Source organism: Canis lupus, chromosome 18, assembly GCF_003254725.2.
Source record: "Canis lupus dingo isolate Sandy chromosome 18, ASM325472v2, whole genome shotgun sequence".
Classification (NCBI taxonomy): domain Eukaryota; kingdom Metazoa; phylum Chordata; class Mammalia; order Carnivora; family Canidae; genus Canis; species Canis lupus.
This window is the reverse complement of record NC_064260.1, coordinates 45,894,868-45,963,868: the sequence shown is the minus strand read 5'-3', so window position 1 is coordinate 45,963,868 and position 69,001 is coordinate 45,894,868. Positions and strand designations below refer to the sequence as shown.

General features: G+C 56.4%; 3 protein-coding genes and 1 long non-coding RNA gene across 4 annotated transcripts; 2 read left to right on the top strand and 2 right to left on the bottom strand.

The window, feature by feature from the left end:
* Positions 1–10,041: 10,041 nt before the first annotated feature.
* On the bottom strand, positions 10,042–26,929 carry LOC112663235 (uncharacterized). Its single transcript, XM_049096302.1, has 4 exons — positions 26,275–26,929; positions 16,223–16,419; positions 12,339–12,393; positions 10,042–10,637 (listed from the first exon to the last, which is right to left on the bottom strand). Exons 1-4 carry the CDS (start codon positions 26,927–26,929, stop codon positions 10,480–10,482), a joined length of 1,065 nt encoding a protein of 354 aa, XP_048952259.1. The 3' UTR covers positions 10,042–10,479.
* Positions 26,863–36,496, top strand: CTSD (cathepsin D). Its single transcript, XM_025421690.3, has 9 exons — positions 26,863–27,053; positions 28,991–29,150; positions 31,053–31,176; positions 31,590–31,708; positions 32,895–33,121; positions 34,621–34,743; positions 35,141–35,285; positions 35,371–35,469; positions 35,544–36,496. Exons 1-9 carry the CDS (start codon positions 26,986–26,988, stop codon positions 35,709–35,711), a joined length of 1,233 nt encoding a protein of 410 aa, XP_025277475.1. The 5' UTR covers positions 26,863–26,985; the 3' UTR covers positions 35,712–36,496.
* Positions 36,497–39,189: 2,693 nt separating this feature from the next.
* Positions 39,190–47,706, top strand: IFITM10 (interferon induced transmembrane protein 10). Its single transcript, XM_049096301.1, has 4 exons — positions 39,190–39,197; positions 39,689–40,151; positions 41,007–41,459; positions 47,058–47,706. The coding sequence occupies exons 1-4, from the start codon at positions 39,190–39,192 to the stop codon at positions 47,205–47,207; spliced, it is 1,074 nt and encodes a 357-aa protein (XP_048952258.1). The 3' UTR covers positions 47,208–47,706.
* Positions 47,707–61,676: 13,970 nt separating this feature from the next.
* Positions 61,677–64,658, bottom strand: LOC112663237 (uncharacterized). Its single transcript, XR_003139089.3, has 3 exons — positions 63,141–64,658; positions 62,891–63,057; positions 61,677–62,158 (listed from the first exon to the last, which is right to left on the bottom strand). It is a non-coding gene; the product is annotated as an uncharacterized LOC112663237 (long non-coding RNA).
* Positions 64,659–69,001: the final 4,343 nt, after the last annotated feature.

The window sequence follows — 69,001 nt, the reverse complement described above, 5'->3', positions numbered from 1 at the left end:
TTTATGGTCAACTAATATTCGACAAAGGAGGAAAGACTATCCACTGGAAAAAAAAGACAGTCTCTTCAATAAATGGTGCTGGGGAAATTGGACATCCACATGCAGAAGAATGAAACTAGACCACTCTCTTGCACCATACACAAAGATAAACTCAAAATGGATGAAAGACCTAATTGTGAGACAAGATTCCATCAAAATCCTAGAGGAGAACACAGGCAACACCCTTTTTGAACTCGGCCACAGTAATTTTTGCAAGATTCATCCATGAAGGCAAGAGAAATAAAAGCAAAAATGAACTATTGGGACTTCATCAAGATAAGAAGCTTTTGCACTGCAAAAGGGACAGTCAACAAAACTCAAAGACAACCTACAGAATGGGAGAAGATATTTGCAAATGATGTATCAGATAAAGGGCTAGTTTCCAAGATCTATAAAGAAGTTATTAAACTCAACAGCAAAGAAACAAACAATCCAGTCATGAAATGGGCAAAAGACATGAACAGAAATCTCACAGGGGAAGACATAGACATGGCCAACATGCACATGAGGAACATGAGGAAATGCTCCACATCACTTGTCATCAGGGAAATACAAATCAAAACCACAATGAGATCCCACTTCACACCAGTGAGAATGGGGAAAATTAACAAGGCAGGAAACCACAAATGTTGGAGAGGATGCGGAGAAAGGGGAACCCTCCTGCACTGTTGGTGGGAATGTGAACTGGTGCAGCCACTCTGGAAAACTGTGTGGAGGTTCCTCAAAGAGTTAAAAATAGACCTGCCCTACGACCCAGCAATTGCACTGCTGGGCATTTACCCCAAAGATACAGATGCAGTGAAATGCCAGGACACCTGCACCCCAATGTTTATAGCAGCAATGTCCCCAGTAGCCAAACTGTGGAAAGAGCCTCGGTGCCATCGAAAGATGAATGGATGAAGAAGCTGTGGTCTATGTATACGATGGGACATTGCTCAGCCATTAGAAACGACAAATACCCACCATTTGCTTCGACGTGGATGGAACTGGAGGGTATTATGCTGAGTGAAGTAAGTCAGTCGGAGAAGGACAAACATTATATGTTCTCATTCATTTGGGGAATATAAATAATAGGGAAAGGGAATATAAGGGAAGGGAGAATAAACGTGTGGGAAATATCAGAAAGGGAGACAGAACATGAGAGACTCCTAACTCTGGGAAACGAACTAGGGGTAGTGGAAGGGGAGGAGGGCGGGGGGATGGGGTGACTGGGTGACGGGCACTGAGGTGGGCACTTGACAGGATGAGCACTGGGTGTTATGCTATATGTTGGCAAATTGAACACCAATAAAAAATAAATTTATAAAAATTTTTAAAAAGACAAAAAAACAAAAAAGGGGATTCAGAATGATGCCTGATGTCTCGTTTGGGGGGGGTAGGAGTCTGCTCGCCGAGCTGTCAGAGGGACCGGGTTTCGGCAGTGAGCTTCCATTCCTGGGAGAAAGACAACACAAAGCAAACCAGCAGATGGGGATACCTGCCCTGAATACAAGTACAACACCCCTACGCTGTCACACAGCGTCCACCTCTGCCAGGGGCCCTGGCTCTTAGCAGCTACTGGTTCAGAGCAACACCTGCTATGGGGGGTTGGGGGTTGGGCAAGGTCTGTTTTCTCTGTCTCTACGTGCCTCTCTCTCTCTCTCTCTCTCTCTCTCCAGTTACAAATACAAGGTAATTCCTGACAACACTGCTCTTTCATACACATTTTAGGACCAGCTTGTCTGGTCTCGTAGGAAACTCTTAAAATTGAGCAGAATTAGGCAGGTTGCAGATGAGTCTGCAGACAGTTAACCCCTCCTAGTGCGAAGTCTTCATCATTGGGAATGTGGGTTCCGTCCCTCTGCTAATTAATTTCCTTTCAATCTCCTGACACGTTGTTTATAATCATCTCCACAAATGCCATAAACATGCCCATTAGGTACCCTTTTTGTTACTATTGTAAATGATGTATGTAATTTTTAAGTGTATTTTCAGATGCCCTTAGGTGGTAGAAAGGCATTTCATTTTTGTGGTTGTTGTATATTGGTCTTTTATCTAGGAACCTTGCTAAATTCTCTCATTTTGTTTTTTTCCCCCTGTACATTCTCTGGGTGTCAGTAGTAATATCCTCTGAAAATGCTAACAAATTTCTTCTATCCTTTCACATCCTAATCCTTTTTCTCCCTTCCTTATTGATCTGGTTCGTCTGTAGACTGGCAAGGCTTTCTGCCAATGCTGAGGAACAGACGGTGACAGTAGGTATTCTTGTTATATCCTTATTTTGAAAGGGATATTTTTAATATTTGTCATATAGTATTTGCCATAGATTTCTGGTGACTGTTACCAAGTTAAAGAAATTCCTCTTGGTATCTTTTTTTTTTAAGATTTTATTTGTTTATTCATGAGAGACACAGAGAGAGAGGCAGAGACACAGGCAGAGGGAGAAGCAGGCTCCCTGCGGGGAGCCCGATGTAGGACTCGATCCCAGGACCCTAGGATCACAACCTAAGCCAAAGGCAGACACTAATCACTGAGCCACCCGGGTGCCCCAATTCCCTTCAGTTCCTGATTGGTTATGATATTCATTAAAAAAAAATAATGATTAGATGTTGAATTTTATAAGGAAAATTTCCACAGCCTGTAAGATGATTATACAGTTTTCCTTCTTTTTCTGTTAATGGATTTTCTTGAAACACGTTTAGAATTCAATGTATTGCTTTTGACTAAGTAATATGTTCACATGACTCTAAACTTAAAGGAGTATACGGTCAAAACTCCCAATGGCCCGTTTTCCCTGGCCACCTCCGCATACCCCCTTCCTCCTAGAAGACTCCTATGTCCCCAAGTTCATTTGTGTCCAACCTGAGAAACTCTGTACAGTAAAGGAACATTTTAAAAACATTATTCAGATTCCTCTTTTCTATGCATACTGTACTAATTATTCTGTGCCATATTTTTTGGTTTTGCTTAACAAGTGTCTCAGAGATCATTGCCCAGAGTATATATAGGGATGCTTATTCTTATTTCTAGTGTAGCCACATGGTGCTCCAATGCACAGGTGGTCCATACATACCTAACCAGCCCTTCAGGGATGGACGTCCAGGCCTGGTGGACCCCCACTAGGGTGCGTGGTGTGCACTGATGCCTCTGTACATGCTCTGTCTGCATGTGTGCAAGGACATCTGTGTGACAAACCCTGGATGAGAACTGCTGTGTAAAGGTTATGTATGTCTGAAATTCACCACATTTTATCAAATTCTCTTCGCAGAGGTTGTTTTGATTTATATTCCCTCCAGCCAAGCACCTTGGACCTCTTACCCCATTCTCTTGTTGAACAAACCTGTGTGCATGTTAAAGGCTTTGTTTTGTTCTCATCTGATAAGAGATTGATGGTATCTCTGTGTTCTCATCCACATTTCTTTTTTTGTCTTTATACATTTCAGCCAACTATATTTCCTTTCCTCTGAATTTATGCTTATCTTGGTTATCAATGTTTCCATTGGAATCTTTTTAAGAAAATTATTTATAGGAGCTCCTCATACATTAGGGAAATGAAACTTTTGTGATCGTAACTCATTCTGGGTTTGTCAGTGCCCTTTTGACTTTGCCTATTTAGGGTTTTACCTACTGAAACACTTAACAATTCTTTAACTTAATCAGACATAAAAGAAAAAAATGTAGGGAGCCAAGTTCATGAGTCTTTCAGGGTTTTGGCTTCTGGGTTTAGTGTCACCCTTGGAAAGCCTGTCCCCACTCTGAGATGCTAAAGTGACAAACATAAAAAATAATAATGAGGACGATGATGGCTAACTCACATCTAGTGACTCATCTGGGCCAGACCATTTATTCCGGGAGGTAATTCTGCCATTATTCATCGAGCAGATGAGGAATGGGAGGCACCGAGTCGTGACTTTCACAGGCTCACAGAGGTCATGCCTGGCCCAGCCAGGGTTGGGACCCGGACCCTCCACCTCCAGAGACTTCTCATCCACTCAGCGACACTGCCACCCACTGTCTGCTGTGCTCCTTGTAGAGTTCCACTACTATTAAACCATCCATCTATCTGGGATCTGTGCTTGTGGACGTGAGGCACACATTCCTCCCCTGGCTGTGAAATAATGGTCACATTGCCACTTCTTTCAACACTCCATCTTCCTCTAATATGAAATGCCTCATGACCTCAGCCTCCACCTTGTCTCTCCTTTGGTTGTGCTCTGTCCGCAGGGAGCTCAGTGATTCCCGTGGCCTTAAATTCCATGGATCCACAGACCTCATCCTAGACCTCTTGCCTGAATTCCTGAAGCCAACTCTCAGCTTCATGGTGTGGGTGCCCCTCCCTCAAGCCCCACGTGCTCCCACCCCAGCCTTCTCCTTCCTCTGATGTCCGCAGCTCCCTTGGGGGACTTGCCAAGTCATACACCTTAACCGCTCCTTGCCTCATACCCCACTCAGCATCCATCAGCAAAACCTGTTCTCACTCAAAACATACAAAATATATCGAAACAGTTATCAGCAGCTGTGCCTTATTTCCCTCCAAAGCTCCAAGCAGGGTCTGGTAGAAACTCCCACCACCAGCTCCCGGCAGGCCATGTCTCTGTATTGAATGACATTCCAGAGACAGGAAGGTCCCAGTGACCAGGTCACAGTGCCACTTGGGTTGAAAGCAGGAGCCCCTGAAGTCCTGCTCTGGTTCTAGAGATTTCAAACTAATTCAGATCTAGTGCTCAAAGGCAGAGATGTGACCCCGCACACACTCATCTTCCAGTAGGCTCAAGGGTGTCTTGGGTCTATGTTGAGGGGATGAATTAGGAGGTGAACTTGAGGCCCAGGAAGGCAACACTTGCATCAGGGCTGGCTACTGGCAGGTTAAAACGCCTCTGAGCACAAAGGGAATGCATGGATGCCCCCTCCCCTTCCTGCTTATCAGAAACACACTATCATCTGCTGGCACAATTTGCCTTCTATTTAGTCCATAAAAATTCATCTCTGTAGTCTTTTGCAACAAATCTCAATTAGATCCCAACACAGAACCAAGCAAAAATTGGCTTCACCACTCTAGAAATAGTTGTGGCCTACATGTCAAAACCTCCTAAGGAAATAAAAAGGAGAAGAGAAACAGAGTGGCTGAGATAAAGCAGCAGGAACCAGGTTCACCCTCCATCATGAAACAAAGAAGCAAAAGTCCTAAAATATGGGAGAGGGGGATGTTTCTCAAGTATGGGATGCCTGGCAATTGCAGGCAATTGCCTCTTGAGTGAGGCAAGCAGCATGTGAGATCAGGAGTTGCACCAGCCACCTACCTGGAGAGAACTTTCAGACCATGATGGTGGTGTGAGTGGAGCCTGACAGCAGGAGTCAAGGGAGGTCAAGACCCCTAGAGTTTACAGGAAAAGACCAGGAGGAGGGAGAGAAAACCCAGAGACCAAGTTTTCAGCTATGATGGGGGCATGTACTTGGGGAAACCACCCAAAGTGAGGAAAGGACCATCCAAAAGAAGATGAAAGTACAATCGTCAGAGCTCACACAGTGCCAGGAATAGCCAGTGCCCTCCCCAGCCAGAGCAGATACACCTCAGAGCTGACAGGGACCTGGGTGGAGTGCCTAGAAAGATTTTGCCTCAGCAGCAGGACAGGATGAGCACTAGACTAACGCTGTTCTGGTTCTGTCCAACAAGGCTTTTGATTAGGACCCAAGAGGACCAAATACAACTGCATCTTAGAAGAAAGCTCAGGAATGTTTGTAAGAGAACAAAAATATGTAGCACCCAACAACACAAAACCCACAAGACCTGGCATCCAATCAAAAATTACCAGAATGCAAACAAGCGGGAAAATATCAGGAAAAAAAATCAATCTCTAGAAACAGATTCAAATGACAAAGTGAAGAAATTTATACATAGAATATTAAAACATTTATTGTAATTATGTCCTATATGTTTGGGAAGGTAAAGGAACATATAAACATATTAAAGAGATAGGAAAGTTAAGAAAAGAAGACCCCTCTTTGGAGGTGGAAGAAGGCAAAGTACAGTCTAAGACAAAAACGAGAGCAAATGAGAAAATGTTGGATTAGTAAACTATCCACATGAAACTTAGAGAGAAAATAGACTAAAAAAATGAGTAGAGCATCAGTGATCTTTGAGACACCTCTAAGCAGGATAATGAATTGCATGTTATATTGCATAAAATTGAAACCCAAAAGGACAGGAAACAAAAAAAATATTTGAAGAAATATTAACTGGAAGTTCTCTAAATAAATCCACAGATTCAAAAATTTAAATGAATCCAGGCACAATAAACATGGGTAAATGACACCAAGGCACATAAATTAAAATTGCTTAAAACCAACAAAAGGAAAATTTAAAGACATCTGTAGAAAAATGACAAGTTACATATCAAGGAATAGAATAAGAATGACAGTAGGCAGTGTCAGAGACAATGCAATTTAGAATATAGTAGTACAGCCATCTTTAAAGCTCTTAAAGGAGAAAATGAAAATCTGAATTTCTAGTTTCAGCAAGAATTCCTTCAAAAATGAAGACAAAGAAGATACTTTTTTTCAGACATAGAAGAACTGAAAGGGAGGGTCCTGGGTGGCTCAGTGGTTAAGCATCTGCCTCCGGCTCAAGGCATGATCCTGGGGTCCTGGGATCAAGTCCTGTATCAGGCTCTCTGCAGGGAGTCGGCTTCTCCCTCTGTGTCTCTGCCTCTCTCTGTGTCTCTTATGAATAAATAAATAAAATCTTAAAAAGAAAAGGACTGAAAGGATGAATAACCAGCTGATGTGCATAAAAGAAAATTCTTGAAAGAAGTCCTTTGGGCAGAAGGAAAATGACCCCTGATGGAAACCTGGACCTACACAAAGCAGTGAAGAGTACCAGAAATTATATATATGGAGGTAAAGAATTATTCTATTGAAAAATGTCTTTACAAGATAATTGGCCTTTCAAAGTAAAAATTGCAACAATGTGTTGTGAGGTTTATAATGCAATCTAAGTAAAATGTATGACAACACTAGCACTGAGGCCAGGAAGGGCAGACAAATAGAAGTAGCTACTGTGAAGCTTCTACACTGTGCAGGAAGTAGCATAGTATTGCCTGAAGGTGTAGAGTAGTAAGTTAAAGAGACACATTGTAAGTCTTGAATTGACCAGCAAAATAACAAAACAAGGAGTTACAGCTAAGAAGCTGTCAAAGGAAATAAAATGGAATCATTAAAATACTCAACTGGAAAAAGAAGAGGGAAAAAAAGAACAAAAACCTATGGGATAAAGAGAAAACCAATAGCAGGATGATGGATTTAAATCCAACCTTATCAATGATCACATTAAATATAAATGGTCTAAAATCCCAATTAAAAAGGCAGAAGTTGTCAGATTGGATTTAAAAAATAAAAGCAAGACTCAGCTGTATGCTACATTTAAGAAAGTTGCGTAGGGGATCCCTGGGTGGCGCAGCGGTTTGGCGCCTGCCTTTGGCCCAGGGCGCAATCCTGGAGACCCGGGATCGAATCCCACATCAGGCTCCCGGTGCATGGAGCCTGCTTCTCCCTCTGCCTATGTCTCTGCCTCTCTCTCTCTCTGTCTCTCTGTGACTATCATAAATAAATAAAAATTTAAAAAAATTAAAAAAAAAAAAAAAGAAAGTTGCGTAAAATGTTAAGACACAAATAGATTAAAAGTAAATAGATAGGAATATATATACCATGCTAATATTCATCAAAAGAAAAGAGAGCTGTTTATATTAACTTCAGGCAGGGACACCTGAGTGGTTCAGTTGGTTAAGTGTCCAACTCTTGATTTTAGGTCCCATAATGAGCTCAAGGTCATGAGATCAAGCCCCACATCAGGCTCCACACTCAGTGCAGAGTCTGCTTGAGATTCTCTCTCTCCCCCTACTCCTCCCGCTGCTTGTGCTCGCTCTCTCTCTTTCTCTCTCTCTCTCAAAAAAATAAATAAAATCTTTTAAAAATATTTTTTAAAGCTTCAGACAAAGTACATATTGAGCAAAGCATACTCCCAGGCATTAAAAGGTTATTTCATAATGACAAGTGGGTCTATTCATCAAGAGAATATAATATTCTTAAATGTTAATGTACCTAATAACAGTGCTTTAAAATACATAAAAGAAAAACTATTGGCACCAAAAGAAGAAATAGACAAATCAACAACTATGTGAGGAGGTATGACAGAGGAACTAAGCAGAAAGTCAGGAAGGCAGTGAAGAGGCGATCACCACTGCCAATCCAACCGACATAACTGACATCTATAAAATATCCCACCCTGAAAACAGCAGAACTCACATTCTTTTCAAGTACACATGAAACATTTACCAAGATAAACCATATTTGGGATCATAAAACTATTCTTAATAAACTTAAAAGGATTCAAATCATACAGAGTGAGGCCACAATAGAATTGAATTCTAAATGCCAAAGAGAACAGTATGTGGAAAATCCCTAAATCCGTGTGTGATGGGTGGAATTCTAAGATGAACTCATGACCTGTGTCCTCCAGTGTGACTCCTGTGATGAATTTTATGTTAAATGGACAAAGGGAGGGGCACCTGTGTGGCTCAGTGGTTGAGCATCTGCCTTTGGCTCAGGGCGTGATCCGGGGTCCTGGGATGGAATCCCACATTGGGCTCCCCACAGGGAGCCTGCTTCTCCCTCTGCCTGTGTCTCTGCCTCTCTCTCTGTGTCTCTAATGAATAAATAAAATCTTTTTTAAAAAATGGACAAAGGGATTTTTGCATATGTGATTAAGGTTACTGCTCAGTTGACTTTAAGATAAGAAGATTATTAGGGTGGGCCCCACCTCATCAGAGTTCCAAGCAGGAGATCTGAAGCACAAAAGAGAAGAGATTGGTCATTATGGAGCAAAGGAGCAAGAACCTGACAGGAGCTGTGGGGAGCTGAGAATAGTGCCAAGCCTGTGGCCAGTCGGGAGGCACAGTCTTCAGTTCTCCAACGGCAAGGGCCTGAGTCTGGCCAGCGACAGGCATGAGTGGAGAGGACCCTTGGCTCCAGGTGGGGGCACAGGCCACCAGTACCCTAATTTCAAGGGTGCCCTGCCCAATCCTGGGCCACAGGACTAGATAAAGATAAGGGGTGTGGTTTGAAGCCACCATATGTGTAATAGGTCGTGTTGCAACAGAAAAGACAAGCAGTACAGAAATTAAGTAACATGCATCAGAGAACTCAAAAGGAAAATTAGAAAGTGTTTCAAATGGATTGAAAATGGAAACACAACATAAAAGTTCATTGGCTTTGGGAGGCCTGGGTGGCTCAGCATTGAGCATCTAGGTCGTGATCTGGGGGTCTAGGGATCAAATCCCACATCAGGCTCCCAGTGAGGAGCCTGCTTTTCCTTCTGCCTCTGTCTCTGCCTCCTCTCTTTCTCTGTGTCTCTCATGAATAAATAACTAAAATCTTTAAAAAATTCATTGGCTTTAACATGGATGGACCTAGAAGGTATAGTCCTGAGTGGAATAAGTCAGAAAAGGGGAAATGCCATATGATTTGACTCATATGTAGAATCTAAGAAACAAAACAAATGAGCAAAGAGGCAAGAGATAGGGGAGGGGATGAGGGACAGGGAACAGAAGAGGTGGGGGATGGAGGAGGGAATGAGGGATGGGGAGAGGGAGACGGGGGCGGGGGACGGGACTGGAATGAGGTATGCACTCATCGTGACAAGCACTGAGGAGTGATGCATGAAATCGGTGATTCACTATATTGTGCACCTGAGACTAATAAGCACTGTATGTTAACTATACTGGAATTTTTTAAAAATGAATTAATTTTCAAAAAATTCATTAGTTTTGGCTTAAGTCATATGAGAAAAGATGAGAGTTCCCCCAACTCAATGACCTCAGCCTCCCCTTGAAGAAATCAGAGAAAAAGAAAAATGAAGAAAGGAAGCAACCAATGTGAAAGCAGAAGTCTACGAAACAGGAAACAGAAAATCAGTGAAGCCAAAGCTGTTCTTTTTAGAAGATTAAACAATTTAATCAAACTCATCAGATTGATCCAAAAACAGTGGGAGCAGACAAGACCGTCAGCACCTGGAGAGACACCTTGGCCGGCAGCACAGATGCAGCTAAAAAACACAGAGTAAGGAGAGAGGAGGATGACTGCCTTCCAGCCGTTCCACCTTGGGCAGAGATGAGCAGACCCGCAGTCGGCCCGAGCAGGTGCACAAGCCCGCTCACCTCCAACCGACCTGAGAAATTGAAATCGTAGTTTAAAGCCTTGTGTCGTAGGACGTTCCAGCAACAGACATCTTTGTGGAGGATTGTACTGAACATTTAAGACAAAGTAACATGCATCCCACAGAAACTATTCCAGGAATTTGAAGAGAAGAAAGCTCTGATCCCATCGCCAGGCACAGATGGGCATTATAAGAAAAGAAACGACAGGCCACCAATGGAAATGCACAAATCCTTTTTTTTTTTTAAGAATTTATTTATTCACGAAAGACACACAGAAAGAGGCAGAGCCATAGGCAGAGGGAGAAGCAGGCTCCTCGCAGGAACCCCGATGTGAGACTGATCCTAGGACCCCTGGATCATGACCTGAGCCAAAGGCAGACGCTCCACCATTGAGCCACCCAGGCGTCCCTGAAATGCACAAATTCTTAACAAACGTTTAGGCAATCAAATCCCAAAATACATAAAACGGGTTATGTGACCAAGTGGGGCTTATGCCAGGCTGTCTTAACATTTGAAAATGAAGGAATTTAGTTCATCATATTAACAAACAGACTAAAAGATGAAAAAGCATATGATCATCTTCAAAAGTGCAGGAAAAGCATTTTGCGAAGCCTGCCCTCCATTCCTGATACAGGTTACCAGAAGACAGGGGCTAAAAGGGGAAGTCCCACCGCCTGATGACAGCATGCATGAAAAACCCAACAGATGACCCTGTGCTGAGTGTGGCAGGACGGAGCGCTCTCTCCAGCGGCCAGGAGACAGGGCGGGTGCCAGCTCTCACCCCTGCCGTCCCACGAGGTCCTCGAGGCTTCCTGGTGTAACCAGGGAAAGGAAGACAGGGCATCCGGGGCAGAGAAGAAAGAAATCGTGTCCTCCTTATCTGAGGAACACATGATCATCTGTGTAGAGACCCTACAAAATGTGTGAGTCACTGGAACCCACCGGTGAGTTCAGTGGGGTTGTAGGTTAGATGGTCAGCACACAAACCTCAGCCGTATTTCTCATACTAGAAATGAACATTTTGAAACCGAGGTTCTCAGATGCCTTTTACAAAAGAATAGGAAGTAGAAAACATTTGTAGGTAAGTTTGACAGAAGTCTGGGACTTGTACTCTGAAAACCGTAAAAGACTATAAGAATGGAGAAGCCCTACCAAACGGGCACAAACAGAGTCCAGGGACAGAAAGGCGCCCCTGGGACCGAGGTGCCAGCTCCTCCCAAACTGAGGTAGAGTTAACACAATCTGAATCAAAACCCCAGCAGAATTTGGGGGGTTTTGTAGAAGGTAACAAGCTGATTCCAGACTTTATATAAAAACGCAAGGATGTAAGGTAGCTAAAATCACTCTGAAGAAGGACACTGGGGACTCAGTGATCTGACTTGGAGCCTTGTAAAAGGCCAGCCCGCGGGGTTCCGGGCAGCATCAGAACTGGACCCACACACGTGAGTCGACTGGTGTTCCTCCAAGTTGCCAAAGCAAACCCCTGGAGAAGGGATCACTTTTTAAACAGAAGGTGTTAGGGGTGCTTGGGTGGCTCGGTGGTTGAGTATCTGCCTTCAGCTCAGGATGTGACTCCGGGGTCCTGGGATCGAGTCCCATTTTGTTTTTTTTGTTTTTTTGTTTTGTTTTGTTTTGTTTTGTTTTTGAAAGCAGATTTGTAAGTGGCCAATGAGCAGCAGAAAAGATGCTGAAATTCACACATCGTTTGGGAAACGCAAAAGAAATCCACAGGCCACGGAACTCCTGTTAGAGCCACTGACTTTGAAACCAGGGCCCCCGCAGGTGCTGGGGTGGGGGTGCGTGGAGCAGCGGAGTACCCCACACACCCCGGTGTGAGTCCAGAGCAGGGCCAGCACTTTGCAGACACCAAGTGGATGTCTTTAAAAATTCCCCACCTCTCCCACACGACCCAGGGGTCCCCGATGTCCGACAGGACAGTCAAAAGCATGCACCCCCCACCAAGCCTGGCATGTGGCAGGTCATGGTACATGCGTGTTCTGGGATGTTACCCGTCAGTGAAAAGTACTGTGCCAGTGATAGTGGTGGGAGTATCAGCGCCCCAAAGACGTGCATGCCCGAACCCCGGGAATTGCGTCCAGTTTCTCCTACCCGGCAAAGAGGAAGCAAGGTTGCAGATGGAATGACGGTCGCTGGGCAGCTGACCCTGAAACAGGGAGATTACCCCGGATTATCTGGGTGAGCGCCGTAATCACAGGGTGCTTAGGCGGGAGGGATGCCACGGGACCACTGGCCGCCGTTGCTGGCTCCAAGGATGGAAGTGGGCCACGTGCCAAGGAATGTGGGGCCTCAAGTGGCCAGAAGGGACCAGCGGCCAGGGTGTCTTTGGAGCCTCCTAGGGGAGCAGGACCCAGTGACACCCGGATTTTGGTCCCTGTGAGACCCAGTCAGGTTTCTGACCCCCAGGTTTGTGAAGTAATATGTTGTTCTGAGGCCATGAGTGTGAGCTCATGTGTCACGGCGGCAATAGTAAGCTGACAGCGATAAGGTCAGGGATATGGACACATCACAGTCGTCATTCTAGGTGCAAGAAGCCTGACAGCAAAGATGGGCTAGTGCTGTCTGATGACACCCACACCAGCCAGGAAGCACCAGACGGTGGGGGAGGGAGGAGGCCAGAGGGAGAGGGTTGATGCGCGGCTCACTGGGGACCAGTGGGGGCCTCAGGGTGCTCACCTCCACCCACCCCGGCCCTGGAGGTGCATCCCTGGGCGCAGCTATGGGTCAACTAACTTGATGAGTGATTAGACTGACTTTAAAGAAGAGGATTACATTCAGGTCAAAGGGGCGTCAAATGCAGTGGTGCAAGAGGTGCAGGTGCCACAAGCCTGGTGTTGGGTGGTTCAAAGGAAATGCGCTGTCGATCTGGGCTGGCCCCCCCATGTCAGGGGCTGGGGGGCTTCTCTGCATAGGGGGGCAGTACCTCAGGACAGGAGATGGCCCCGGGTGGGCGTCCCTCAGGGAAAGGCTGCAGGTGAGGCAGTGGCCAGGCTCAGCAGGGGTGAAGTGCACAGGGGGCAGGGCCCTGGGGGGAGCCACATAGATCTGGGTCCTGCTTCCAGGGGCACCAGGGACCATGGTGAGACCAGAAGCACCGGCCCCAGGAGTGTCGGGGGCTGGGGAGAAACACCCTGCGACGGGCACTGCCTGGAGGGGAGACCGCTCTGTGTGCCCCCTTGGTGGTCGTGGGGCTCAGGCTCAGCAGCCAGGCCCCCAGGCAGCCCTCCTGATTCTGGTATCAGATGGTGGCCATGCCTCGGTCTCCCCACTGTGAAGCGAGCCTCTCACCAAGGAGGGGGGTGCGGAAGCGGTGCTCCGCTCTGGTGAACTCAATATGTGTGCAAAGTGGTCTCCCCGGCAAGTCGGGGACCAGCCTGCGAGAGGGACAAGGAGCCTGACCCCCTTCCCCAGCTGGCCTGGGGACAAGCAGACTTTCACTGTGAAAACGGCGGGGAGGAGCAGGGCCAGGCAGTCGGGACTGTGGGTCACCTCCACAAGGACCATGGCCAACGTCCAGGCTCAAAACAATGCCTGCCACCACCTCACAGTCAGAGCAGGGAGTCCAACGTGGGTGTCACTGGGCTAAAATTGGGGCAGCCCCCCTGGAGGCTCTGGAGCAGGACTGGGGCAGGCCTTGGGCAGCTTCTGGAGGCACTGCCCTGGTGGCATGTGGCCCGTCCCCGACACGGGCAGCAGCCAACTGTCCTCCGACCCTCCCTCTCTCTGGCCCTCCTGCCTCCCTCTCATCAGGACCCTCTGATCATGGTTAGGGGACCCCCCAAACCACCCAGGATGATCCCCTGGCTCATGGTCCCTCACTCAAGTACAGCCGCTAAGTCCTTCCGTCCTATGGAGCCATGTCCTCACGGTTCTGGGGATTAGGGTGTTATGCTAGTCAGGGTTCTCCTATCAGCTGTCTGCCTGTCATTCTGTCTACCTACCATCTGATGAGGAATCGGGTCCCAGGATTATGGAGGCTGGTGCATGCCAAGAGCTCCTGTGGGCAAGCGAGTTCTAGTCCAAAGGTGGGAGGAGTTCCCTCTTCCCCAGGGGAGGCTCAGTCTTTTGCTCTATTCGGACCTTCAACTGAACAGGCCAGGCCCACCCACCCTGTGGGAAACCATGGGCATCACTCGGTCCACCAATTCACGTGTCAAAATCTCATCCAGAAACACCTACATAGACACACCCAGAATCGTGTTTGACCAAATGTCTGGGGTCCCCGTGGCCCAGGCCAGTTGACACATAAAATTGACCCTTACAGACATGGGTATCTCTTGGGGCAGGGGGGAGGTGCACTATTCATCCCAGCACAAGGACAGAGGGACTGGGCGTCAGGAAGGGACAGAGCAGGGCAAGTGGACTGGGGGTCAGGGATAGGGTGAAGCAGTGCTCTTGCTCTGTTCCCCATGGGGCCTGGACCACACTGGCTGCCGGGTAGGTCCTGAGACCTTCCATGGTGTAGGGGGGTGGGGAGGAGGAGGGAGGTCAGAGGTCCCAGCAGGTGGGGGACAGGCAGCAGTGGTCTGCACGGGGAGGGGGGGAGCCTGCAGCGAGGCCCATGGGCTGTGGTCACTTGGAGGGGCTTTCAGGAGCCTCCGTGCAGCAGAAAGGCACAGGCCCGTGGGCAGGGGGCCGGCGTGGCCCAGAGAGGGGCTGCCTCCCCAGGTGGTGCTACAGGGTGAGCATCGGACAGGGCAGGTGGAGCCCAGGGCTGGGGGGAAGACCAGCTCCCCCACTGCACCCCCACCCCCACCCCAGAGAGCAGACGCTGCCCCGCCCGGGAAGGAAGGAAGTTGCTGGCTGAGCCTGCTGACCACGGGAAGGCCTCTCATCACATGCTCCGAGGTCAGCAGGGCCCAGTGGGGCCTTTCCAGCTGCCCCGTGCCAGGCGCCCCAGGACCCCGCAGCCATCGCGGTGACCTGTCTCCTTCTGACTCTGTCTTCCCTTGCTGGGCTCTCCCTGGGGACCCTCCTCCCTGTGTCACCACTACATCCCTGCAGGCTGGTCCTTCCAGAGACGAGCCATTGCCCCCACCCCACCTCCAACTCAGGGTCAGAGGCCTCTGGCCCCCTTCCTGTTGGCTCACCCCCACCTCCTCTGCTCACTTTGGGGCCTTCACACTTGCTGTCCTGTCCCTTGGCTTGGACGCTTGTCCCTAGTGGTCAGGAGGCTCACTTTCTCCCTGGGCCATCACCCTAACCTCCCACCTAAGCTGTGATAGGCCCCCGGCCAGAGCCCTGTGCCCCTCCCTCGATTGTTCCTACACCTGCTGCCCCTCCTGACTTTGTACATCCATCACTCATGCCCACGGCCCCACACCCCCAGGCCATTGACTCCTGGAGGGCAGGGCTTGGGTTAGGCCCCCTCATCGCACACCCCCAGCACCCACATGGTTCCACACAGGTACCTCCCTGGTGGGGCTGCTCCATCCCTGGGCCCCCCTGCAGACACTGTGAAACTCCTGAGGGGAGACCCCACACACAAGCCAGCCTACATAGAGAAGAAGGAGCAGGTACTCCCCAGGGATCCCCCAGAGGCCTCTGCCCAGGGCCTGGGCCTCACCCTGCCCTCCTTTGAGAGCTCTGAGTAGGGACACTGTCCTCGAGGCTCAGATCAGTGAGTGGAGGGCTGAGGCCAAGGGAGGGTCAGCACCCCCACAGGCGTTGCCTATAAACAGACTCAGCCCCTTACTTCAGCACTTGAGGCTTCTCACCACACCCCTTGACCTTCCTGTCTTGCCTCCAAATCTGCAGCCCCCCACCATCCATGCCAAGCCAGGAGGGGCTGCACAGAAGTCACCTGCCCCCTCACTGGGGCCCCACCCAGGTACCCTTCCTCCGGGGTCTCCACTCACCAGCCAAACCCCTTCCACCCTCAGCTGCCCTTCACAACCTCCCTGGCCTCAAGCAGGGTCCCCACACTTCTCCCATGCTCCGTGGCTCCTCCCTTCAGCCGGTGGCCAGACACGCACCTGGGGAGCAGGGGTGCAAGAGTATGTGGCTCCGGGGAGCAGCATGTAGGCTGGTCTGTGCAGGGGGCCGTCAAGGTCCTTCCCTGTCTTGGGGTCGGTCCTGGGGGGTCCCACGGTTGTCCCTGTGCTTAAGGGGCAGCTGTGGCTCCCGGCAGGACATGCTTCCACGGGGGTCTTTGCCTGAGTTAGGAGGTGAGCTGGAAAGAGGAGCATCATCGGTTAGAAAATACAGAGAGAGGTCAGAAGGAGGTGGTCCCCGTCCTCGTTCAGTCGGAGGGGGTGGGCTGTGCCTGGAGCACCGGGCACTGTGCCCCATCCCTACAGGGTACGTCTGTCATGATCCCGTGTTATGGACAGGAGGCCAAGGCCCATCCTCCCTGTCCCTTCGTTCGTGGACTGTCTGAGCCAGCGGCGCCGGAACGTGGCCCCCAGCACCCCGGCTGGGGGTTTACGGAGGAAGAATCAGGGCATTGTTCACAGGACACAGGGGCCACCTGCCCCCGCCCACTCTCCCTGCCCTCTGAGTCACTGCTCCAAAGAGAGGGGGCGTTGCAACCCCAGACCCGTTTGTCTGGCTGCCTGGGAGGGGCTGGGCGCCGCAGGGAAGCTGGCATCCCCCGGAGCAGGCAGGTATTGACCGCCAGCCACCGGCCCGGCCCTGGGAACAAGCCCAGCGGCCCTTCTGGCCGTGGGCAGAGGGTGGAGGGCTGCAGGGCTGATAACGTCTGTTCCGGGCAGGCCGAGGCAGAGCAGGTTTTCCCAGCAGCGGAGGTAAGCTGGGACCTGGCCCCCACCCACCTGCGCACCCACCACTGCCAGGCTGTCCCCTGTGGCACCCCCTGGCCCGATGCTCTGCTGCAAGGACATCTCTGGGTGAACTGAGGCAAGATGGCCTGGCCCCCTTTCCAGGGGAAAAGCCAGGGCCCCCAAGAACAGCTGGCCCAGAGTGACCTCTTCCCAAGAGAGAAGCGAGCTGCGGCCAGCTGCCTGGAACATAGTCACTGGTCACATCTGGGGTGGAGCTGGATGCGGATGTTGGGGCCGTGCCCTCCACAGCATCAGCCTCCAGCTGCCGAGACACAAGTCACACCTTTGTTCCGTGGGACACTCAGAGGCCAAGAGTACTTAGGGGAAGCCACAGGCATTGCCCAGCTCTTCCTGACACTCACAAAGCTGCCACCGACAAACAAGCAACCCGTCCAACCCAGCCCAGTAGACTTGGGGCAGACAGTACATCCGTCATGCCCATCCCAGCTCAACCAGCCTGCTCATGCCACACAACCCAGAACCCCGGCCCCAACTCATCCTGCCCAGGCCCCATGGCTCGATCCCACCCACCCAACCCAGGCCCGAGGCTCCATCCCATCCTGCCCAGGCTCCATGTCTCCATCTCACCCAGCCTGGCCCCCGTCGCCATACCCCATCCCTCCCAGGCCTCATGGTCCCATCCCACCCACCCACCCAGCACCCATGTCTCTATCTCACCCAGCCTGGCACCCATGACCCCATCCCACTCACCTAGCCTGGCCCCCATGGCCATATCCCATCCAGCCCAGGCCCCATGGCTCCATCCCACTCATCCATCCTGTCCCCATCCCACCCACCCAGCCTGGCCCCATGCTCCACCAACCCCACTCAGCCCCCATGGCCCACCTTCTCACAGCCCGGCTCCGTCTCCCCACATCCAGCCACCCCACCTGTCCCATCTCTAGCCCCTCAGCTCAGCCTTCCTCAGGGCATGCTTCCCCTTGCCCCGGGCTCCAACATGGCCACTCAGAGGCACCGGGCTCCAGGGTTCAGGCCTCTGCCCCTCCTCTTACCTGGTCCTTGGCCCTAGCTTTCATACATGTGCCCCTGCCCCCGCTCCCCCGTCCCCCGTCAGCCTACTCCCACGACCATCCCTCCCCAGCCTTGCCCTGACCTTGCCCCTTGTGCCGAAGGACCTCAGGGACGCCTCTACCTGCAGGTCCACCCCGCCAGCAGCATTCACTCTCTGGGCCCCAAATAGAGCGACTTCTTGCTGTGATGTTCCCCATATTGACAAGTGACAACGTGGGGGGTGACAGGACCTCGCAGGGCAAAGGGGCATCCTGGGTTACCTGAGGGGGCCTCGTCCTTACTGGGTGGGGGGATGGGCAGGAGAGTGAGGGCAGAGGGAACAGGCTGGGCTGCGGGCTGTGAGGGCGGAGGAAGAGGCCAAGCCAAGGACTGTGGGTGCCTCCTGGGGACCCTGAGACAGGAACCGGCCCTGCGACACTCCTGCTGGCCCCCAGAGCTGGAAGGGTACACTCGGCCACCTAATTAGTACTCGCTACAGCAGCCACAGGCCACCAACAGGCAGCTCTGTTTCTCCAGTGACTCATGTCACAGCCAAGCTGACATCCTTATTTTCAGGAGAAGCAGATGAGGAAACAACGAACGCCACCCTCATCCTCTTCCTCACCTTCTGCATCCACCCTCCTAGTGTCTGACAGAGGATCCCTGACCCTGGGCCTGGCCAGGCCTGTCTCCCAGTGCCCCTCCCCCTAGAGAGCCCCCCAGCCACTGTCACAGTGCAGGCTGCCCAGGTCCCTCCTTCCCCAACACCCACTGCTCTAACCAGACCCTTGCCCAGAGCCTGCCCAAACCTGCCATCACCTCCACCCCTGCAAGGGGAGGGGGCCTCCTCCCTGCACACCCAGCCCGGTTACCATCATCAGCCTGGCTCACAACCTACCTCAGGTGCACCCTCCCCAAGAAGGCTTGCCTGAACCCAGTTCTCCAGGAGACAAAACCAAGAGAGTGTGGACACACACAGATTTCATTCAAGGAACTGGCTCTCCGTCATGGGGGCCTGCAGGCTGGAGACCAGGGAAGAGCCCCATATTGCTGCTGCAGACAGAAGGCCACCCGTAGGCAGAATGCTGGCCTTCTGGGGGGGCCTTACCCTGTGCATTGAGGGCCTTCAACTGATTGGGTGTGGCCCACCCACATGACATAGGGTGATCTAGTTTCCCAAGTCTCTGATTGGAAATGTGACTCTTCTCCAAAAAATGCCTTCGTGGAAACACATAGGATAATGCGGACTGAGGTGACACCAAGTTACCCCTCACACCATCCCGCCTAAAGCAGGCCTTCCCGGTCTCCTCCTCTGCCAACAGAGGCTCTCCAGGCTGCACTGACCGGCAAGCCCCGTGCAGGACAGAGGACACAGCAGCCCCTGGACGAGCTCTGTGCAGCTCCACCATACTGAACCCCAAACCCACATCCTCACTTGAAAGACTCAGACGGCCCACACCCAGGTCACCACCACAGCCCACCTGTGTCCCTGCGCCCCAGCACCCACCCCCACCCCAGGCCACAAGGCCCGTCCGGGAGCTGGGGTCCCACAGATGGAGTTCAACACATGCAACATCCCATCCTTCCGTGGGGTACCCGGCTTCTCCCCCCCGGAGAATCAGGGCCAGGGCAGCTCTGCCCTCCCGGGACCTGGCCAGAGCACATGGCTGCGTGCACACTGCCCTGTCATCCGCCTGATCCCACCTCACATGTGCTTCCCGCCTCCCCGAGCCACAGGGGCTTCTCTCCGTACCTGGGGCTTGCTGGGCTCAGTTTCATCTTAGGGTCGTGCACCTGCTGTTGTGTTCCCCAGCCCCCAGCCCACCTTTGTTCTGGGGCTGGCCCCTGCTCATCACCCAGCAATTGTCCTAAAGACAACCCCGCCTCACTCTAGAATGGTGGCCCCAGCTGTCACTTGGCCTGTGCCACAGCTTATAACTAGGCCATTTATTGCTGAAGGACTTGGTTCGGGTCTAGTTGCCCCAAGAAGGCAGGTCCACGTCTGTCTTGTTCACTCCCAGTGTGTAGCACAGTGGCTGGCACCCTCCAGGACAGTGGGTTTTGATAGGATAAAGAGCTTGCACCCATTCCAGGCTCAGGGACACTGCAAGCTCTGCATTGGGGCTGCTGAGGGAGGGCCTAGACCCGGGGGCTCCTGGGGGCCCCTAAGGGTCCCACGTGGCTGCCAGCCCCTCAGCCATCTCCCTGGGGCAGCCGTGATAGAGAAAGGCCAGACTCAGGGCTCAACTCTTGGAGCTGGAATGTATAGCCCAGAGGGCCTGTGAGCCACTGGGACCTAACTGTGCCCAGGCACCCCTCCTCCTTCCACCTGTGCCCAGGTACCCCCCTTCCACCTGTACCTGGGCATCCCTACCCACCCTCCTTCCACCTGTGCCAGGGCATCCCCACCCACCCTTCTTCCACCTGTACCTGGGCATCCCTACCCACCCTCCTTCCACCTGTGCCAGGGCATCCCCACCCACCCTTCTTCCACCTGCACCTGGGCATCCCTACCCACCCTCCTTCCACCTGTACCTGGGCATCCCCACCCCCACTCCTTCCACCTGTACCTGGACATCCCCACCCCCACTCCTTCTACCTGTGCCTGGGCACCCTTCCCCTGCCCTAACTGTGCCAGCCACTCCCACCCTCCCCCACCAGCTGTCCAAGGTCAGCTGACAAGAAGTTAATTCCCTCACAAGGCCTCTTGTGCAGCCCTAGCAGAACTAATAGCCTGGGCCTGTGGCTGGGGCCCCAGGGCACTGCACCCTCACCTTCCTTCTAAGGGCCGGAGTGGCCGGCTCTGAGGGCTGAGTGTGGGGTGACTCAGGCCCAGGAGGAGGGTGGGTCAGGACAGTGGGGGTAGGCATGACTCAGCATCTCAGCTGCTCTCTTGCAGCCTCGTGGGAGGACCTGGTGAGAAACCACTTCCTGCCTCATCTTCTCCCTGGGGTTCTGCCCTTTGGCACATCCCCCTCAGCTCTGGGGCTGTGCTCAGGGCCTGCAGACCCCCCTTCTCCCTCTGGGGTACCCAGGAAGCCACAGGTGCAGAGCGCCAGTGAGGAATGACAGGCACTTTGCAGCCTGCTTTGCACTGGGGGCTGTGAGGGTCTCGGAGACTCCCGGGGACACCCAGGCCTGGGGCAGGGGGCCAGGGCAGAGAAGAGCCAGCAGGAGCCCCCGTCTGCCTCCCTCTTGAATGGATGGGTTCGGGGAAAGGGAGAGAAAGGCTTCAGGCGCAGTGCCCAGCAGTGTTTGCGGGGTTCGTGGCAGTGGGTGCGGAGGTAGTTCATTCATTCTCAAGGCTCTGAGCCTCCCCTGCGTGCACCTGCCACTAATCATTCATCCCTTCTATGGTCCTGGGGACAAGCTTCTCCAGGCTCTAGGGAGCTTTCCTGTTGGGGCTTCTGTCAACAGCGCTGCATGTGCATTCTCGTCCCTGCCTCGGTGGCTGGGTGCATTTCAGTTGGGTGTGTGCCTAGAAGAGGTGCCAGTGGCCAAGGACAACCCGGGACCAGCGTTAGTGGACAGGCCACACGGTTTTCCATCCCTCGGACCGGCACGGGCCAACTGCTCTGTGTTCCTGACCACAGCTGGGGTTTTCCAGTGTCTCCACTACAGCCACCCCCACAGGCGTGCGGGGTGCGGACCCGGACTTGAATCTGCACATTGCTGACGGGAGTAGGGACAAGCACTGGTTCGTGGGTTTACTGACAGCCGGGTTTCCTCTGTGTGTGTGCGAAGTGCTGGTCAAGTCCCAGGGATTGTTTCCCTTTCTGTTGGGTTGTCCGCCGTCTTATAGGTTTGTAGTTGCCACATACGTGTAATGAGAATACGTGTGCTCGCTTCGGCAGCACATATGCTAAAAAAAGTAATGAGAATACGTTTTCTCTCACCATGACTTGCCTTTTCACTCTTAATTCAGTATTTTTTGAGGAACAGAAGTTATTCATTTTAATGCGGTCTAATTTATCCTTTTTCCCCTAAGAGAGATTGGTGCTTCTCTCTGTTAACAAACTTTAATTTCTAAAACAGGTTTATATTTACAGAACAATTGGCTGAGGGTAGAGTTCCCGTAAACCCATCCTTCATATGTTCATAATTTCCCCGCAACTAACGTTTCTCGTTGGTGGCTGTCAAAGTTGGCAAGCCAATATTGTTCTATTATTAACCAAAGTCCATCTCTGACATCAGGGTTCACTCCCTGCTCTGAATTTCAGGGGTTTGGACAAGTGTACAAAGTCCTGCATCCACCATGCACGTTCCACACAGTTTCCCTGCCCCGAAAACCTGTGCTCCTCCTATTCCACTCTCCCCCTTCCCTTCCTGAACCCCTGGCAACCAGGGATCTCGCTACTGTGTCCATAATTTTGCGTTTTCTGGGATGTCACAGAGTTAGAATCACACAGCACGTGGCTTCCTTCGATTAGGGAGATGCACCTAAGATGCCTCCGTGAACCTTCAGGGCTTCATGGCTCACTTCCTTTTTGTGCTGAATGGACCACAGTTCGTCCATCCATCTGCTGAAGGGCCTCTTGGCTGCTTCCACGTGTGGCGTTTATGATACAGCTTCTACAAGCATCCATGTGCGGGTTTGCGTGTGGACATGAGTCTTTGCCTCCTTCGGGTGAGTACCAAGGAGCGCGATGGCTGGATGGAATGTGCGTGGATGTTCAATACGTGCCCAGAGCAGCTGCACCATCCTGCGTCCCCACCAACAGTGGACATGACGGTCCCCGTTGCTCCACGTCTTCACCAGCAGTTCGGGCTGTCAAGGGCTGGATTCCGGCCCTAGCAGGTGTGTAGTGGGGTCTTGTAGTTTTGATGTGCATTTCCTACGTGGCATGAGCATCTTCTCATGTGCTTCTTTGCCCTCTGCATGTCTCTGGTGTGGTGCTCGTCCAGGCCATTGGCTCATTTTTTAGTGGACTGTTCATTTTCTTACTGTCTAGTTTTAAGAGATCCTCCAGTATTTTGGAAGTCAGTCCTTTACCAGAGGCGTGCCTTTTAAAAATGCACTTCCATCTGCAGGTTGTTTTGTTATCTTGACAGTGTCTCTTTCAAGTTTGGCACTTTTTTTGTGTTTTCTCCTTAACAAATACGCATCGGTTAAATTCATGATTCTGAGCTTGTGAAGACATTCCCCTTTGTCTTCTCTCTACAGCAGTTCCCATTGGCGTTCAAGTCTCCGATCCACCTGGAAGGCTGTGTAGGGTGTGAAGGAGGGATCGACATCCTCCCGGCCTCCTGTCTGTTGATGGAGAAGATTGTCCTCCATGTGTGCGACTCCCCTGTTCTGGATGTCTACTTGTGACTGCAATGTCAATGCCACACTGTCTTTGTCATTGGGTCCTTACACCCAGCCTCTCCCTGAAAGTGCTCCCCTCAAGGTCAGATTGCTAAATCCAGTGGTTGGCATGCAGTCTCATCCTCCACCCAGTCCATGCAGAGCCTCCTCGAATTGCTCTTTGCCTGGCTTCCAGGCTCTCCTTTCTTGGTCTCTTCTGTCCGGAGTGGCTCAGGCTCAGTCTCTGTCGCCATTCCCTGTCGATTCCCCCTTCTCAAAGTTGAGAAGCTGCAGGCCCTCCTCATCTCTGTCTACACTCAGCTCTGGTTGCCCCCAACCACAACCCCCAGGTCCCAGAGCTGCTGCCTCTCCACAGTGCCCCTTGCACATCTGACAGGCATGACCTCAACCTGACCCGCCCAAAACTGAGCTCCTGGTCTTCCTCCCAGATCCCCTCCCCCTGCATCACTTCCTGTCTCTGCCAGTAACAGGCCTTCCCTCAGATATTTTGCACAGACCTGAGTCAGTACTGACCCCTCTATCACAGACCACTGTCCAGTCCATCGCAAAATCCTACTGGCCTGGCCTCAGAAATGCAGAATCTGGCGGCTTCTCACCGCCTCCTCAACCACCACCCTGACCCAAACAACATCCGCACTGGCCTAGGCACCTCAGCCTCCTGCTGTCCCCTGGCCACCCCTGCCCCTGCCCCTTCTCAGAACAGGTGGGGTGATGCTGGTCCGGGCCCTCCTCTGTATCTGCTCAGGGCCCTGCAGGGTGGCCCCTCTGCCCCCGCCCAGCGTGCTCAGTCTGCCCTTGCCCAGTGAGCTGACCCATCACCTTTCATTGCAACCTGCTCCTCCTGTCCACTGTCTGCCTCTGATCCCCTGGCCTGTCCCCTGCATTTTCTTAGCACCCAGAGCAGTGCCTGGCACATGGCCGGTGTTGGACAGTTGTGTCGGGGAAAGACACAGGGGTACACAGAGTTCCAGGGGGCTGACCCGCGAGGCGTTGGGAGTGGAAGTGAGAAATGGCTTCTAACCCATTCTCCTTCCCTGACTCACCCATGCCTACCCTACCCATCTGGGCCTTGGTTCTCCCTACTAGAGAGTCAAGGGTTAGGCTGGACATCCTCTGGCGGCCACCACTAGGAGCCAGAGACACCGGGCTCCTCACTAGATCCAGCTTTCTGGGACCCTCACACCTGCTGAACTGACTTAAGGAGCCCTGTTCCCAGCAGGTGTGCCCTGGGGCCCCCGGTCAGTGGGCACTGGCATGCCCATAAGCCCTGTGGTTGTATTCTGGGCCCACTGCCCTTGGTCCAGCAGGGGTGGGTACCTCTTCCTGGCCTTGCACCACATTTGGCAGGGGCAGGGGACACGGTGCTCTTTGGGATCTCTGCACCTCACTGAGGCTACAGGAATTCAGGGACCACAGGCCCCAGGCCAGAGCAGCTGTGTAATATGGGAACACGGCTTTGTCTGGTGCCAGCCAGTGGAGGCCCAGCACAGCCCACACCCCAGCCTATGCAGTCATGGCCTGTAGCACTGCCCACCGGGGAGGGAGCCCCGGGCTGCCCTTTGGGAGCAGCTGCAGGGCTGGGGGTAGCCTTCTCCCACTCCCTTTCCACCCCAAGGCTCTCCTGGGTGTTGAAGAGGTAGGGAATCAGGGCAACCCTGAGAGCCTTGGGGGAAGGAGCACGGAAGCCAGCCAGGGACGCTGAGCACTGCTCGGGGCCAACAGCTTTGGAGGGGGCACAAGCCAGGGTCTAGGGGGCCCATGTGTCTCTCCCACACATCACTGTCCAGCAGCCACTTCATGCCAGGCCCTGCTCTGGGTGCTGGGGGGTCATGGGAACAGCACAGAAACGATGTCCTTGCTCTGCACGGGACGGCTGGACACATGGTCTCTCCAGCCATGTGTCCAGCCATGGCTTTAGGCCATGAGGGGTCCCTTCTCGGCAGCCCCCACTATCTTCGGGGGAAATCCCAGGGTCTCAGCCTCAGTGGCACCTGCCCCAGCCAGATACAGCTGGCTGCCAGATCACCCTGTGACCTCTCTGACACACCCTCCAGCAGCTTTGCTGGCCTTGTAAGGGCTTCTGTGGAAGAAGCAGATGGGCCTCTCTGAAGGTGTACTTTCTCATACATCTGTATCTGAGCATCGCAGGACACGCATGGTCTAGTGGGTGCTGGGGACCCAGGGGGACGCCGGCTGGGACCAGCTTCAAGTGTTTGTGGTATCCAGCCCATCCAGACCCCAAGTGATGCATGTGAGATAGCAACTTGCCAGGAGGGAGGTGATAATGCCCCATGCAGAGCTCCCACTGTGGGGCCTGCCTGGAGCACAGCCAAGGACCTGGGCACCCGGGGTCTGATTCGGAAGGCAGGGAGTTTGTCTGGTTGGTCCTGGCTCTAGCCCTCACACCCAGAACCACACCAGGTGAACCCAGCATACACGGTGGTCACAGAAAAGATGGGAATCCCAGTCTGCCTGTCGTGGGCCACTGAACCGGTTCACCCCGTCCAAGTGAGGTAGCTGCAGCACCACTCAAGAAGTGCCCTTGGTGAGGGTTCTCTAGCGTTCACCTCCTGCTCACATGCCAGCTCCCCAGAGAGGCCTGCTCCCAACCAAGGCCACTTCCTCGCACATTCTCCTGATTAACTTCCTCGCCACATGGACTCTCTGAAATGACCTGCCCAAGCTCCCTTCCTCCTGCATGCCTGCCCCTCCTCTGGCTGGAACTGGGGCTGGACAAGTGGACGGGCCCATCCCTGCGGCAGCAAGCTGGACATCACTAGTGACTAGGGGAGGTGGGGGCCCTGAGGGGGCAGTGGCTCACTGTGGCCTCAGCAGGTCTGGGCACTGGCTCCAGTGAGGGACTCACTCTCTCCCGAGGCCGGTGCAAAGGAGCCCAGACTTGGAGGTGAGAGACCTGGCTCCTTACCTGACCCCGCGGCGCACGCAGCATCCCTCGAACGGGGACCTGGAAGGGGCAGTGGGCCCCCAGGGGCAAGACGACCCAGGGCTGCCCAAGGAGGGTCAGACGGGCGCTGCTCGGGGAGGTGGAAGTGGGGGGGGACGGAGGGTGAAGCCCTGGCGATCCCCAGGATTGAAGGAAGAGTGGGAAGGAAGAGGCTCGGGGGGAATGAGCCAGGGCGGTGCAGCAGGTGCAAGGTGGGGGCGTGGGCAGGCGGTGCAGCAGGTGCGAGGAGCGGCGTGGAGAGGGAGGCCGGGGCCCGGGAAGGACTGCGGGGCCTCACGCGGTGCCCAGCCCGCGGGTGTGGTGCGGGGAGGAGCCCGCGCTCCGGGGCCCCCCGGCTGCCGCCGTCCCGAGTGCCCCGCCGGCTCCCCGCGACCGCAGCGGCAGCACCGCGCACCCCCGAGGCCGCGCGCGGGCGGGCGGGGCGGGGCGGGGCGGGGCGGGCGGTCCCGGAGCCGGGAAGCCAGCGTGCGCGCCCCCGAGCGCCGTGCGCGGACCCGGCGGGGGCCCGGCCCGGATGGCCCCGCCCCGGCCCCGCCCCGCGCACGCCGGCCGCGGCCCGCGTGACCCTCCCGGTTGCAAACAGTGCGGTCAGCTGACTCGGCAACTGCGCCGTCATCCCGGCTATAAGCGCACGACCTCGCGGCGCTGCGCTCCGACCCGGCCGCCGCCACCATGCAGCCCCCCAGCCTGCTGCTGCTCGTCCTCGGCCTGCTGGCCGCGCCCGCCGCCGCGCTGGTCAGGTGAGGCCCCGCGACCCCCGCGCGCCCCCGGTGCCGCCGTGCGCCTCGCGGGGCCTCGTCCAGGGCTCCCGCCCCCCCGCGGCCCTCTTCTCCCCGCCTTGGAGTCAGCCCCGGGGGGCAGGAGGCTGCAGGAGGGAGGATGCGGGGACCCGGGCTGACCGAGCCCCCAGCACAGGTGGGGTTGCAGTACGCGCCCTCCGCGCCCCGCGGGTGCAAGTCTGGAGACCCGGTGTGCGTCCCACGCCGCCCCCCGCCGCCAGCTGTCAACTGGGCGTGGTCACACTCGGGCGGACCCAGGGGCTCCTAGCGCAGGGCTCGGCCGGACCCCCTCTGACCTTGGGGGCCCCCAAGTGTTTGGGAGACAGAGGGGAGCTACCCGGGGACAGGGCCTGGGGCTGGGTGAGCGCCGGCCGGCACCGGGCTGCACCAGGCGTCCCCGCCGGCACCGCCTGCCCCTGCAGGGACCGCGCCGTCCTGGGCCTGGAGGCCCGTCCCCTGTACGGGGGCCTGCGGGGGGCCTGCATCAGGGCTGCGCCCGGCGCGCCAGCCAGCCTGAGGACTGGCGCCACCCCCCCTCCCACTCGTGCAAGGCAGCCTGCTTTCCCAGGTGGGGGAGGGTGCAGTGGGCCAGCCCCTCCTGCTCCCGCACCCACTCTTGCCCCCCCAGGGGCCTGTGTGCCTGGCCTGGGAAGGCATCCTTCCACCTCTGCTGTGGGCCTTTGGCCCGTGCGCAGGTGGGTGAGGCCACAGGGCCGTGAGAGCTGGCTGGGGGCCGAGTGGGACTCAGCCTTGCCAAAGGGCTGTCCTGCGTGGGCTTCACCACGGGCTTGGCTTGGGGGCACGTCGCCCCAAATGGAGTCTTTGTGAGGATCCAGCTGCAGGGCTGAGCCTACCCTGCTGCCACCCACAAGACCCCCACCCCCCACCCCCCAGGGCAGGTGGCTGTGGGGAACCGAGTCTGCCGCCATGTGGGGTAGTCAAAGCAGAGCCCTACACGCCTCTTCCAAGACGTGTGGGACCAATGGCATCAATGCCTGGGTTATAGGAGGGCGTGTCCCCTTCACCCAGGCAAGAACCTTGGACTCTTCCAGCCTACCAGGTCTTGGGCAAGAGTCCCATCTTCCTGAAGCACGCCCTTGGCTTGCCAGGAAGGGCCAGCTGTGACCTTGAACTCCCAAAACCCCTGGGCTGGGAGGACCTTTCATCCAGCTGTCTGCATGTGCTCTGGGGTGCTTTCCCGACCCGCCTCCTGCACCCGTCGGAGCAGGGTGCCAGCTGAAACCCGGGAGGAACCAAGGATGCAGGCCAGGGGAGGCGACCCCGGGCACCTGACCTCAACCCCTGGCTCTTTCTGCCCAGGCTGACCGCCAAGGCTGGGAGGCAGGGGCTCGCAGTGGGGGTGCCATGGAGTGCCTCAGAGGAAGGCAGACCTGAAGGCACAGACCCCCTGCACTCCAGCGCAGTCATTGCCTTCCTGGGGTCTGCACCGTGAGAGGGCAGAGGACACGCCAGCAGGAAATGGATTCACTACTGCATTGGCAAGGGCCCTGGAGGGAGACAGGGTCATGTTGAAGGATGGCCAAGGAGGACTTCTCAGATGTGGTAGCATTGAAGACCTGTCCAATGGCCAGGCGAGAGCCAGCCCGGGAAGGCACACAGGGAAACTGAGGGCATGTCTGCGTGGGGTCTGTGTGGAGAACACCATGATTCCCGAGGGCCGAGTGGATGGGTCACCTCAGAGGGCTTTGGGCAGAGGTGACACTGATGCCCCCAATGGACCCTGCAGGCCGCTGTCCCAGAAGAGACCTGAGCGGGCACAGTGGGGACGAGGGGTGGGGGGTGCTTCTGGAGCTGCCAGTGGCTGAGAGTGGGGGGGGTACAGAGCAGACCTGAGGAAGCTGGGAGCCCTGATGAACCCTGCCCCCTCTTCTCCGCAGAATCCCTCTGCACAAGTTCACCTCTGTCCGCCGGACCATGACAGAGTTGGGGGGCCCCGTGGAGGATCTGATTGCCAAGGGCCCCATTTCAAAGTATGCCCAGGGGGCGCCCGCAGTGACTGGGGGACCCATTCCTGAGATGCTCAGGAACTACATGGACGTGAGTATGGCGGTTGTCCGCTTGGGGTGGGACTGGGCTGGCAGCTAGCAGTGATTCCGGCAGGAGATGGCTTTTAGGGAAAGTTCTGTATGGGCAGCCAAGAAACACTCTTCTCAGCTCCCAGCCACCTGTGGCTCTGCAGGATTCACCTGCTCAGGGAGGGGTGGGGCCTCTGCTTAGCCACGCCCTCTCCTCCTGGCCCTGCCCCCCCTCCCTAGGACTCTCATTTGTGTCCCCCTGCTGGACCTGGTCCTGTGGGGGCTGGCAGGACAGGTGGGGTGTCCGGGGCTCCCCCGCCGTGCTGTGACATCCCCCAGTGCGTATTACTGACCATTAACATCAGGAGTCGTCTCGTTCCTGAGGCCAGCCTGCAGGAGTGGGGGACAGGGTCACTCTCTAAGGATAAGCAAGCTCTGTCCAGGGCCATGAGCTGGGGGTAGAGGAGCCTAAATCAGACCCAGGCCCTCAGAGGCTGCAGGGTCCTTGAGCTCGGGTCACCTGGCCTGCCTGCCCAGGCATAAATAACTGTCTGCTCTGGAGCTTTTTTTGTTTTTGTCTGTCCTGCTGGAAGGCCTGGAGCCACCCATGACCCAGTCATGCCTTCTTTTCTTCCTCTTTGGTCAGTGGCCAGTCCTGATCATGCCCAGTGCTCCTGGAGGGGCAGACAGGCTTGAGGTGGGATATTTTGTAAGCCCCACAGTAAGCTGGGGCTGGGTCAGCCTGGTCCCAACTCTGGGGTCAGGCCCTGGGACCCAGCCTGGCAGCCCTAGAGCTACCCCTGATTGGCAAGGACCTAGCTCTGGTCCACTTGGGTTTGGGACAGGGGGCCGTGCCCTGTGACCTGTCTGGCCAGAGCCCCAACGGTGCTAAGAAGCTATGGCCTCCTACGCATGTGACTTGCCCCGGGGGGCGGAGGGGGGAGGGCGGGGGAGCGCCTGCCTCGAGGCCTGACTGACCAGTTCCTGATCCCCCAGCTCAAGCACATGTGTACATACATAGGCACACACGGAGATTCGCTGAGTCATCCCCCAGCCCCCCCAAATCTGGACACTTTTGCGAGGTCATGAGACAGCAGCTGCTGGCTCTCCCCGGAGCCAAGTGTCAGGAGAGAGATTCTTGGCTGGGATTGGACCCGGAATCCCATGGTGACCTGGGCCCAGGCTCCCTCCCTGGAGAGGGGGTGCCCAGGCAGGCAGTGCTCACATCTCACATCCAAGTGCCTGTGTCCTCTGACCTGCGAGAGCACCTAAAGATGGGGTTTCCCTTTGAGGCTCAGGGGGGCTTGTGCCCCCTTCATGCTCCCCTGAGCCGTGGGTCAGTACCTGGGGCTTCCCCCGGGCTGCCCTCCTCCCCTGTGTGCCAATGGAGAAACTGAGGCCCAGACTAGTGAATGTAGAGTGTAGGTAGTGAGAGATTGAGCCTACACTTCCAGCCTCCAGGATGTACCTCCTCCTCTCTTTGGCCACCAACGCCTCAACCTAGAAGTCCTCCAGGTTTGACCCTATGGGGCAAGGGCAGGGAGAGAATGACGTGGCCCCCGTCGTGAGGAGGAAGTCTTCCCTGCTGGGGCCCCGGGGAGCTGAGACAGAGGGGTCTTCCAAGTCTCAGGGAGGACCAGCTGATGTGACTGCTGCTTTCATCTCTCAAAGGGGTGGTTCTCCGCCACCCTGATGTGGTCAGACAGGAGTGGAGCTGTGCCCAGGGGCCTGGGAATCCCAAGTGCCCAAGGGTATGAGGACCAAGGGCTGGGGAGGGACAGAGGGTGTGGTCAGCAGCAATAGGTCTGGACCTTGGGTGTCCCTTCTCTGTCTTGAGTCTTCCGGAGTCCGGCTCCCTCTTAGGCCCTCTGGGGACATGGGTGCCCTCCCTGCGCAGCCTTAATGGACCCTGCTCCCCTGCCAGGCCCAGTACTACGGTGAGATCGGCATTGGGACACCCCCGCAGTGCTTCACGGTCGTCTTCGACACCGGCTCCTCCAACCTGTGGGTCCCCTCAATCCACTGCAAGCTGCTGGACATCGCCTGCTGTGAGTCAGGGTGCAGCCTTGTGGGGCCGGAGGAGGCAGGCAGACTATGGTACCCGGCCCCCACCTCACACGGGCGTGTGTTCCCCCCAAGGCTCTGGGGCCAGCAGGGCAGGCCTGGGGCTCTCAGTGGCTCTGCCTCAGCCCTTCTTGGACACCATATAACTTCTGCCTCTGAGCCACACCAGCCAGGCCTGGCCCCTCCACCCTGCCGCAGGGCACCCCACTTTCTGGGTGAACCTGTTTGTGCCAGCCTGCCTCTCTTCCAAGGATGGGGCAGACCGGTGCTGGCTGAGACCAAGGCTGGGGGGTCACGGGTCCCCCCAACACTGGGGGAGTGGCTTGGTGGGGGCCCCATAGCTGGTGGCCAGGGCCTGGCCAGGGTGGCGAGCTAATGGGCTTCTCGGCTGGCACAGGGATCCACCACAAGTACAACAGTGGCAAGTCCAGCACATATGTGAAGAATGGCACGTCCTTTGACATCCACTACGGCTCGGGCAGCCTCTCTGGGTACCTGAGCCAGGACACCGTGTCGGTGAGTCTGCGGTGAGGCTGCCTCTGGGCCCGGGGATGCTCAGACGGCTTGGCGACCCCGGCCCCAGCCCAAGGTAGGGCAGCTGAGCCAGGATGGCAGAGACAGCTTGAGCGAAGGCTGGAGCTGAAGAGCCTGGTGGGCTGTGCTGGGCAGGCCTCGGGAGCAGAGCTGGCCCCGTGTGTCTCGGAGTGTGGGGACGGCCAGGAGGGCTATAGGGGAGAGTGGGGCCACCAGGATGTGGGCATGAGAGCTGTAGGTGGGAGTCCGGGACCAGGACCTGGGGAGTGGTTAGCGGCCAGCCACCAGGCGGAGGAGCCAGTCCGAGGGGCCTGGCTTCTGTTATGATGCCTTGGGTTTGAGGTGCCTGCTGGGCCCTGCGGGCTAGGCCTGGAGACACGGACAGGGTCCTGCCACTGCCTGGGGACTTGGGGTCGGGGAGGGCAGAGACATGCTGGGAGCCCTTGTCAAGGACGCTGGAGGGCCTGCTGCGCACCCTGCCTGCAGCAGAGACTGTTTGGGGTGAGGCGGGTGGTGGGCAGGCCCTTAAGGGTTCTGCTTGCACCTCTGTGACCTCTTGGGGTGCCACTTACCTGGAAGGGTCTGGAACAGGGCAGAGCAGAGCCCCCTCCCAGCCCCAGCCAGACCGGAAGGCGGCAGGGCATGGCCAGGGTCCAGCCAGCTGGGTCTGTCCCTTGTGTGGGGGGTGGGCTGGGCCATGGTGGTCGGGGACCTTCCTGCAAGGGCACAGCCCCTATACCCACCTGCCTTATGGAGTCCCCTACTCCTGTCTTTGAGGGCCCAAAACAGGATGTTGCCTAGCATACTCCCTGCTCCCGGTGTCAGGGTGTCAGCCTCAAACAGCCGTTTGTCCCCACATCCTGCCCTGTGTCTTTATCTGGTGGTTGGCTGGTCCCAGGTGGGGGAGGGGTGGCGGGGCCTTGAGTCTGCTGAGCTGGGTCATGGGGTCGGGTCATGGGGTTCCGGCAGCCCGAGGGCCGGGGCAGGCCTGGGTGGGGCCAGAAAATCAGGGCTGAGCATGGAGCCTACTCCTCTGTCCTGACGACCGTGGACACCCACGTCTCTGCCCCCAGCTGTGTCCCACCCGGCGTCACCAGCCCTTCCTTTGGGGTCCTCTGTCTTGAGTCCTGGGTGCGTGGCCCTCTGACCCCCACACCCTGGCCCACAGGTGCCCTGTAAGTCGGCTCTGTCGGGCCTGGCTGGCATCAAGGTGGAGAGGCAGACCTTCGGGGAGGCCACCAAGCAGCCGGGCATCACCTTCATCGCGGCCAAGTTTGACGGCATCCTGGGCATGGCCTACCCCCGCATCTCCGTCAACAACGTGCTGCCTGTCTTCGACAACCTGATGCAGCAAAAGCTGGTGGAGAAGAACATCTTTTCCTTCTACCTGAACAGGTGGGGTGGGAGGGGCCCAGAGCTGTGTGGCTGAGCACAGGGGGCTGGGGCTGTGCCTCCCTGGCCACTCACCAGGCACCAGGCCTCAGGCTGCGGCTCCTGACCTGTGGCTGTGACTGGAGGGGGTTCTGACCACCCCTTGACAGACGAGCGGGCAGCTTTCTGGACAGGCTCTGGGGAGCTCGAGCTGCAGGCCCAGGCTCCCGCGCAGCGGGCCTCACCGCTGCAGAACCAGACCCTGGTCAGGGGTCGTGGCAGCTCCTCCTGGGTCAGCCCAGCCTTCCCGAGGTCTGATGGTGGGCCGATGTGGCCCCTGGATCACCGACAGCCCGGAGGGGACAAAGCTGTGAGCCCTGGTCTGTGGTAGGACCTCTGGAGGTGAGGGACCTGGGGGCTTTCCAGGGAAAGTGACCGCCACCCCCCTGCAGCTGCACCGAGTGTTCTGGTGGCCCCACACAGAAGGGTGGGTGACCTGTGTGCAGTGTCCTGGAGAAGGAGCTCCTCAGTCCCCCCAGGGCGGTGCCAGAGGTCCCGATGTGGGTGTGCCCAGGGTGGAGGTGTGGGCAGTGTGAGCAGATGGCCCACGCTGCCTGTCACCATGCTGCATGCCCCCTCCTCACCCCACAAGCCACTTGCCCTCAGGGTCCAGCCTCAGGCACTTCCAGCCAAATGCCAGCCCCAAACCCTCCCCTCCTGCCCAGCCCCAGCCCTCGGCAGTGAACACTCCACCGCTGCTTGAGGCAGAGCTATCCTCGGGAGGCTGGATGACCCCACACAGGTGGACCAGGGCGAGGGATTGGCCAGGCTCAGGCGCAGGGCTCCCTGGGTGAGGGGGTGATGGGGCAGAGCTGGTGTGGGGAGCACCCAGGAAGCAGCCGTCTGGTCTCCACACTGATTTTGGAGGCAGGGAGAGAACTGGACATCACAGGTGTAGAGGGAGGATGGGGTTTGGCCTGGTGCTTCTGAGGGGGAGCAGCCAGGAGGAACGTGGTGTGCTCAGACACGGAGTCTAGAGGGGAGCCAGGAGGCCGGAGCAGTGTGAGCTGAACACGAGAGCTGGGTGAGGGTGAGGACATCCTGGGGAACACCCGGCACAAGGCCCTAGGAAAGGAACGAACTTGCTCAATTCTTGGTGCTATGCAATGCCTCCTCCTGGAAGCCCTCCCGGGTTTTTTTCTCTGACAGATGAGGCCCCCTTCCTTGGCTCTTAGCTTTCACTTCCCCATTTGCCAGCTGGCCTGACCCTGGCCTTCTTCAGCTGGCAGACCAGGAGCCTCTGCGAGCTGAGCAGGAGCGCGGCCTGCAGGCCACACCGGGTGTGGGATTGGAGCCCCACCCATCAGGGAGAGGAGGTCCTCTTCCTTCTTGTGACCCCTCTGGAGCTTCCATCCCTGCAGCCCTACCCACCCCTTCTGACTTGGTCACAGCCTGTGCTTGTCCTGCCCAGCGGTCAGGCTGGACCCACGGCCGGTGGCTGACTCCGCTTTCTCTTCTCCCAGGGACCCCAATGCGCAGCCTGGGGGTGAGCTGATGCTGGGTGGCACGGACTCCAAGTACTACAAGGGCCCCCTGTCCTACCTCAATGTCACCCGCAAGGCATACTGGCAGGTCCACATGGAGCAGTGAGTGCTGGGAGGGGCCCCACTTGGTTCTGCCGGGAGCGTGCTTTGTGTGGGGGACCCTTGCTGCCCTCCGTCAGCAGGTCTCTAGCTACAGCCCTTGGGAGCAGGGGCTCCAGCGTGGAGACGGAGAGATGGGGCAGGCTGAGCCTGCACCCCACCAACCCTGGATGTCCATTGCTACCTCCTGGCACCCCACTGAGCCCCTGGGCCCTCAGCTCGGGGCCGCCTCCGCTTGTGGCTTCTAGGCTGGCACCTAGAAGGTCACCTGCTCTTGGCCTCTTGAGCTCCAGCAAGGCTGTGGCAGAGGTGGGGGGGGGGGCCTGAAGGAGGGGACTGCCTGTCAAGGCCCACCCTGAGCCTGAATGCAGGCCGGCATGTTCACACCCCTTCCCCGCAGGGTGGATGTGGGCAGCAGCCTGACGCTGTGCAAGGGAGGCTGTGAGGCCATCGTGGACACAGGCACCTCCCTCATAGTGGGCCCCGTGGACGAGGTGCGTGAGCTGCAGAAGGCCATCGGAGCTGTGCCCTTGATCCAGGGCGAGGTGAGTGGGCCGGGCAGCATGGGCAGGGTGCCTGGGCCACAGCCCCCTACACCACACCTGAGCTGCTCTGTTCTCTCTCCCTCAGTACATGATCCCCTGTGAGAAGGTGTCCACCCTGCCCGATGTCACTCTGAAGCTGGGCGGCAAACTTTACAAGCTGTCCTCAGAGGACTATACACTGAAGGTCAGCACGGGTGGGCTGGGGGCGGGGCAGGGGGCGGGGCAGGGGCCAGGTGCTTACCACCCTGGCTATCCCAGGTTTCGCAAGGCGGGAAGACCATCTGCTTGAGTGGCTTCATGGGCATGGACATCCCCCCACCTGGCGGGCCTCTCTGGATCCTGGGTGATGTCTTCATCGGCTGCTACTACACCGTGTTCGACCGGGACCAGAACCGGGTGGGCCTGGCCCAGGCCACTAGGCTCTAGCCGCCTGCCCGCTGGAGAGGAAGGAGTCCAGCAGGAGGAGGCCAGCTGCCCCACCCTCCCGGCCGCCCCTGCCACACACACTCACGCTCAAACTCACACTCATAACCCAGCTCTGTAGGCGCCGGCCTGCCGGGCTCGCCGTTCTGTTCTGTGGTTTTCCCCAGCCCTGGTTACAGAAATGCTGCCTGCCCGCCCGCCCGCCCGTCTGTCTGTCTGTGCGATGGGGGGGGGGGGGGGGGTGTTGTGTGGGCAGCAGCCAGTAGGCTGATCCAGAGCATGGAGCCCCTTCACTAACTTGGAAGCCCCAGCCTGGCTTGGCAGCCGATCAGTTGTGTGTCCCAGGACCCCTCACCCAAGTAGTTCCTCCTCCTGCCCCCCCCACCCCCTGGTCTGTGCTTCGGGCCCGGCTGCCCAGGCAGGACCTCTGGGCTGAGCCCCCACCCCGGGCCAGGCTGTTTTCTGGGTTCCTGCCCCTGGCCTGGGGTCGGGAGCTGGGTGCTGCTGGCCCCACCTGCCTTCCTGTGTAGGCCCATCGAGGAAGGGGCCGGCCAACGCCTAGGACAAGCAGGAAGGAGCAGAAGCAGGAAGGGTCGGGCCAGGGGACAGAAGCCAGCCTTGTGATGCCGTTGGGGTCATTCTGGAGCTCGACCCCAGCTAGGAGGGCATTGACTGGTCCAGGGTCAGGGAAGGAGGGGAGGGGGTGGTGCCGTCTACTCTGCAGCTCCCCGCTCTTGAGCGGCCCGGAGCCAAAGTTGACTTGAAAATACAGTTGTTTGGGCCTCTTTTTTCTGTGTTGGCGTGTTTTGTGTTTGGTGGGAAGGAGCTGGTGGGGCTGGTGTGAGCTGTTGTTGCAGAGAGCTGACTCACAGCCAGGCGGGGGGAGAACGTTTGGAGGTGCCCTGGCTCCCAGACCCCAGCCCCCCTGCCCTGCACAAGGGACCTCACAGTGGAGGGCTGGCTGGTCCTGAGGCCTGGGGCAGTGACCAGCAGGATGTGGCCTTGGCAAGAGGCTGCAGGGCAGGACTAGGCAAGGTTGCCAGAGCCTGCAGTGGGCACAGTGTTCAGGGCATGGCCCAGGTGAGTGCCTGCCATGCATCCCTGGGGAGTGTCCCACCAGTGGGGCCCTGGCCTTCCCCGGTCCCCCCAACCCCCCATTAGAGCCTAGGACAGGAGCCTCCAGGGTGCTGATTGCAAGTGGGCAACCTGCCTCCCTCTGGGCCTCCTGGCCGGCACCTGCATGCCGTCTCTGCAAAGCAAGCCGATGTTGGACAGGCCAACCTGGGGGCCTGAAGTCTCAGGGTTCAGGGATCCCAGTTCGGGATTCCTGGGCTGCAGCGACCTCCTTGGTGATCTGGCCTCTTGGGAGTTTGCTGAGGCATACTTGGAAGCATCTGCCAGGAGGATTGAAAGGATAAATAGGAGTTTGTGAGCCCTTGGGATAGAATTCTCTCTGGGATCAGCAGCTCTAGACTCTTGTCTAGAGCCCACTCCCTGCGGGTGTAAAGGCAGGGAAATGGCAGCTATGACAGACGTCGCCGTCCTGGTGCCTTCTCAGCCTTCAGGGCTGTGGCTGTCCTTGGCCCGGCCCTAGGGGTCAGGGAACTGCACCCCAGCACTGAACCCCAGCTGGCACCTTTAGCAAACACTCAAGCAGAATTGCAAGGAGGCTCATAAACATGTGCCCTGTGTTCTCTGCACTTGAAATACGAGCAGGGAGCAGAGCTGCAGGACCTGGCAAGGCTGCTGGGGAGACAGTGTCACCCAAGCCTTTGTGCGCGCGGACGCCTGGAGTCAGAGCCGGCCAGGAAGAAGGCAGCCCCTCCCCAACACCCCTGTGCCTCCTCCCAGCCTGGCCTCACAGGGCTACCTCCACCCTGCACACCCTGTCCCCTCTGGTCTGGGACACAGGGACAAGCACAGCTGGAGGCCCCTGCCCGTACTGAGATGCTGTGTAGATGAGCATAGGCTGAAGCCTCCAGACCCCCAGCCAGCAGGGCCCAGGACCAGTATGACTGCCCTGGGCTGCTGGCTGGGAGCCTCTGGACCCTAGACTCTGACTCCGGGCTCAGATCCAGCCCCTCTGACCCAGCCCTAAGCCTCCAGTCTGTCTTTAGAAGGTGGGTAATAACAGGGCACTCCTCGCCAGGGCTTTAGCAGATCCCCGCGGGGAGCCCAGCTCAGCGCCTGGCACTGGTCCTGGCTGGCCTGCCATGCTCTGCACCAGCCCAGCGGGCCCCGGTGGGCATTTCCTGCCTCTTGCCCTTGTCTGGAGGACACCCGACCTGAGTCAAGTGCCTTCCCTCACCTACTGGGTGGAGGCCAGCAGGGGCTAAAGTACCCTCCCCACTGCTGCTCTGGGCTCTGGGGCCCTCAGAGAGGCAGCCTCAAGACCGCCTGGAGCAGAGGGCCCTGACTCCACCCTGGGACCTGAAGCAGGCTCCGGTGGGCCGGGCGCCCCTTTCCTGCTGCCTAAGGACAAGCCGGACTCTTGTTCCGACCAGCCCCATTGGCCACTGCCTGCAGCCTACCTGCCTGGAGTGGCCCCAGGACAGAGCCTGGGGCAGGTGGGGCAGTGCCCGGCCCCGGGAGACCTGGTGGCATGGCGTCCAGACCGCAGGTAGGCTCCGTCTTAGGTCAGGCTCATCCAGAGGCCTGGGGGTCCAGGTGCCTGTTACTGTGGCCCTTGGGAAGGGGCCAGCGAGGGAGAACTGACTCCTGGTACCCCCATAGTCCCTATCCTCCCTCAAGCCTGTGGGCTCTTGGACTGGGCCTGGCTCCACTGAGAGTGTGGCCAGGATGGGGTGGTGGCCCCAGTGCTTGGTGCTGGGGAGCCCTCCCACTCACGGAGGGTTTTATCAACCTCCTGGAGGTTCCTGGGGTTCTTAACAGCCACCAATGAGGCCTGGCAGGGTGGCCGGGGGCAGGGCTAGAAGGGGAGGGTTCGGGGAGGGGCTGGGGCCTATCCAGAGAGGTGGGTTCCCAGAACCTCAGACGCATGCAGAGGTAGAGAGAGCAGGGAGGCAGAGGATTGCAGGACAGCAGCGGCCCCGAGAAGACCCAGGCTCGGAGGAGAGGCTCGGGGAGCCAGGGGAGGCTGGTTGAGCTGGTCAGGGGGAGCTGGGGAGGCAATCTAGGACCACCGCACATAGGTGCAGCTCCCAGGGAGCTTTGGAGGGCCTGGGGTCTGTGGAGGCTGGTGGGCTGGTGAAGAGGACCCAGCTCAAAGGGCACCGGCATGGCAAGGTGGGTCTCCAGGAGACACAGAGAGGGCCAGGGCTTCTTTCTCCCTTGTACACGGGACTCACTGGGACTTGTGCAGGAAGGAAAGGTTATATGGGGACAAGTATGAGAGAGAGAGGGCCTAGAGGGAGGGCAGGTCCCCGGAGCAGGCTGGGGCTGGGCCAGTAGGCGTGGGTCAGAGGAAGGGACATCTGCAGGGAACACAGCCCAGGTGGGACAGGCAGGCTGGCAGAGCAACATGGGCAGGTGAGTGGACTTGTCTCCAAGGAGACAAGTGTCATTGGGGGGCTTGGAGGAGAATATCTGGCCCCATGCTTAGAGGGGACCAACCAGTGAGAGATCATGGCCTTTGAGGCCAGACTCAGTGAGGGATGCAACCTCAGGGGTAGGGCCTGGGGCTCTGGGCTGGGGTGCACGAAGTCAGATCTGGGGAGAGGGGGTCAGGAGCTTCCACGGGGGTGGGGTCAGAAAGGACAGGGCCATGCGAGGGCCACCAAGGCTCAGGGAAGGCCTAGACTCCGTGGACCCACAGCTGGGGCCACAGGGAAGGGCAGGACTGTACAGAGGTGCTACAGTTGGGGAGCTGGAAGGGGCTTGGTTGGGGATAGGGGTATGCGCGAAGGGGAGCAGGTGGGGTCGGGATAGCTGTGGGGATGTGCTGGGAGGGGCACCGGCTGGGGTACCCGGGCTCTGGGGAGGGTGGGGGCTCCGCCAAGGCAGGACTGAGATGTGAGGAGGGGAGGCCAGCAGGAGGATGGAGATGCCCCCTCCTGGAGAGGCAGAGGCCACAGGGGCTGGGGGCTCAGCAAGAGGGAGGCCCAGGGAGGCGGGCGGCTCCGCCGGGCGACTGGGGGTGGCAGTGGGGGAGGCCCCAGCCCCGCGCGGCCCCGCCGGCCCTGCAGCCCCCGGGTCGGGCTTCCGGCCGGCGCCCGGGCCCCCACCCTGCGGGCGGAGGAGGCGGGGAGGTGGCTGCGCCCGCCGGCGCCCGTGAGTCAGGCTCAGGCTGCAGCCGCGCGGCCGGCCTGGCGCTGCGGAGGGAGCGCAGGAGCGGGGACAGAGCGCCGCCAGCCCCGCGCTCCCCCCGCCGAGGCTGGGCCGCGGGGACACGGAGCGGCCGGGCACACAGGGGCCGCGGGCCGGCGGAAGGACGCGCGGACGGCGGCGCAGGGGTCGGGCCGCCCGCCGAGGAGCCACCAGCAGGTGAGGGCGCGCCGTCCGTGCGGCTGCGGCAGACCCCGGCGGGGACCCCCGGGGGTGCAGGGCGCCGCCGCCCGGGTCCCCGGCTGAAGAAGTGCGCGATCCGCAGAGTGTCCTTGCGCGTCTGGGTGGCACCGGCTGGGTGGCTCCCTGCGAGCGGGCAGCGCTCGGGGTCCTGGCCGCCCGCTCTGGGCCGGGGTGGGGGGCGGGGACGACGCGCAGGAGTTTGGGGCGCCCGCAGCGGCCGTTTCCATACCCCGGCGATCCATTGCATCCGAGCCCGCGTCGGCTGTGTGTGTGCACGCTGCGTGTCACAGTGCGGAGCTGTTTACCTGGAAGCATCTCAGCGCACGGGTGTGCCCCGGGTCTGGAGAGCCGTTAGTGCCCAATGTGTCAGCGGGTGTCAGCCTGCAGGTGCTCCAGAGAGCTCTGCTCGGTGGCCAGACAGTGGCTGAGACGCTGTCATTGTGGGTTTGCGTGCCCTGTGTGTGCCAGGGTGTTTGGGATGGATGCTGGCGTGCTCTGTTTATTGCAACAGCCTGTCGGTCGGGGCATTGTTGGGTATGGGGGGGGGGGTGTTGCTGCTGTGTGTCAGTGGGTGAATGTTTGTGCGCAGATGGCAAAGTGATGAAAAGCCCCCGATGCTTCTGCCAAGGCTGCTGTGAAGGGCTTTGGCATCAGGGTGGCTGGGGCGGGTGGGGGAGGTGAGTGGCAGCCTGGCAGCTGGCTGCCTCGGTGGGAATTTCCATCTCCTTTGGGGCTGCTCGTGAGTCCGCAGGGGAGATGCTGCAGGACGACAGGGCAAGCCCTGCAGGGCGGGCAGGACCTGGCTCATTCTTCCTCTCCTCCTCCCTCCAGGCCCAGGGCCCCGGCCAGTGCCCAGCCCCGCTGGGAGCCCCGGCCAGCACCACGGACGGCGCCCAGGAAGCCCGAGTCCCCCTGGACGGGGCCTTCTGGATTCCGAGGCCCCCAGCAGGCTCACCCAAGGGTTGCTTTGCCTGCGTGTCCAAGCCCCCGGCCCTGCAGGCTCCAGCGGCCCCGGCCCCTGAGCCCTCAGCATCGCCCCCCATGGCGCCCACCCTGTTCCCCATGGAGTCCAAGAGCAGCAAGACAGACAGCGTGCGGGCCTCTGGAGCCCCCCAGGCCTGCAAGCACCTCGCTGAAAAGAAGACCATGACGAACCCCACGACAGTCATCGAGGTCTACCCAGACACCACCGAGGTCAACGATTACTATCTGTGGTCCATCTTCAACTTTGTCTACCTCAACTTCTGCTGCCTGGGCTTCATCGCACTGGCCTACTCCCTCAAAGTGAGCTGGGCGGGGGCGGGGGGCAGGAGGAGTGGGTGCTGGCAGGTGGGGGCCGCCTCATGGGATCCAGAGCCACATGGGCACTGGCTAGCTCTAAGCCAGCAGGGAGGGGCTGCCCGTCCCCATGCTGAGCTGAGGAAGCTGCCAGGGTGTCTTGACAGGGCTGAGGGGCCACAGGACTGCATTCTCTACACAGCCCGCTTAGTCGTTGTGGAGCAGTCCCAGGGCCCGACATCCTGTCCTCTGGGCGGGGGTCATGGAGCTGCCCCTGGGCAGGTGGGGACGGAGCCAGCACATTGGTGAAGACCCTTGGAGCCCTTGCCCTCCTGACAGGAGGACGGTGCAGAAGACCTCCTCCAAGCCCTCAGAGGGAACCTGAAACCAGGCAGGCATTCGGGAGGCCACGATAGACGGGGTCTCTGATCAAGTCCCTGCTTTCTGCCTTCCCACTCTTATGGTTTCTAGACTGTCCTGGTGGCCAGGGTGCCTGGGGAAAAGAGACACAAATATGTCCCATGCACCCCTGACCCCACACCCTGAGTGGGCACAACTTCCAGAAGCCCCTCATTGTTGTGAGAGGAGCTGGCTGGGAGCAGAGCTGGGTGCCAGGCAGACAGGACCACATGTCCCCGGGACAGAGCGGGAAGGAATGGACCGAGCTTGCAGGAAAGAGGCTGTGACCCACTCACATTTGAGGTGGAGAGCTCTGTGCAAGTGTGTCAGGACTGAAGAGCTCTGGGCTATCGGAGCCCAACCAGCAGGACCCATCTCCCTGTCACTCCGGAAGGGCTGGGCTCGCGTCTAGCCAGATCATCACTATCCATGGATTTGTGTGTCCAAGACCAGGTGCACTTTGCTGATTGCAGGGGCCCAGTGACTTGGGGGCAGTAGGGTGGGGCTGCAATGGAACATGGGGGCTGGAGGGACAGGAGGGTCTAGGCCAGGGAGGCTGGCCCGGGAGGAAGGATGGAAGCTGGACAGCTCTGCCTCTGTGCATCTTTCAGCCCCACCCCTGCCCCAGGCATCACACTCCCTGGCCACCTGGCTTTCTCCACCTCCTGACTCATCATCAGCATCACCCACCACCAGACGCACCTTCGCCTCCAGGCCTGTGTACTGAGCTCAGGGCTCCACCATGTGTGAGTGAGTGAGTGTGTGTGTGTGTGTGAGTGCATGTATGCATGAGTGTGTGTGCCCAGGAAGGTGCGAGTGTGCATGTGTATGAGTGTGTGTCGGTATGGATGTATAAGTATAATTCCACATGTGAACGTGTGTGCATGAGTATGTGGCTGTAAGTACACGAATGTGTGTATTTGTGCATGTAAGTGTATCAGATGTGGGCTTGAGTGTGTGTGTGTGTGTGTGTATAGGTGCAACTGTGCTTGTGTATGAGTGTGTGCATGAATATAAGTGAGTGTGCCTGTAATTAAATGCATCATGTGAGTGTGCATGTGGGTGCATGAGTGTGTGTGCATGTGTGTGCTGTGAGGGCAGCAAAGGGAAGGGGTCCCTAGAAATTAAGGGATGGAGGTCCTGGGCCAACCTCAGCTCTGGCTCTACTGGAACAGTGCCAAGCAAAGGGAACAGTTGTGGGGAGGCTGGTAGGCAGCTGGTGTGTGGCTCTGCCTCCCCTGGTGCCCTCTTGCCACACCTTGATGATGGCCTGTGGACATGGGCTCCTGTCCGGAAGCTGTCCCCTCCTCCCCTTGGCTCGGCTATGGGCACCGGTTGGCACAAGGCAGGTCCATCTGGTGCAGGTTGTAGGTAGGTCACAGATTTCTGAATGGTGCAGGATCTGCACTGGGGTGGGGGTAGGTGGGTAGAAATCAGTGCTTCTGGGGGGGGCAGAAGGGAGCTATGACGCCACCCTGGAGCTGTTCCCCCATGTCCTTCCTGGGGGACAGCCAGGGCAGCAAAGTTCAAGGCTTACCAGGAAAGGAGGTGCAAGGTGAGTCATCTCTGGCCGGGGCAGGGGGTGGTCAGAACTGGCTGGCTCGGGTTCCTGCAGCTGGGAATTTGTCCATCTGTCCATCCACTGCATGTCTCCTGGCCCGCTGCACCCTACACCATTTGTGGCTGGTCATGGGCACTTCCAAGGGCGCCTGACAGACTTGGGGTCAAAAGGCCTTGGCCAAATTCCCAGCCTGGTCCTTAAGAGCAGTGAGCTCTTAACAAGCCACCTTCAGCTCAGCTCATTCCTTCATCTGGTCACAAAACAAACTGAAATGAAGCAACTTTTTTTTTTTTTTAACTTACTTATGATAGTCACAGAGAGAGAGAGAGAGGCAGAGACATAGGCAGAGGGAGAAGCAGGCTCCATGCACCAGGAGCCTGATGTGGGATTCAATCCCGGGTCTCCAGGATCGCGCCCTGGGCCAAAGGCAGGCGCCAAACCGCTGCGCCACCCAGGGATCCCTGAAGCGACATTTAAGCAAGCACTCACGAGCAGGGCAGAGGCTGGCGTTCGGGGTTGGGGGTGGTGGTGGTATGAAACAACATTGTGTCCCTGTCTGCCTTCACCTGTCCGTCCACCCATCAAACCATCCGCCCACCGTCCCCGCCCACGTGGGCCAGTTCAGGCCAGCGCAGGCTGGGTCAGCCACACACAGATTGCAGCCTTATATGGCTCAGCCTAGTGTCCGGGGGAAAAGAGACACAGAACGCCAATTCTCCACACTCGCGGTAGGCATGAGCTGCTCCTAATGACCAGCTGGCTCCCCCTTGTCAGCCAAGTGAGAGCCAGGATCTTCATCTCGGCATTCAAGGCTTTTTAAGATCCTTTCTCAGCCATTTCCTAGCCCGACTAGAGGCACCCTGCCCCAGCCCTTCCGTGAGCTCACCTCGGTTTGCAACATGCTGCTCCCACAGCCTGAGGGGCTGTTACGAAATCTAGGTCTTCCATCCACAAAGACTCCACTGACTCACTCTGGCTGAGCCCTCACGTCCCATCAGAGACTCTGTGACCCCGTCATGGCTGCCCACCCCACCAGACCCACCCTTTCATCTTGCTGTCACTGGTGCCAAGGCAGGGCTGACCATCAGAGTGGTCAAAGGATGTTGTACGAATAGGTGGTTGGACAGAGGACACCTTTGTGGACGAAGTGTCCCAGTGCTTCAAAAGAATACTTCATTCCTGATTTGGGACAAGTTTGGAGTCGGGTGTGGGAGACTTATGGGAGGAGGCACCATTTTCGCTGGGCGAGGGTGGTTAAGGGGACAGGTGCTCTAGATGGAAAAAACGTAAACCAGGACATGAGGGTGGGGTGATCTGGGAGGATTGCAGGGCCACCATCTTCTGTGGAGGACGAGAAGATAGTCCTGGAAAGCCAGCCATGGCCATGCAGGTGAGGATTTGGAAAACTACATGAGTTGTTTGGATTTCATTGTGTGGAAGACACAGAAGGGAAAGATGGTCAGAGCTGCAAAATCTGCAACCAGTGTGGAGGAAGGGGACAAGAGAAGCCCAGAGGCAGAGAAAAGTTAGGGTCTCAGTGTGATGGCCAGAAAAGGGAGCCCATGGCTTGAATTAGGGCTGGGAAGGCAGGCAGGAGGGGAGGAGCACATATAATGACATGGTGGCTGCTCAACCCTGGCTCAGAAGATTGTGGACTTCCCAGTAATGAAAGTGAGAAAGATTGATTAAGATGGGGGAGACTGTGCCAGTTTTTGTGTATACATATCTGCCCACTACCTGCTTCCTGAATATCAATATCATCCACCCACCCATCCAACCATCCATGCATCCCCCCATCCACCCACCCACCCATCTATCCATTCACCCAATTCACCCACCAACCCAACATTCACCCATTCATCCACCAACCTACCTGCCCATCCATCCACCCATCCACTCACCCACCCATCCATCCACCCAGCCATCCATCCAACCATCCACCCACCCACTCAGTCACCCACCCATCCACCCACCTACCTGCCCATCCATCCAATCATTCATCCATCCACCCACCATCCTTCATACACCAATCCATCTTCTTTTATTCCCTTCAACTCATCCAAATAGTCACCCAACCCTCCATTCATCTGTGTTTATACATGTTCATCATGCTTCCTCCTCCCTTCCCTGTCTTCCCATCCCACCCCACCTATTTTATACATCAGGGCACTTAACTATTCATCTAACATCAATTTCTCAGTAACTTTCTCCATCTTACTTACCAATTCTACCTATCAGCCATCCATCCATTCTCTGACCCAATACATCAATACATCAATACATCCACTCATCCTTCAAGCCATCTACCATCCCTTCTCTCCTCTAGCTGAGCCATGTGCATCCATTCATCATGTACCTGTCTTCACACTCATCCTTGCTCACCCCCACTCTATTACTCCTTAAGTCATCTCATCCATCCATGCAATCGTTGCACTATCTTTTTTGTCTATTTTCCCTCCCTTCTCATCCATCCACATATCCAACTACACTTCTTTGAACTTTGTGGAAGAAGAAAGTATTGAAGAGAGGGAAATCCTAAGATTTATCCCGGGTGACGGTGACCTCCTCCTGAAGAACATCTCTTCACAACCAGAGAATCTTGGAAATGGATGCAGCTCTCCCCACTGTCTTTCCAAGACTTCCTGGGCTCCAACCCACTCCCTGCATCTTAACATCCCTTCCCAGAGACCACGGGGACTGCCACCGCTTCTGTTTATGCAAAGCACCTATTCTCAGATAATCCCTGTTAATTTTAGATCAGAGAGACCGATCAGAGTAGAGCACACTTAAATCCTCCATTGATCATACAACTCTCTGAGACCAACTTCCTCCTTTATCTTATATATCCATTTATTGATTCCAGCTTTATGAGATACAATTGACATGCAACATTGTATAAGTCCAAAGGATACATTGATTTGTGCATTTGCATACATTAATACACGATTTGATACACGTACCTGCAACAGGATGATTGCAATAAGGGGGTCTGTTAGCACGTCCATCATCTCACATAATTTTTTATAATAAATTTATTTTTTATTGGTGTTCAATTTGCCAACATACAGAATAACACCCAGTGCTCATCCCCTCAAGTGCCCCCCTCAGTGCCCATCACCCATTCACCCCCACCCCCCGCCCTCCTCCCCTTCCACCACCCCTAGTTCGTTTCCCAGAGTTAGGAGTCTCTATGTTCTGTCTCCCTTTCTGATATTTCCCACACGTTTATTCTCCCTTCCCTTATATTCCCTTTCCCTATTATTTATATTCCCCAAATGAATGAGAACATATAATGTTTGTCCTTCTCCGACTGACTTACTTCACTCAGCATAATACCCTCCAGTTCCATCCACGTTGAAGCAAATGGTGGGTATTTGTCGTTTCTAATGGCTGCATCTCACATAATTATCATTTTTGAGGTTTATAGTTTTTTGGTTGTAGGAACACTTAAGATGTGCTGTTAGCGACTTTCAATCAAATAATATTTTTTCCGATCCTGTTTTGTTTTAAATAATTTCAGACTTACAGAATAATTGCAAAAAGAAACACAAAAGAATTCCTGTATGCCCTTTGCATAGATGTTCCCAGTCCTAGGCATTTCCTTCTCTCTGGCCGCTGGCCTCACCTCCTCCCTCTGGCTGCAGGTTCGGGACAAGAAGCTTCTCAACGACCTGAATGGAGCGGTGGAAGATGCCAAGACAGCCCGGCTGTTCAACATCACCAGCTCTGCCCTGGCAGCGTCCTGCATCATCCTTGTCCTCATCTTCCTGCGGTACCCACTCACCGACTACTAAGACCCCACCGGGCACCGCCGGCCGTGGAGACAAAGCACTGAGACATGTTCATTTTCACGACTGATGTGATACGGGATGCCGTGTGGGGCAGAGCAGGGCATGTGCCCTGGAGTCCCCCCTGAAGCTGTGAACCAGGCAGCGAGGCCGTCAGAAGCTCTGTATAGTACAGGGGCAGCGAGCTTCGGGCCGGCGCACCCTCTCTGCCTCCTGACCCTCTGCCTCTGCCTGTTTCTGGGGTCTGTGGGTGTCTCCCTGCGCTGCTGCACCCTGGCTTCCACTGGCTGCCCTCCCTGACCTCCTGTGCTCCCCTCCCAGGCTCCTGGGGCCCCTCTGACCTGACACCCAGCAAGAAGGGCTTCTGTGGGAGCTTCCCGGTTTGGGGGGGCTGCCAGCATCTGGGGACTCACTCTATCTTCCCTGACCCCATCTCCTCCAAGCTGTGACCCTGCTCAGAGCTCTTGTATCTGTGAACTTTCAATAAAATACCTGTCTGGCTCCAGCCCAGCCTCTGTCCCACAGCCGGGCAGGGTATGGGGGGAATTTGGCGGCTTTGGCAACCCCACTGTGTTGCTGCCTGGTGGTCCAGGCCCCCAGTGCTGACTGCCGGGGAAGGTTTGCTCTGTGACCTGGCAGCCTTCTGCCCACCATGCAAGGGGGACTGAGGGGAGCTTTGGCAGAGAGAGCCCCAAACACCAGCCCCCTGAGATGAGGCAACACAAATATAGCTGGCCACCTGGCTGTTAGAGCAAAGAACACCAGCGCATCCCCCAGGAGGGGACCGAGCCCTTGTGGCACAGGGTCATGGCTGGTCTGGGAGACCAGAGGAAGTTCCAGGCAGCTCAGGTGTAGAGGGGGAAGGAGGAAGGCCTGCAAACTTTACCCCCAGGCCCAGGGGCGGGCTTAGTATTGGAGGGACCAGGAGAGATTTGTGGGCTTTGAGGATGGTGCTGTTTGGAGCATCAGGACCCCTTGGAGAGGCCAAGGCGGGGCATGGGCTGCACAGAGGTGGGAACCATGGCGTGTGGGCTGGGGCAGCTGCAGAGGGGGTCATCGTGTCTCAGGGGAGAGGCTGATAGGATTTGGTGATGGTCTGGATGTACAGGTGAAGTGGGCAGGGAGGAGCCAGAGGGGAATCCCTGCATGTCCGACTTGGCCAGGGCTGTGCGCTAATATGGGGACATCAGGAGGCACCCTGTGGGAGCAGGAGAGCCATCTGGGCTGAAGCTGTGGTTTGGAGGCTCTGCGGGGAGCCTGGGCTGCCTGAGCAGTGACAGCCGGCACAGGGCCTGAGGAGCACCACCCGAGGAGCATCACCCCTGTTTGGAGGGCTGACAGGAAGAAGGGGCATCCCCGTAGGAAAGCCGGGAGTGTGGGGGGCCATGGAGGGAGAGGCCAGGGGTGCCCATTGAAGTTAGGGGCCTGAAGTGAAGGAAGGAAGCAAGGCAAGGGGCAAAAAGCTCTGCTTGGAGGGATGGGGACATGGCAACAAGTGGCCATGAAGGGAGAAGAGAGGTGGGGATGCCATCAGAGCAAGAAGCCATGCCCAGGGCTCAGGGTCAGTGGTGATGGAGAGTCAGCAGGAGAAGGCGAGGTGACCAGGGCGGTCAGGGGGGCGTGGGTGCAGAGAAGGTGCAGATGGAGCCCGGTCGAGGCAGCATCCAGGCAGCAGGAGACAGACTTCTCCTTCACCCGGGACCGAGGCAGAGTCGCTGGGGGATGCGGTAGGTGTGTGGACCTGGGGCCAGGCATTGGGGTTCCCCTCTGGCCTCCCTGGGAAAGGGGGGCAAGCCAGGAGCAGGGCAGGGCCTAATGGGGTGTGAGGTGCTTGGAGTCTTTCCTGGGCAAGAGACCCAGGGCAGGGGGGCCATGCCCTCAGTCTCCAGGGCGGCAACAGGGTCAGCTGAAGGTGCGCGTCCAGGAGCTCCATGGTTTTCTACCCGAGGTGCCCACTGGGGAAGATCCACCAGAAGGAAGGTATCTGGGGGGCTAAAGAGCGGGACACCGGGCTGGGCATCTGGTGAGGACAAGAGGGCATTGGGCAATCATGAAATGGCCAGGCTGCTGGGACCTGAATCCTGGTGGGTCCACAGGTCTGCGTGCTGAGGCACGTAGAGCAGGGAGGCAGGGGTGTCTGTGAGAGGGCCAGTTGAGGCAGGGCTCCTAGAAAAAGCAGATCTGATCTGCGGAAGCATTTCCCAGGTAAGAGTGTGAAGAGGCTGGGCATGGGGACTTCAAGCAAACAGGGCCTGGGTGGTTGGGAGGTGCGTGGGTGAGTGAGCAGGACCCCAGCCTCCGGCCAGACCCAGAAGCCCAGGAGAGGTAGTAAGCAGGCATGGGATGCCATGCCATGACCCCTGACCCAGACAGTGGCAAGATGTGGGTGGGGGGAGCTGGGGCCCTACAAGGTTGCATGGAGTTAAATTGTGGCCACCCCAAACAGGGGAGCAGGGAGCCCTCCAGGTGGCCCCCAGGAGGAGCATCTGGACATCTGCCCGGCCTGGCGTCAGCTCCGACCTGGATGCCCCCAAAGCTTCCAAGGGCACAGCCAGTGGGTTCCCACCAGAGCCCAGCAGCTTCCTGGAGGAGTGAGGGTCAGAGCATCATGGGGAGGGCGTCTGGGGAGCTGGGGAGTGCGGGTGAGCTGAGGCCCTGCCCCGGTGTCCAGCTGGCTTTACTCTGCTCAGGTGGGGCCAGGTAAGTAAGGGCGAAATGTCTTTGCTCTTGTTCCTGAAGCTTTTGCTACCAGCATCTGGCTGACCCCCGGGACAGGTACCCGGAGGAAATGCATCCCCACCACAGGGGCCGCAGCCCCGCTCTTCCGTGGAACATGCCCTGCCCAGTTGGGCTCATATAGCCACAATGATACAGTGGCCTTGCAACCAGCAAAGGCACCCTTAGCAGGGGTCTGCATCCTTCCTGGGCAGCATGCTGCCATGCCTTAGGGGCACTGTCTTCCCCACCCTTGGGCTCAGGAGAGGGGCTGGCACGCGCTGGGCGGGCCGCCTGAGGCACTGTCACCCCAGCATGCCGGTGGGTGGTGGGTCCAGCCTCCCATTCTGTGTCTTTGCCCCTCCAGCCCTCCCTGGCCCCCTCAGCCCCCATCCCCCAGCTCCCCCTCCCTCTGTTTATTTGGTTTTGCACAGCGTCTGGCAGGCAATTGCCGCTCAATAAATACTTAACGAATGAGCCCGTCACCTCGGCTTGCTGTCTTCCTGTCCTCCATCTGCATCTCCGGTGAGGGACTTTCCCTACCCTCCCCTCCCCCATGCCACCTGCTGGGCCCCACACTGCCCTCCTGACATCTAGCCCACGCAGTCCAGTTTCAAAGGATCCAGACGAAGTGGCTGAATGACAAGTGGGTCTAAAGGCCGAGACTGACCATGTGCATGTGTGTACTTGTGTGCATAGTACGTGCACGGTGTGAGGAGGGGTGCTGTGCGGGTGGCCCCCAGCCTCTCTCACTTTGGCCACAGGGGCCACATTCTCCAGCCCGACCTTCTTCTCCAGACACTGGAAACACAGAATGTTCTTTCTTCATCACGGGTTCTCAGGTCCCCTCATGCTCCCACTGAATAGAGATTCTGGGTTGGGGGGGGGGGGGGGCACGGGGGTCGGCAAGTCTCTGACCCTGACAAGCTGCAGGGCCCACCTGCAGATGAAGATGTCCTCAATCGATTTCCCCAGAGGCAGGTCCAGGGGAGGCTATTCTGAAGCAGAAGAGACACCGCCAAAAAAAAAAAAAGAGAGAGAGAGACACCGCCCTGCCCTGGAGGCACCTGCTGGGCTACGGACAGAGAGGGAGCAGCCCCGGGGTGGTTTGAGGGGCAGATAAGGTGCGCCCCTAGAGCCCAGCCCAAGGCCCAAAGAGCAGCGGAGCAGGGCAGCAGGGCAGGAATGTCAGCTCCCATGCACCTTGTCTCCTTCCCCTTAAGCCATCCTGAGGGAGGCAGGGTGGGGTCTCCTCCTGGCTCCAGCCTGTGCTCCCTGACACTCATGACACGAGCATCTTTGTCATATGCTTGCTGCCACTTGCATGTCCTCTGGCTAAATGCCTGTTTTATTAGCTTGAGCATGTCCTTCCTCCCAGGCCATGGGTTTCTTCTTGGTACCCTGGTGGCTCCGTCTACATCCTATTTCCGTCCCTCGACGGCCCAGTCCTGTCCTGCTCTGAGGCTCTCAGAGCGCTCTTCCCTGGCATCTTCTAATAAACAGAACATCCAGTTTCAATACGGTCCCAATTACCAACATTTTCCACTGGGTTAGGACCTTTCTCCTGGGACACAAAAAGAAGGGAATGTAAAGGAAAACACACCAGTCCATTTGCTGAATCAGGGGTGACATCAGGGTGCTGATGAACTTCTACTTCTTGACACCGGTGGTGGTTATGTGAGTTTTTGTTTTATAAAAGTCGTTAAGCTGTGTGGACACGCCTTGTGTTCCCCGCATGACCCGCAGGCATTTATACAAATATATTCATGAATGCCATCAACTCAGGCACGTATTAACATACATTTTCATATATGTATAGAAACAAATCGGTACATGTGCCCAGCCTTGTTTGGACCCAAGTGATTTCCCTGGGGAAGTTACTCTTATATTTATTCATAAGTAAGTACAATGCATGGAAGAGGCTGTCTCTGGAAGAAACCGCTCAGACAAGACTGAGATGTGCACCTGCATGTGGGTCACTGCACCCAAGAGAGAGGGAGCCACTGGAGGATGGAGCCAAGAAGGTTTGTGGGGAGAAGGAGGTGCCTGGGGCAGGGGCTGTGAAGATGACGGGAGGCTAGACACAGGAAGGGGGTTTGGTCCAGTACGTACATACGGTAAGATGGATGGGAGTTGGTGAGAAGTGTCGAGGGACAAAGGGAAGAGCCACAGTGCTGAGTGGGACTGGGGAACTGAGACACCCACAGCTGTTCCCACAGGGAGGGTCGACCAGCCATAATACCCCAAAAACAGCAAGCTAGCCAATGCCCCGATCCTGGCTCTTAAGGTCGCTGAACCCCTGCAGGGACTGGGCTCCCTGGGGAGCAGCCAGCAGCAGGTGGCACCCGGGCTGGGACCATGCCCCGCAAGATGACCTGGAAGCAAAGATCTAAGGAGGCGTGACCCCCACTCCCACCCAATCAGGCCCGGCTGAGCTTCAGAGTATGTCCTGTCAGTAAAGGTTAAATCCATCGACTACGACAGGAAATCATGAGTCCACCTGCAGATGAGTAAGCTGGAGGCGCAGTGAGCACGGGGGTTGGTAGGGAACCCGGGGGACCAATCATAATCACAGGGAGAATGAGACCCAGCAGGCCGTGCATCGGGGCACCCACCACCCCTCCTAGGCTCTGCCGCTTTCCTAGCGCGGTTCCCAGGACTGGGGAAGCCATGCCCTTACCATTTACCAGTTCCCGTGATGAAAGGACATGGCAGGGGACACGGGCAAGCATCCAGAGGACATGTGCAAGACCAAGTGTGTGGGAAGGGCGTGGAGCTCCCACAGCCTCTTGGGGTGCATCCGTCCCCCCAAACCTACACATGGTCCCCGGCCTGGAAGCTCATCAGACCCCATGCTCTGGATGTTTCAGAGGCTCCTCTGGAAAGGGGGGGTGGGTGGAGAGCAGTAAGCTTCTAATCAGGTCTGGTCTTTCTGGTGACCGTCCCCCCAGGAACCCCCACCTTGAGTCACCTCCGTAGAACAAAAGATGCTCCTGTCACCCAGGAGTTTCCAAGCGATTCAGGAACTCAGCGTCAGGACCCGGAGTCAAGGACCAAATACCAGAACAAAAGATGCCGCTGGGGCTCTCCTCGCTGGAGGCCACGGGGACCCAGGGCCGAGGGCCGACAGAGATGGTGGCGGGCATCTCACGCAGCCCGAGCAGGCTGACACGCTGCCCGGAACCCTTACACCAGTGCCACACAAGCCCACACCGAGGGACGATCAAAACAGAATCATCCTGCCGCCTGCTGAAGCCTTGGGGCCACAGGAGTCTGGGGAAGACGGGGGCCACTCCCCACCACAGCACACGGGTCACTACATACAGTGTCGCACCCCACTCCGCGGTCTGCTTTCCATGCGCCTGCGCTGTCTTTACACAAACCCACGTGATTTATGTCCCATCATGTCTTATTCGTGTTTTTTCTGCCAGAATTAATGCTTTTGCTAATAGGATTCATGAGCTCCTGCCGCTTCTCGCCCTGTTCACTGCTCCCTCCAAGGTTTGGAGTGCTGTCCTTGGTGATTGCTTCATGGGCAGTCCCGGCCACCTAGCAGGTGTCCTCTCCTGCAGGGGACCATCTCCAGGGTGCACCTGTCGGTCCTTGAACCCCGGAATCTGAATTACCATAGCTTAATAGTTGAGTCCAAACACCTACTTGACCTCCCACAGGGGTCTTCTCCCTAATTTATTCACTTTTCTACTTTTGATATTCATTTAATTGTAGAATCAACTTTTTTTTTTTTAATTGTAGAATCAACTTATCCAGCAGGGGGGAAAAAAAACCCCACTGGGATTCTGATGAAATCTATAGATACATTTGGGAGGAATTTCCATTTTTCTAAGATTAGATTTTTCAAATCAGTAAGTGTGCCGTAAAGTTTCATTTATTTAAGCCCTTTTAAAAAATGGTTGATTTATTTATTTAGGGAGAAGAGGAGAGAGGCAGAGAGAGAGAGAGAGAGAGAGAGAGTCTCAAGCAGACTCCCCGCTGAGTGAGTTGGGAGGGGTGGAGGCTGGATCCCATGACCCTGAGACCAGGACCCCAGCCGAAACCCAGAGTCGGACACTAACCTGACTGAGACACCCAGGCAGCCCCACTTAAGCCCTTTTAAAGTGTTTTGGGGAGAACCAAAACACTCTGCAGTTTTCTGCATCGAGGTCTTACAGCGCTTGTAAGATTTATTTCAGATACTTGATTTTTATGCTATTGTAAATGTTACGGCGTGAAATACTCTCTTTCCCAAGGGTCTGCTGCTGATGTAAAGAAATGCATCTGACTTCTAAGGAGCCATCCTGTATTCGGCATCCTTACAAAGGGGATTTTTATTTTCACGATATTCTTTGTAACTCCTGGATTTCCCACATATCCAACGACCACAGCGTCTGTTTGCCTGCAAACTTCCAGGCCCCGCTCTTCCTTCCTAATCCACAGACGCCGCCGTGTTTGTTTTCCGTTGATGCACCGACTTCAGTTGCGCTGTGAAATAGAGGTCACCCTCTCCCCGCAGATACGTCTTTCCAGGCCGCACGCTTTGGGATGACATTTGCTCTGGGTGTTTGTAGATCTCCGTTACCAGCTTAAGGAACTGCCCTGGTATTCTCAATATGCTAATATTGACATTTTTGCTATAATGCCACAGACAGGAGAAACTTTGCAAATCTGCAAAAGCACGGACTGCACATTAGAGAGCTGATGGGAACGCAGATGTGGGGGCAGACGGCGAGCCAACAGTGAGCACCAGGTCCCCATGGTCCCCTCAGGACGGGCAGCCAGCGCCCCAGGCAGTGCCCCTCCATGCACCCGCCGGGCTTATTTCTACGGTATCCTTAAGGGCGTTCACTCCAGATTCCACCCAATTTAATCATCCAACCCAGAGGGTAGACATTTCCAGACTGAGGAGCACAAAGGGAATGGTTTCCCTGTTTCCCGATTCACGTTTCGGGCTCCCCAGGTCCGCTACCTGTGGCTGTTGTGCCTCCTGGGAGAGCAGCTGCCCATCCCTCCAGCAGCTCCCACACAGGACTCCCCGCGCCCCCTCACTGTCTTCAGGGCTTCCAACACTTCCCCTTTTGTTGTGAAAATGCAAATTTCAATCATTTAAAATCATTAAGATGTTGGGGGTGGGGTGGAAGCATTTGCGATGGCTCTTCACTTACTCATCGCTTTGGGGCTATTTCTCACTTTATGAACATGCATCGTAACAGAAACGGCTCAGTTTTATTTATTTTGTATTTTAATTTTTTGAAAAGGTTTTATTTATTTATTCATGAGAGACACAGAGAGAGAGGCAGAGGGAGAAGCAGGCTCCCTGCAGGGAACCCCATGTGGGACTCATCCCAGGACTCCTCTGGGATCACGACCTGAGCCAAAGGCAGATGCTCAACCACTGAGCCACCCAGGTGTCCCAGAAATGGCTCAGTTTTATTAAACTGATATAGAATATGATTGAATGGTTTTCTGCACCTTTTGATTTGATTATGTGATTTTTCTCTTTTAATAAGTTCATTTGCAAATCACAGTATTTGATTCCCCCTGGTATTCGAACAACCTTGCACGCCCCAAATAATTCTAAAATGTTCATTTTGCTTTATTATCTTAAAACGCTGCTATGTTTGTTGTGATTTCTCTTTCTTGCATCTGCTCTCAGGAGGGTGACAGACTTGCCACTTTCCTTCCTCGCACCGTCCTTGGGTGTCAAGGTAATGCACATCTCGAGTTATCTCAAGGGTTTTTATTTGCATTTTATATTTGCTGCCTTGCTTATGTTTGCTGCAGAAGCCATGGGACCTAGGTTTTCTTTATATGGAGGTTTTGATTTCAATTTCTTTTTCTTTAACACAGAGTGTTTTTTTTGTTCAGTGTCCCATTTACTTGTTCCCATCTCTGATCTCCCACGGTAAACACCTAACTCATTCATTTTTGAATAGACACCAACTGCTTTCCAGTCTGGGACTCTTCCCCATAAAGGCTCCTGACCACCCGTGCTGCCTTCAGGACAGCCATTTCTGTTTTATTCTGTGCAGTGACTTCTTCACTCTTTGGGACATTGAATAAATAAATATAAGAAATGATAGTTCCTTATTGCGGTTTCAGGCCTAGGTGTTTTCCTAGCATGACTGTATGCGGTAGATGGCGTGATGTCATACACGGTGAGCTGTGTGCCACATCGAGACACCACACCGCAGAGTGGACAGGCTACGTGTCCCACCTCTGTCCCACCTGCTGCTGTGTGTGGAACTGCCCTGCACTCCACGTCCATCCTGCCGTCCAGCCTTGTCCATCCTGCCATCCAGCCTCAGGTCCTCTGCATGTGTGTGGACGGCCATGCTCTCCCTGGGTCCTCATAAGGTCATCCCTCTTCTTACCAGGACCCCAGTCACCCTGGATCAGGGCCACCCCAGTGACCTCATTTTAACCTAATTACTTCTCTTAAAGACCCTCTCTTGGGGCACCTGGGTGGCTTAGTGGTTGAGTGTCTGCCTTCGGCTGAGGTTGTAATCCCAGGGTCCTGGGATCGAGTCCCCATGGGGAGCCTGCTTCTCCCTTTGCCTGTGTCTCTCATGAGTAAATAAAGAAAAATCTTTAAAAAAAAAAAAGATGCTTTCAACTGAGATCACATTCTGAGGTCATGAGGGTCAGAGCTTCACATATGAATCTGGGGGGGACACAGCTCAGCCCACAACAGTTGCCTCTGAGTGACTTTCTAAGAGTCGCCAGCGTCACAGAGGGAGGGGACACTTCCCTCGCTCACCCGCTACCCTCCCCTTGGGATGAGAGGATTGCGTGGGGGACAGAACCAGCCTCTCAATGGGCTGCTCCAGGTCTGACCCTCAGAAGCCCAGGGCTGGCAAGCACTCATGGTTTCTTCACCAGGAGAATTTTATCATGTTTCTGAATCCTAGTGTAAACAATGGACTTTTGGTGATAATGACATGTCCATGTAGACTCATGGAACATAACAAATGCACCACCTGGGGAGATGTCGAAAGTGGGGACCATGTTTGGAAGCAGGTGGACACGGCAACTGGTACACTTTCCACCCAGTTTTGCTGAGCACCTAAAAGTACTCTAAAAAATAAAGGCTATTTTAAAATAAATAACAACTATTTTTTAAAAACTAGATCCAAAAATGAAATATTTAGAGGCATCTGGCTTGCTCAATCTTTGAGGGTCTGTCTGCCTTTGGCTCAGGGCATGATCCTGGAGACCGGGGATCGAGTCCCACATCGGGCTCCCTGCATGGAGCCTGCCTCTCCCTCTGCCTGTGTCTCTGCCTCTCTCTCTGTGTCTCTCATGAATAAATGAATAAAATATTTTTTAAAAGGGACAAAATGAAATGTATGGTGGAAAGCAAAACAATTTAAACAGCCAAAACAGTTTTGAAAATGGAAATACAGCGAGAGCAGTGGTATTCACTGCCTATAGCCACGTTTGCGTTGGGACCCACGACAGACGTGGAGTCGCCTGAGGACCACAACCCCCCCCAGCTCTGACAGAGACACAAAGGCAGCCGAGTGGGGGAGGGACAGCCTTTCTCAACAAATGGAGGTGGAAAGCTCAATAGCCATATGACAAAGGCCGAAACCCCACGGTTGTACGAAATCAACTCTCTGCCAACCATAGGTTCAAACCCAAGCTGCATGACTGTAGTGTATTTTTTTTAAGATTTATTTATTTATTTATTCATGATAGACAGAGAGAGAGAGAGAGAGACGCAGAGACACAGGAGGAGGGAGAAGCAGGCTCCATGCCAGGAGCCTGACAAGGGACCCAATCCCGGGACTCCAGGATCCCACCCTGGGCCAAAGGCAGGCGCCAAACTGCTGAGCCACCCAGGGATCCCAACTGTAGTGTATTTAAAAGGACATGTGGGTGACCGTCTTGCGACCTGAGTCATAAACACAAATGTGTGTAAAAAACAAAAGTAACCCGTGGAACTCCCTGCATCGTGGGCATAACAGGTGGTCGTGAAATCTTACGGCTCTTGCCCAAAGCAGGAAGGAAAGCTGACGTCGGGGACATTTGTCTTCTTCAACTCCTTCACCAAGAGTTTAACCATTGGAGGAGCTCATGGTTATCATCACTTCCCCTAGTAATAAAGTGACAGGGGCTCTGCCCTCAGCAGAACATCAAGGGGAGCTCCACAGATCACCCCCAAGGGAAATAGAGATGTGTCTAAAAAAACACCAATGGCCACGTAGTCTCCGGCAATGGCCCAATGGTCATTTCAAACAAAGCGATGTTTGTTCAATAAAATCTACTAAAAGCTGGTACAAACTGAGAGTCTGTAGTATTTGAGCTAAGAAGCTAAGACGTATGCCCTCCTCCCGACCCAGCTCCGCTCAGCTCGAGACCCCGCTCAGCTGCGACCATGAACATGGGCCGCCTTCCCCACTTCCCAGGTGGCCACCCTCGTGGGGGCAGGCATGTCCCACCCTTCATCCTGCCCCAGCCACCTGTGTGTGAGGCTGCCTTCTGGGTGAGTGTGTCTGAGAGGTGTGGGCACCCCTTTCCGCTCAGACCCCCACCTGTGGGACCTGAAGATGTCCCTTCTGCAGGGGGAGGCTGGGGGATGCACTCTGACACCCCCTGGACCTCAGACTCAGAGCAGAGAGATATCCTGCTCTCTCCTTTGGACGGCAGGTGGGGTCCTAGGCCACCTGCCCCTGGGTGTGGGGTGAGGGCTTCAGGAGTGTTAGCCCTGTGCAGGAGCCCTCAGCACCCACTGCCCACTGGACGGCCAGGCCCCTGCCTCCTGCCCTCCGTCTGAAGTCTGGGAGGAGCGGGAGTGCGTGGGTGCCACCACGGGAGAGTGCCTGCATCCACCTGCTGCTGCACCTGCGTCAGAAGGAGACACGTGACCTTCAGCATCGTGTTCACTCAGCAAAGTCGGGGGGTGGGCATCGGGGGCTGAGGGCAGTGACCCCTGCATGCCAGAGTTTTCTTGATCAGAGAGCGGCTGTAAGAGGGCTTCTGAAACCCCAGCGAGATCTATTGCATGATACGTCCCCTTTCTGTGACTTCACCTCCGCACGGTGTAGCAGCAGTAGAAGCCAACATGTTTGGGGTCTGGGCCCCTCCCTTTGTTCCACGCTGACCGCCCCTACTTTTACAAGCTCAGCTAAGGATTTTAAAGCATTCTGTTTACTGCACCCCACAATTACATTCTTTTAAGAAAAGATTTTAAGGATCCAGGATTTTCCAGGTCATGTGCCTTCTGGTGGTTCTAGAACCAAAGACATCCGAGGGCGGGTGCAGCCCTGGAAGTCCTGCCCCCCACCTCCACCCCCACCCCCACCCTGGGACTTCACAGAAAAGAGCCCTCCCGCCCTGGGGCAGGGCAAGGAAGACAGGGACTGGGAGGCAGCAGACCTGCCCTGTCCCACGCCCTCGCCGCAGCTTTGATGTTGAGGCTGATGCCTCTAGCGCAGGCTCTCTGCAGTTCCCGGGCATCTTCCCGGGGCAGGCCCAGCGGCTGGGTGTCCCAGGAAGCCACATGGCCCCAAAACATGTGTGCACCTGCCAAAGGGAAGTGCCGGAGTCTTCCCGTGGGACAGGCATCTTTCCCGGCACTGGCTAGTTGAGCTGTGGCCTCTCTTGTCCTAGATGACACTGAAGAGGCCCAGGACAGCCAGATGGGTCTGTGGGCAGCGTCCCTGCAGCCAGCGGGCCGTGTGTTGGGCCACGTTCTCCAGAGCAACGGAATCAACAGGATGTGTGGGTAGAGAAAGACACTTATTTTAAGGAATTGGCTCGTGACATTGTGGAGGCTCTGTGAGCCCAAAGTCAGAGCCGGGAGACCAGCCTCACAGACTCTGGTAAGAGTCACATGTTGAGTGCAAAGGCGTCCTGCTGGCAAACCAGTAGGAGCCAATATCGCTGGTGGAGCCCACAGGCTGTCCACTGGCAAAATTCCCTCTTGCTTGGGGAAGTCAGTCTTTTGTTCTACTCAGGCCTTCAACTGATTGGATGAGGCCCACCCACACTGTGGACCTTCATCTGCTTTTACTCAAAGTCCACAGATTTAAATATCAATCTCATCCAAAAAATAGATGCATCCAGAATAACGTTTGACTGAATATCTGGGCACCTGCGGCCCAGCCAAGCTGACACATAAAATTAAGCATCTCACTCGGGAATGGGTACATCACATCTTTGCTCTGTGCCAGACCAGTGATCCTCCCCCTGGATGTGAACTTCAAACCCATTGTCCCCTGCGTGAGTTCATCAAGCCGTAGACTTGCAAAAATTCTTCTCTTCCAAATCAGGCCTGTGAATTGGTCCCTTAAATCTTACTGAAGTGGCCCTGGACAGTCTCTGCCCTGGAGGGCACCCTCTATTCTGGGGCCCATCACCCCACATGATCTTCACTCCAGCACAACATGAAGGTCATACTCTGTAAACCTCTCTGCTCGCTCTCCTAAGGGATAAGGCCTATGTGGCTTCTCTTCCCCCTTTTAGTCCTGGCTGCCAGGGAGCTCACAGCAAAAACTGGGCTCTTTGGTGGTCATGTCCCGGACCTGGGGCCATGATGTCATGGAGCCCTCCAGTCTTTCTTTCCTTTGGGGGTGGGGGGGGCATATTCTTGCAGAACTGGTGCTCTGAGATCATCTACACCCTCTGGGTGTGTCCGCTGGCTTCCGAGCAAGGCTGGGCGGCATCAGACCGGGGACAAAGTGACATTGCTTTAGATGCCAGCTGCGACTTACTGGCTCTGTGGCTTAAGGGAACTTCCCTAATCACCAGGTTGCCTGTGGTTTTAAAGATACATTTAGGACAAAGTGTGTAAACATCTCCCTATGGCCGGTTGGTCATAGTTCTCAGGTGAAGGGAGATGCTAAGTTAGGTCCAAGTAGAATGGGCACCGCTGGTCGGGAACAGCCGGACAGAAAGAGGCAGCCTTTCTGATGCCCAAAGCTGGTCCCCAAGACATGAGGAAACTGGCAGTCTGGGGGTCAGGGGCTGAGGGCTGAGCCTGCCGGAGAACAGCTGGGAGGAGTCGCCCCTGGCCAGCCCAGGTCCTCTCCAGGGCTCAGGGAGGTGCTGCCCCAGCCCTGCCAGTCCAGGCCTAGATCCAACAGTGGCCAGGAATCTGACCTTCCCCAAACCCAACAGGGCTTGGGGGCCCAGGAAGGAAGCTGACACACACCCCAATTCTTGCCTCCTGGCTGAGCAGGTGCCCGCTCCTGTGCGTGAACCAGCAACCTGACCTGTGCACCCCAAAGGCCTGGGACAGACACGAGCCCCAGGCAGGCACCCCATGCAGCCTTGTAGCCACCTCCCCAGCCGTGCACTCCCAGCGTGTGTGTACATGTGCATCTGTTGCCTCCTAGGACAGAGGGCGTGCCCTCTCCCTGGCGCCTCTGCCCTCCCACGATCTTTAATAAATTGAAGCCCCTGGCACTGGCTCAACCTTCCATCCTGGCTTCAAGCAGGACAAGCAGTCAGATGGAGGGGTTCGGATTGCACCCATGTCACCTGTGCCCTGGGACCTTGCCCAGATGTGTGCCCACTCCACGTCTGGTGCTCCACCCTCAGCCCCTGGGATATGCAGAAACAGCAGGACCAACCTTATTGGAGAACTGGGTCAGCCAGGCCCTCCCGGAGCAGGAACCTGGGACAAGGGTCTGCTGGGTCTCCAGGGCAGAGTGGAGAGCCTGGGACATAGCAGGTGCTCCATAAACACGAAGGAAGAAAATGGACAAGTGGAATACAATGACAAAGATGTGAGGAAGAGAACCACAATGAGAGCAAGGCTTCTGGGTGCAGAACATTTTATTTAAAGGGATTGAAGGCCCAGCTGGACCTTAAGAACCTCAGATATAGTTTGTGCCCCTACTTCTGATCTTGGCTGCCCAGCTGGCTCGGGAGAAGCATGAGGGAAAGGGCAAAGAGTGAGAGTCAGTAGGAGCCCGCGGGCACGGAGGGTCACCTCCTGGGCTGGACCTGGAGAGTGTTCGTGGAGGAAATTTCAGGCTGTAGGTGTTGGAGACCAGGAGGGATGGAGTGAGGAAGAGGAGGCTCTTTCTGGTAAGTAACAGGAAGGGGAGTCACAGGACAAGCAAAGGACCATGGCAGGGTCATTCTCTTCCTCAGGATTCAGAAAACTCTTCCTGGGTCCGGAAAGTACCCAGAACTGATGAAGATCTGCTCACTTCCTGGGAGATTGAACTTACTTGAGGCCTCTGGTCACCATCTCAGACTTTGCACTGGCAGCAAACAGGGACACAGCAGCTGGACTGGGAACAGCAGGGTTTGCAGCAGCAGGACTGGGAGCAGCAGGGCTTGCAGCAGCTAGACTCACAGCAGCAGGGTTTGCAGCAGCAGGACTGGGAGCAGCAGGGTTTGCAGCAGCAGGACTGGGAACAGCAGGGTTTGCAGCAGCAGGACTCACAGCAGCAGGGTTTGCAGCAGCAGGACTGGGAACAGCAGGGTTTGCAGCAGCAGGACTCACAGCAGCAGGGTTTGCAGCAGCAAGACTGGGAACAGCAGGGTTTGCAGCAGCAGGACTGGCAGCAGGATGACCCACAGCCCCCCTTGGAGCCCCCACAGGACCCACAGCCCCCCTTGGAGCCCCCGCAGGAGCCACAGCCCCCCTTGGAGCTCCCACAGGAGCCACAGCCCCCCTTGGAGCCCCCGCAGCACCCACAGCCCCCCTTGGAGCCCCCGCAGGACCCACAGCCTCCCTTAGAGCCCCCACAAGATCCACAGCCTCCCTTGGAGCCCCCACAGGACCCACAGCCGCCCTTGGAGCCCCCGCAGGACCCACAGCTAGAGCAGGGACAGGCCGGCACACAGCAGCACACGGGCTTGCAGCAGCAGACAGGCACACAGCAGCTGGAGCCACAGCCCCCAGAGCAGCCACAGCAGGTCATGGTTCTGGTAGGTGGAGGGTGGAGCAGGTCAGAGGAGCAGGTGCAGAGGGGAGGGGTTCAGGTGTGGAGCCTCCTGGGCCGGGGGCCCTTATATACCTGCCCGGGGTCAGGTGAGATGCTGGGCGCACGGTCATTTCCTGGTTCCTGTTTGTGCCACTTCCCCAGGGAAATCACATCCGCTTGTTTGTCTTCAATCTTACAATAACCTCAGCGCTCTCACAGTTCTGCGCTTCTATAGCCCATGATTTCCTCTCACGTGTTCCCTGAAAAACAAGAAAGCTTCTGTGTCCGTTGAAGGCGATGGGAGCAGGGTCCTTGGCTTTGAGGCCGTGTTCATCTTTGCTACCTGTGTTACTTTTCTGTGGCTCCCAGAACAGATGACCACAAAGGCAGTAGACGTTGATTGTCCCCCCGTTCTGCTGGAAGTCCACGGTGGAGTCAGCAGGGCCGTGCCCTCCCTGACAGCTCTGGGGGAGGATCCCTCTTGCCTCCTCCAGCTCCTGGGACCACCAGCATTCTTGATGCTCCTGGCCTCCAGCTGGTGCCTAACTCTGACTTCATGTGGCCTTTCTCCCTGTGTGTCTGCACCTCACCTCTCCTCCTCTTTTCTCTTACAAGGACACCAGCCATTGAATTGGGGCCTCACCTCAACTTGACTCCACCTGCAAAGACCTGATTTCCAAATAAGGTCGTATTCTGCAGTTCCAGGAAGACACTGTTCAACCCACTGCACTGCCTCATCATGTTCCTGATGTGATTCCTGATGCTGCCCTGGCTGTGAAAGCCCAGGAAGTGTCCTAGAAGGCAAGGGGGGATGGAGTCCAGGGAAATACTCTGGACCAGTCAGTCCCATCGTGCCTGTCACCTCTGGGAAGAACAGGACTGAAGGTCAGGACAGGACTCAGGATCAGGATGGGACTCAGAATCAGGACACGACTCAGGTTCAGAATAGGACTCAGTATCAGGACAAGACTCAGGAACAAAACAGGACACAGGACTAGAAAAGGACTGAGGATGAGGACAGGACTCAGGACAAGGATAGGATAAAACACAGTCTCAGGACAGAATCCAGGATTGGGACAGGACTCAGGATTGGGACAGGACTCAAGATTAAAATAAGATCCAGGATCAGGACAGGATTCAAGATTAAAATAAGATCCAGGATCAAAACAGTTCTCAGGATTAAAATAAGACCCAGGATCAAAATAAGAACTCAGGATCAAGATAGGATTCAGGATCAGGACAGGATCCAAGATAAGACCAAGACTCAGGATTAAAATAAGACCCAGCATCAGAACAGAACCCAGCATCAGGATAGAACTTGTTATCAGAATAGGATTCAGGATCAAAATAGGACTCAGGATCGGAATAGGACTCAGGATCAGGATAAGGATTGGGATAGGATTCAAGATCAGAATAGGACTCAGGATTAGAATAAGACCCAGGATTAGAATAGGACTCAGAATCAGGATAGAACTCAGGATCAGGATAGGATTCAGGATCAGGATAGAATTCAGGATCAGGATAGGACCGAGGATCAGGACAGGACTCAGGACAAGGATAGGACTCAGGATTGGGATAAAACAGTCTCAGGACAGAATTCAGTGTCAGGACAGGGCCCAGGGTCACATAGGACTGGCTGACTCAGGGATTGTTTATTCAGGGCGTAGAGGTGGTATATTGATTCACCCCTTGATACAGACCCCACTCTCCAACTGGGCCAGCAGAGCTGGAGAAACAATGGAAACGAGCCACAGCTCAAAACAGCGAGAGTGGCCATGGCTACTGTCATGCTGGATTGGAAGGGGGGCCCTGTGACTGAGACCCTGAGAACCAGGCTGTGGGGGCAGCCCTGCCTCCACCCCAGGTGCAGGACTATAGCCATCAGCACAGGGACACCACCATGGCCAGCTCTAGGGGAATGTCTGGAGAGATGGGAAGGACATGCTCTCGCTGATGGCATCCTTCAGAAGCTGAGGGGCAGGGGTGCCCACATGATGTGTCCTCGAGGGTCAGCCACAGGGAAGAAGGACAGAGGGAGGACCTGGAGCACCACACACACCCCTAGCACTATTGGTGGCACAGACTCAGGACCAACTCCAAAATCTGCACAGCCTCTGCAAAATGGAAGTGTAGAGCCCCTCGTCCAAAAACAGTTAAGAAATTCAAGAGGAGATATCACCTCACACCTGTTAGGACAGTTGCCATCCAAAGGCCAAGAGATGACAAGCGCCGGCAAGGATGTGGAGAAAAGGGAGCCCATGTGCACTGCCGGTGGGGATGCAAACCGGGGCAGCCACCCCGGGAAACAGTGGGGCTACCGTGTGACCCAGCGATCCACTCCTGAGTGCGCACCTGCAGGGAATGAAACCACTATCTATCTCAAAGAGAGATCTACACCCCACATCACTGCAGCATTATCCGCAGTAGCCAAGACGTGGAAACAGCCCAAGTGTCCCTCGATGGACAACCAAATACAGAAAATGTGATATAGACACAGAGGAATATTATTCACCCTTAAAAAAGAAAGGCAATCTGGCACATATTCTAACAGATAAACCAGGAGGACATTGTGCTAAGTGAGATAAGTCAGAGAAGGACAAATACCTCATGGTATCCCTTATATGTGGAATCTAAAAATTAAAAAAGACGAACTCATAGAAACACAGAGAGTAGAAAATGGATTGCCAGAAGGATGAGGGTGGGGGGAGAGGCTAGTGAGAGAGAGAAATAAAGAATTCAAGGTGGGGGCAACAGAGCAAGCTGAAACCAAGCACTCCTCCACTCCTCACCTATGCGTCCACCCATACAGCTACCCACCCCCCCACCCTTCTACTCACCCATCCATCCATCCAGTCATTCACCCACCACTCATCCATTATCCATCCAGCCACCCACTACTCATCCATCCATCCACCCATCCATCCAGTCATTCATCCACCAAACATCCATCCATCCACCCACCCACTACTCATCCATCTATTCACCCACCCACCATTCATCCAACCATCCACCCACTATTCCTCCATCCATCCATCCACTCACCCACTACTCATCCATCCACCCACCCACCACCTACACATCTATCCACCCACATCATCCATCCACCCACTATTCATCTATCCATCCATCCACCCATCTACCCTTCCACTCACCCACCAACCATCCACCCACCATCCATCCATCCATCCATCCACTCACTCACTCACGCTCATATTCACCCACCCACAGTAAAGGCTGCCTGCAAGCCCCGCCCCTATGCCCTATTCCCGTCCACAGCCTCTCAGGATGGACTGGGAGCTGCAGGATGCCCTGGGGGGGGGCGGGCTGGGCCTCATGGGGGAGGGTTCCTTGTAGACCCCCACAGGCAGAGGGCCACCCCACCTTCCCTCCCTCCAGTCATGTGTCCCTAGGCTATCCTGCAAACTCTCTGGCCCTCAGTTTCTTTGTCTACAAGACGAGGTTCAGTAATGGAAGGGCTGCTTGCAGGGTGCGAGTGAATGAAAATGAAAATAAAGCTGCTGGCCCCCAGGCTCCCAGTGGGAGCACAGGTGTCAGCTTACTCTCGCTTTCCCTGGACTCTGGGTCACTGTTCCGGCACGGCCCCACCCCCAGAGAACAGCTGGGCCACCCTGCCCCCCCAGAGCACTGCTGCATCCCCAGGCCCCACCCCCCCAGCACAGCCGCCCCCATGCCGCCCCCTCCCCATCCATGGGGGCCTGAGGGTTGAGGGCAGGATGCTTGGAGCAGGGCAGGGGGCGGAACAAGTGGTGCGAGCACAGAGCGCCTGAGGCCCGTGCTCGCCCCCTGGCGCCCATGAGGCCCGGCCTGCAGACACTCGGGGACGGGGAGCTGGCCTGCCCGGGGCTCGGAGGCGCAAACCGGCCTCTGCTCCCACAGGAGAGGGCCCGGGCATGGCCCCGCTTGGTGGCCTTTCCTGCAGGGAGCAGAGCTGGGTATTGAAGCCCCGAGCTCATGGAGCTTCCGCGGGGCTGACCTCACCCCCCTGGCAGGGACCCGGCAGGGCAGTGTGACGAGGGCAAGGTGCCCACCGCAGGTCAGGCAGCCAGGTCCTCCTGCAGGTGCCCAGTGCGGTTCCGGCGGTCAGCCGCCCTCTGGGTCGCCGCCACGCCTCGCCGTCCCTCGGGGGCTCCGCCGGGCTCTGTGGGCGCTGGCCAGCAGGCCTTCACCAGCCTCTGGGCGCCCTCCCCGCTGGCCTGCCCCCTTGTTCAGCCAAGTGCCCGCTCCCATGCCCCCATCCCCATTGCTCAGGGGCTGTGTCCTGGGTAGACTCTGGTCCCCACCGTGACTGTCGCCAAGTTACTCATGCTTCCTGCTCCTCCTATTCTTCACTCTAAAGTCTCTGTAGTCATCGCCGCCCCCCCCCCCCCCCCCAACACACACACAGGAGCACATTCCCTGGCAGGTGCAGGCCGGTCTCTCCAGGTGCAGCAGGGTCTGCGCGCTCCAGAGGGCGCCACCTGGCGGCAGCATCTGCACACGGCGGGCGGGGCGCCGGCGGTGGAAGGGCCGCTCCTCCCCGACTGAGGCTCCTCTGCGGGGGGAGACTGACCCCCGGGGCCCGGGTCTGCAGGAGTGCGGCCGGACTCCCAAGGGGCCATGTCCCCAGCTGGCCAGGCGGGACAACTGACATCCCTGGAGGCTCCGAAGCAACTCTGACTTTCCTCTCCTGACCCATCAGGGTAAGACCATGGGGAGCCAAACCCGGAGGATGTATCCTGGGAAGTCAGTTTCTTCCCTATCACCATGGTTTTGATGCTTCTTAAAAAAATAAAATCACACATCCCTAAATTGTGGTTTCTGTGGGCTCCCCTTCCTGGGGCCACGAGCCGAGCCAGAGGTCTGGTGGAGGTCAGCAAGGATTTCTTCAGAAAAGTTCGGGCAGTGCCCGCCCACAGGGAACATGTGTGGGGAAGGCTGAGTAGCCTCCAGCCGCCAGGGGAACCCAGGCCGCTGCTGCTTCCCCCAGAAGAACTTTGCTCCAGCCAGGCCTCCAGCCTCTCCCAGGTCAGACAAGGACTCCCTGCTGCACAGCCAGCAGCACACGCATCAGCACACTGGCATCCTGTTCCTTGTCCCTGGGTGCCCAGCAGGGATGGGGACACAGTAATGGGTCCAGATGACGTGGGCACAGCCAGCGGTACAGAGGCAAGTAGCAAACACTGTAGCAACCAGCACACCTTGTACCATGGGTCTAAGGGGGCAGCAAGGTGGGCAGTGGGCAGTGACCCTGCAGTGAGCACAGGTGGGCAGTGACCTGCAGTGGGCAGTGAGGTGTGCAGTGGGCAGTGACCCAACAGGAGGTAGTCAAGTGTACAGTGGGCAGTGGCCCTGCGTGAGCAACAAGGTGTACAGTGAGGAGTGACCCTGCAGTGGGCAGTGACCCTGCGTGGGCATCCAGGTATGCAGTGGGCAGTGACTCTGCATGGGCAACAGCTGTGGAGTGGGCAGTGACCTGCAGTGGGCAGTCCGGTGGGCAGTGGGCAGTGACCTTACATGAGCAACAAGTATGCAGGGGGCAGTGACCATGCATGGGCAGCAGGCCATGAAGCCAGCAGCAAGCAAGCTCGCCCCCCCCCTCCCCGTGGAGGCAGGCAGCTGCAGGTAGTCACACTGGGGTCACTTCCACCACATGGTCACCCGTGTGACCTGCTATAGAAGCACCCAGCAGCAGGGATGGTCGGGCTTTCTGTCTGGGGCACAGAGCAAGGGGAGCATAGATGCTCAGGGCCGTGCTGATCACCCCCACCTCCCCAGGACCACAACATAAGATCGTGTCATCAGCATCCTGGTGTTGGGTGCTCCCTGAACGCCGAAGCTGTGTGAGGACACCACCACTCTCGTGTGCAGGTGTGGGAGCAGAGCTGGGCACCAGGGCTCCCCTGCTCAGGTGCCTGGCAGGGCGGGGGCCACAGGAGAGAGGGACACACGGGCTTCCAGCCGGGCCCACAGCATCGGCCCTACACACCCAGGACCACAGGGTCCCACTGGCCTGAGGATGGGTGTCCCTCTAGAACCTTCACCAGGGATACAGCCACTGGTTCCTGCACGAGAGCCTTCGTGAGCGCCACGGCCCTGACAGCGCACGGCTGCTGGTTCCAGCACAGGCTCCGTGCATCAGTGGGGACGGAGGCGGCAGGACGCATGTGCCTGGGGAATGGTGACTGTGACAGGCGGGGAAGGGGC

Excerpts from the sequence above, each read along its gene's own strand:
- LOC112663235 (XM_049096302.1), bottom strand. The coding sequence starts at position 26,929 with ATGACGGCGCAGTTGCCGAGTCAGCTGACCGCACTGTTTGCAACCGGG. Across the intron at positions 16,420-26,274 it reads TGCGTGCGCCGCGGGGTCAG|CTCACCTCCTAACTCAGGCA; the intron begins GTAAGGAGCCAG and ends TCCTCTTTCCAG. Across the intron at positions 10,638-12,338 it reads CCTTGCTTCCTCTTTGCCGG|GGACGCCTGGGTGGCTCAAT; the intron begins GTAGGAGAAACT and ends TGTGCATTTCAG.
- CTSD (XM_025421690.3), top strand. The coding sequence starts at position 26,986 with ATGCAGCCCCCCAGCCTGCTGCTGCTCGTCCTCGGCCTGCTGGCCGCG. Across the intron at positions 27,054-28,990 it reads CCCGCCGCCGCGCTGGTCAG|AATCCCTCTGCACAAGTTCA; the intron begins GTGAGGCCCCGC and ends TCTTCTCCGCAG. Across the intron at positions 35,286-35,370 it reads TGCCCTTGATCCAGGGCGAG|TACATGATCCCCTGTGAGAA; the intron begins GTGAGTGGGCCG and ends TCTCTCCCTCAG.
- IFITM10 (XM_049096301.1), top strand. Across the intron at positions 40,152-41,006 it reads CGCCGAGGAGCCACCAGCAG|GCCCAGGGCCCCGGCCAGTG; the intron begins GTGAGGGCGCGC and ends TCCTCCCTCCAG. Across the intron at positions 41,460-47,057 it reads CACTGGCCTACTCCCTCAAA|GTTCGGGACAAGAAGCTTCT; the intron begins GTGAGCTGGGCG and ends CTCTGGCTGCAG.